Source organism: Alnus glutinosa, chromosome 4, assembly GCF_958979055.1.
Source record: "Alnus glutinosa chromosome 4, dhAlnGlut1.1, whole genome shotgun sequence".
Taxonomy (NCBI): domain Eukaryota; kingdom Viridiplantae; phylum Streptophyta; class Magnoliopsida; order Fagales; family Betulaceae; genus Alnus; species Alnus glutinosa.
Window position 1 is genome coordinate 7,520,505 of NC_084889.1, and position 72,089 is coordinate 7,592,593.

The 72,089-nt window shown below is 36.1% G+C and overlaps 5 protein-coding genes across 5 annotated transcripts; all 5 read right to left on the reverse strand.

The window, feature by feature from the left end:
- Window positions 1-913: 913 nt before the first annotated feature.
- Window positions 914-4,057, reverse strand: LOC133867099 (putative laccase-9). The gene is made up of 7 exons (XM_062303780.1): window positions 3,953-4,057; window positions 3,658-3,809; window positions 2,770-3,014; window positions 2,512-2,637; window positions 1,794-2,382; window positions 1,120-1,472; window positions 914-1,058 (listed from the first exon to the last, which is right to left on the reverse strand). Exons 1-7 carry the CDS (start codon window positions 4,055-4,057, stop codon window positions 925-927), a joined length of 1,704 nt encoding a protein of 567 aa, XP_062159764.1. The 3' UTR covers window positions 914-924.
- An 18,056-nt stretch (window positions 4,058-22,113) lies between these two features.
- LOC133866086 (ribosome production factor 2 homolog) lies at window positions 22,114-23,139 on the reverse strand. Its single transcript, XM_062302645.1, has 3 exons — window positions 22,840-23,139; window positions 22,686-22,751; window positions 22,114-22,488 (listed from the first exon to the last, which is right to left on the reverse strand). The coding sequence occupies exons 1-3, from the start codon at window positions 23,098-23,100 to the stop codon at window positions 22,114-22,116; spliced, it is 702 nt and encodes a 233-aa protein (XP_062158629.1). The 5' UTR covers window positions 23,101-23,139.
- Window positions 23,140-34,966: 11,827 nt separating this feature from the next.
- On the reverse strand, window positions 34,967-37,886 carry LOC133867371 (putative laccase-9). Its single transcript, XM_062304109.1, has 7 exons — window positions 37,730-37,886; window positions 37,365-37,516; window positions 36,756-37,000; window positions 36,540-36,665; window positions 35,870-36,458; window positions 35,410-35,762; window positions 34,967-35,341 (listed from the first exon to the last, which is right to left on the reverse strand). Exons 1-7 carry the CDS (start codon window positions 37,853-37,855, stop codon window positions 35,208-35,210), a joined length of 1,725 nt encoding a protein of 574 aa, XP_062160093.1. The 5' UTR covers window positions 37,856-37,886; the 3' UTR covers window positions 34,967-35,207.
- Window positions 37,887-48,175: 10,289 nt separating this feature from the next.
- On the reverse strand, window positions 48,176-50,988 carry LOC133866919 (putative laccase-9). Its single transcript, XM_062303577.1, has 7 exons — window positions 50,835-50,988; window positions 50,521-50,672; window positions 49,975-50,219; window positions 49,753-49,878; window positions 49,083-49,671; window positions 48,633-48,985; window positions 48,176-48,549 (listed from the first exon to the last, which is right to left on the reverse strand). Exons 1-7 carry the CDS (start codon window positions 50,937-50,939, stop codon window positions 48,416-48,418), a joined length of 1,704 nt encoding a protein of 567 aa, XP_062159561.1. The 5' UTR covers window positions 50,940-50,988; the 3' UTR covers window positions 48,176-48,415.
- Window positions 50,989-63,074: 12,086 nt separating this feature from the next.
- Window positions 63,075-65,749, reverse strand: LOC133866696 (putative laccase-9). Its single transcript, XM_062303313.1, has 7 exons — window positions 65,546-65,749; window positions 65,237-65,388; window positions 64,811-65,058; window positions 64,610-64,735; window positions 63,942-64,530; window positions 63,441-63,793; window positions 63,075-63,332 (listed from the first exon to the last, which is right to left on the reverse strand). The coding sequence occupies exons 1-7, from the start codon at window positions 65,648-65,650 to the stop codon at window positions 63,199-63,201; spliced, it is 1,707 nt and encodes a 568-aa protein (XP_062159297.1). The 5' UTR covers window positions 65,651-65,749; the 3' UTR covers window positions 63,075-63,198.
- Window positions 65,750-72,089: the final 6,340 nt, after the last annotated feature.

Below are 72,089 nucleotides of genomic sequence, written 5' to 3' on the forward strand. Positions count from 1 at the left end.
GCAAGAAAGATACAAAAGTTAACATTAGAGGAAGATGATAGTTTTGGTTTCATCCGAGAGCTGAGCGAAAAACTAGATGTGAAGTCTTTTGGAGAGGTGTTGATTACTATGCGGTTTATGTGGCTTCGTAGAAACTCTTTTGTCTTTGATCGTGGCTGGGAATCTCTTGACCAAGTCTTGAACAAAGTGAAAGGGGTGAGGCAGGAGCTTGAAACCACTGCAACGGAGAGGCATGTCTTAGGTATGTTGGGTATCCCTCGGCTCTCCTCGAATTGGTCTCAACCTCCAGTAGGCACTTTGAAGCTCAATTGGGATGCGGCACTTAGTCTGGAATTGAGGAGGATGGGGACTGGAGTGGTAGTTCGCAATGATAGAGGGGATGTGGTGGATGCTATGCGAAGTGTGTGCCGTTTCTTATGGACTCAATGATGGCCGAAGCTCTTGCAGTGTGGGAGACTGTCAAGTTTTGTGTCAATCAAGAGTGGCAGCAAATGATTATTGAGGGTGATGCTTTGTCTATTGTGATGGCTTTGAATAATCCCAATCAGTGTTGGAGTGATTATGGGCATTTGATTGAAGACACAAAGGTTTTACTTGAGAGGGTAGAACCGTTGGATATCAAACATGTCAATCGGTTGGGTAATAAAGTTGCACATACACTGGCTAAATTGGCTGTGAATCAGTCTTTAGACTTCACCTGGATAGGTGAGTATCCTCAACGTATTCATTCACTTGTGCTTGATGAGAAAGCTCATCCTATTTGATATCGATGAAGATTATCCATTATCAAAAAAAAAAAAAAAAAAAACAACGTACGAAAAAGGAATTAACAAGTCAAAAGAATCCTAAACGACAATTTAAAACACGTTCTATGCATTGATCTCGTAGACATTGAAGGTTGAAGCATGCACAAGCATTTCAAAACTAAGAACAAGTAGGCAAATTAGGCGGGGGTGGCCGAATGCTTGTTTCCTTGGTGGGCCCATTCTCCACAATGAGTACAGTGTCCATACCCCAACTCGCATGCCGTTCCAAATGGCAGTGCATAAACCAAACCCCTGAAAAGCATCGCCATCATGTCAGACACACAGAGAGAGAGAGAGAGAGAGAGATTCGTACCAGGATTATCGGCGACGAATCTAATTACAGCCCATCCACTCTTAGGAACTCCGATGGTGTTAACTTCTGGTGGATCTTTCAAATTGAAAGTTCTTGGGGAAGTCACGTTGTCGAAATTACCGTAACCCATCCCAACCAAGTAGAAGCTAAAACCATGAAGATGCATTGGATGGTTCTCCGCATTCCCAATATTAGTCCCTTGGAACACTATTTCCACTGCTTCCCCATACTTTATTAACTTTGCCTTTGTTCCTACGCTTGGGTATAATATGTTATTACCCACATCTCCTGTGAAGTCAAAAACAATGGGGGGCTTACTGGGGAAATCTCTGTCAAAAACGCCCGACAAGTTCCTGCATAAAGGATTTAAAATTAGGTTTTTACGGTAAGCTTGAGTTTTATTTTAAAAAAAGAAAAAGAAAAAGAAAAAGAAACGATTGCTGATGTAAATATATGATGTACCCTAATCACAGCGGGTAAATTAAAACGCTCTATGTACATGTAAATAATAGTGGATGTTATTTTAAAGATAATTAGCATTAATACATCATCTTTCCACCCTTGTACTTTAATCCTTCTTAATAAAAATCCAATTAAACGAAACTGGGAAGGGATCAGGAAAACAGAGAGACAATAAACAAATAAAAACCGCGCGTGTGGGTGTGACGCAGTACCTGTAATATGCTTGAAGTATATCTATGGATGGGGTGTCAAAACTTATGTTGTTCAAGCTTGCAGCAAGCCTGTTACCACCTGGACCCCCACATGATGCATTAGCGCAAAGTATCAGGTTTACAGAAACTGTAATGATAATTTGTTTGGTGATTTTTTTTGGGACATGAATGGGGTGCTCACGACTTGCTAAGGACCTAATGCGAGTTGTAAAGTTGTCTGCAGCGTCCTTATCGGTGACATTAGGAAGGTTAGGATAGGGAGGAGAGATTGGAGGAGTATAAATGCCTGTGTACTCAAGAATGGCTGAAGTGTTTGCACTGTTGAATGGAGTTGCGGAGTCAAAGAAAGGAGTAGCAGCTATGTAGTAGTAACTGGCTGCCTGGTTTGCTGTAAGCAAGATGTCCATCGTTTGTCCTGGGGTTATCATGATGTAACTCGTGGTTATGGGCTTTATGTATGCGCCATCTTGTGCTACAACTGTGAGCTTGTGTTTTGCGATTCCGAAGAACATTTCTTCATTCATTACAGCATTTACTAAACGAAGAAAATATGTCTTGCCGGGTTGGACTAATAAACGATAACTTGTTTCTGCAACGTACGTCAATATATGATAAGATTAGATGACCAATATCCAAGTTGTCTTTTGGTATTTAAGGATTCACGTTACGTACTCATATACTCGGGCAATTAACGACGAGGAAACCATTTAATTCTTACCATTGGAGCAATTATTTGGAAATCCTGGTTGGCCATTGATGGCATATGCATCTGATGGGGTTGGAGCAGCACCGGTTTCCATGGCCAGGTCGATTAATTTCTTGACATCTCCATTGAACCATTCCGCTGCAGCACAGTAAAAATGAAGAATTATTATATGCATAATTAACACATCATTTTTCTGAAGGAAATTAATATGGGAATTTTCAGTACAATTATTTTGTGGTAATAACTAGCTGTTAGTTAATTAAATTATACCAAGTATAAGAACTCGCTCGGCATAGGGCATGGGAAATGGATAAGTAGTTCCGAGTGCCGGCAAGACGACAATGGCGCCATGGATTGTGGCACGTGACCAGTCACTATGGGCATGCCACCAAAGAGTTCCTTCTTCGTCGGAAAATATAACCTCGTATGTGAAGCTTTTTCCTGGTTTAATGGGGCACTGTGTGATGTTCTCAGGACCATCAGACCATGGATTTCTTGGTTCCTTCACTCCGTGCCTGTCATGACCAAACTATTCTTTAGTTTTCACTTGGGATATCATGTAGTGTACGTGCTAATAAGGGCACAAATGTCAAAATAGTTGATCATTAATATAGTTTAGGACAAATTACATTCCTTAGTATCAAATTTAGACTAATCTCTAAGTGGTAGCTCAATCAGCTGGAGACCACGTCTCATGAAGCGGATGTCACTTGTTCAAAATCCCTATTCTCTCTTCTTATGTGGACATGTAAAAAAAAAAATAAAAATTATAGTATCAAATTCAGACTGATTTGGAGTATCATCCAATTGAAAGAATGTATGAGAAGATGGTCGGCTAACTTAATTAGCCTAACCGTGTGTATTGCATTGATATAAATAGATTAATTACACTTATCAGAGTTTGATTAATAATACAAGACTCGATCGGTTTACAATTCATTCAAAGTATAAATAGAACAATCTTAGAAAAGGCTGTAGCATTTCTCTAAATAGTTATCCTATCTTCGATGCAGTTACGTATGATGGGAAAACTTGAACTATGTAAAATTTACAATAAAACGAGCTCTTTCGTTCCCCAGATGAATAAACTTGAGGAAAAAGCAAAATTATTTCCCCGGTAACGCCCCAAAAAAGTTACTCCAGAGAGAGAGTCATTACCAGTGAATAGTAACACCATAATCTCCTTGGTTGTGAACATTGATAAATGCCGTATCGCCTTTGCGAGCATAAATGGTTGGGCCAGGCCATTGGTGATTTACAGTAAACATGCTCTTTCTGGTACACAGCCTTGTAAAATTCATCTCCCTCAGCTGCAATCATGCAAAACGAACAATGATAATATATTATCTAAAACACCGCCCCACACACACAAACAAGTATACCCAAATTTGAACATCTTGCATGAACGTCTAAGTAACAAGCATATAACATGAACATCGTTGTGGACACTTACAATAAAGCTATAATGGTGGACACTGTAAGCCGAGCAAAGCAGCAGCCCATCGAAAAACAAAAACCCAAGGAAAGCAAGCATCAAACCCATCTTGTTCACTCCCATATATATATATATATATATATATATATGTACACTGCAATGAGTCCCAGTACTCTTCTGTGACTTTCCACTACAATTCTGGGTCTATTTATAAAAACTCTTTTATTTGATGTGAACTATAAAAACTATATTTTTATCTTATAATTATTGCACAGTGCTGATGCGATAGTCTCAACCGACCCTAACTTAGATACATCTTTGTTATATATATATATATATATATATATTAATTGGTTAGAACTGTCACATCAATATTATAGAATAAAAATGTTTGTGGTTTATAGCATTCATCATCCTAGCTAATGTTATGTCCATTTTACTTTTTGTAGGAGTATAATAGTTGTCGAAAATGGCTCTTTTTTATAAAAATATGTTATTGTTTTTCAATCGCTAATGCTATTTACTATACTTTGGTACAACTGTCATATAATCGAGTGACGTGACAGTAAAAATTAATCTTTTTTAAATCGGTAAAAAAGAAAAAAATGCTAATCCAATAGCTAATTTTTACTGCCACATCATCCAGATGTAAGACAATTGTACAAAAATATACTAAATAGAATTAGTCTTATCAATAATAAGAGTGATTTGTTTAATTTTCTTATGATATCTTTCTCTTTTTTGTATCGAAGTGAGACTCCGATCCCTTTCTATTCTTATTGCCAAGACGCCAATATCATTCTTTGTGTAAGATTAGTGCATGTGACTAGATCTCTTTATTTACTTTGTCCTGGGTCAGGTAGAAATATAGATTTCATTTTCTATTATTATTGCTATATATATATATATATCATCATAGTCATCGTCATGATATCCTAATGGTGCTTCGTCATTCTCTCTGCCTTTCTCTTTCTTAACAGACTTTTTTCGTCTAGCTGAAACAAATGGAACACTGAAATCGGCATTCTCAGCTGGTCCCCCATGAACTGAGATTTTGATTCGGTCTAGTACAATATTAAATTTGGTGAATTAACCAAGAAAAGCTGATCAGGACAGGTTTTAAAGGAGTGAAGATAGCGCGCACCACCTTAATATTAGTGGAGCCATTGGGCCGGCCAATATTGCTTAGTCATAATAGCAGCCGTACTACTGCGCTATTATTACTTCACGAGCATAAAGAGATCGATATATAGTACTAGGGCTCTTTAACACCAGCAACTTACCGTAGCTAGCTAGAACCATTGATCGGGCAAATACTTAGATAATGTTATGATCACTACAATATATAGTTGTTTTCGCTTGAATTATACATGTGACGTTTTCCTTTCCATTTCTTATGAAAATGATGTCCACTATGGAAAAAGAGACTGCTAGCTAGTGTTCTAAATACAAGGATAGAATAAAAGAAAGGAGAAAGCCCACTTCTGATAATTAACTATATATATATATATATATATATATATATATGTATGTAATTAAGGAGTTTACAAAATATGAACAATTAGCTTTTTCTTCTTTTTTTTTTGGTAGACAACTATATATCCATAATACATATCATTGTGGGGACCTCCTATTTTTAATGATACATAATTAGTTAAAGTAATGTTATATACTACACCTCTATCTTATTCCTATCTCACTGGGTTAATGTGACAGTACACATTAACCCTTGGATCAACCATTGTTAAAAAAATAATAATAATAATAGTAAGGGAAATTTTCGCAAACCCCTCCCCTCTAAACTTCCAATCGACTTGAAATTACCTCATTGAAGTTCAAAAACTCTCAATTTCACCCCTCAATTTTTAAATTTGTTGCAATGTCTCATCTCTTTTAGAGTTTGGTGTTAAATCATATGGCAAAATGGATGAAATAACATTTATGCCCCTGAAAACTTTTATAAAATTCTCAATTTAATCTTAATTTCAAATTTTTTTTTTTTGAATAAAAAAAGAAAGAAAGAAAGAAATTGAGGCCCACAGCTGGGTCATGCCGTGACCCAGCTCGGGTCACCACCAGACCCAATCGTGTGTCTGGTGACCCACAACTGGGTAACCTTGTGACACTGCATGAGTCACTTTGTGACCCAGTGTGGGTCACGGCTGACCCACAACTGGGTCACCACCAAACCCCGTTGTGGGTCTGGTGGTATCAATCAGTAAAACTCAATAGAATGTGAATGAGAAGACATGTAGTATCACATCAGCCCAATAGAATGTGAATGAGATACAAAACAATGAACTTTATACTCTTGACCTTTATTTTACTAATTGACACTATCACATCAGCCCAATAAAATGAGAATGAGATGATAGTGTAGTATGAAGTATTACTTATTTGGTTATCCTACAAAACATTGAGTTTGCACTGATCTTGTGGGGGCATCTCAAATTCAAACCACATCAGATAAGGAGACAAACAAACTAAACTGATAAGGGTGGTCTTCAGACTCAACATAACAACTAACAAGAGTTGTAACCTTATCATGATATATTTGAAAGAGTTGTAATCTAGCTATCTTGTATTCTTGTACATCATTGATTATAAGAGTAATGTTATAGACCATCTTTTTATCCTCTCAAATTGATGTGGCTATTAAAATTATCATTGGATTTCGGATGAATCATTATTGGATTTTGATTCAATGGTAATTTTAAAAGCCTCAGCAACTTTGAGAGGATAAAAAGATAATTTCTAGCATTGCTCTAATTATAAATACAAGAAGCAAACTTTCATACCAAATGTGAGAGGAAACACTTTCATCCAAGTCTAAGTATAAGTGAGTCTTTAGGACAGCCCCAAAACCCTGCCCCCCCCCCCCCAATCATTATACATATGGGCTCCCAATCAGAGGAAAAAGAAAAATCACAGGCTCTTTAGAAAAAAACAAAAAATGTGTTTGAGTATCGCTAAAGTTGCAAGCTCGCTACGGCCCAATTCCATTATCAACCCTTTTGGAGTTGACAGCCGATGGAGATCGGTTGCAACAATGAGTACTATTTAACGGGGCATGCCGTTAATTAATTAGACGATAGGCTGACGTAAGAACTTATTTAAAATTGAGGTAAAACCTAAGAATTTAATTATTGAAATTAGAAACTTAAGAACTAAATTAAAATCACGTTAAAACTTAGAGACTAAATTTTATTGGATTGGTTGTTCTATGTAGTCATTGTTGAATTTGGTTCCCCACCTACTATAATTTTGGTCTTATTAATGAATTTGGTTCCCCACCTACGACACCCTCAGCCGTAGATTGAAACAATATCAATGGCTTAAACGCCTAAAGAAAATGACGCGGATTGAGAAGAAAGAAGAGCAAAATGTGAACCCAGTCCCTCTGAACCCCACACATATTCACCAAGGAAAGAAGGCGTACAACCCCTCTAAACCCCACATCGCAAATGTGAACCCCAGTCGGCCGAACGACAACCTTGAGGCTTTGCTATTCAGTGACTTTTTTCTTTGTTTTGGATCAAAAGGGTCTTTCCTTTTTGGGTTCATTGATTCACACGGGCGACGGGGTCTAGATGGAATGGCAGGATCAGTGCTGAATCTATTAAACCCACGCTGGTGTGCGTGGGTTTCCAGCCGGATCTGGCGAGATCGTCTAGGTTTTCGGCCGGATCCGGCCGAAACCCATGCTTGGCCTCTCTCTCTGGCCGGATACAGAGAGAGATTTGGCCGGAATACCAAGTATTCCGGTCAGTTCTCTCTTTCTTTGTCGTCAACCGGTGCGCATGGGTGACAAATCTCTCTTTCTCCGTCGCCGTCCGGATCTCTCTTCCTCTCTCCTTCTTTGTCGTCGGCCGGCATATGAAACGTTTAGATCATATGTTTTTTTGTTTGAAAGGTATTAGACCATATTAATCAGTTTTAATATCAAAAAACTAGTTAATATAAAAAATAATTGAAACAGGAAAAAAATAAATAAATAAGTCTGGACGGTTTTGCCCAAACCGTCTGGACTTCCAAACGGTTTTGCCCAACCGTCCATAAATTCATTTAGCAACATTATATTCTAGACAGTTTTAAACCGTCCAGAAAAAATTGTCTGGAATTGAATCCAGGCAATTTTTCTGCATTTCTGGACTGTTTAATTTCCTTCTTTTTTTTTTGTAGTTTAATATACTAAAAAAAAAATTAAAAAAATTACATAAAATATTTTATGCCAAATCAAACCAGCTTAAACATGAATATATAAGTATTAAATTTCAACTTGAATATATATTTAAAAAATAAAGGTTGGTATAACATGACTGAAATAAAATCCTAAAATTTTAAATTTTAAATTAATATGACGTGACAGAATTTTATACCAAAAGAATATTCACCATGGACTTCATTGCCCCAATAATTATCAATTTATCAATCAATATATCTGAGTCTCAGCTTAAGCTTAGCATGATGCGGGTTGACGCTTCGGATGGTGAAGGTGAATCGGTATTCCATACGAAACCTACTATAGTCGTTACTGATCTTAATTGATTGATTGATTTAAAAACGATTCTGTGTCGAAGCCACCGTGACGAAAGCTTGCTGTAGAGTTGGGAACTCTTTATTTTATTTTTATTTTTATTTTTGAAAACGTGAAGAAGTTGCTATGCTATGCTAGCTTGCTTGTGGATTAAAAAATATGCTACACATAATTTATAAGTGTTTAATTATTCTTAAGTGCGTGTGTTTACTCCTTGATATGACAGTAAAAATTACTATTTAATAAAATTACATGTAATATTTAATAGTGATTTTCACTGCTACGTACGTTAAATAGTAAACGCTTGAAAGTATGTGTAGAATTTCTCGGATCAAGATATACCTAACCCTGCCATCATATTAACAGGTCTATGGGTTTGATTATCTACACTAATTAAGTGCTACTATCATACTTGACAAGCTAAGGGCTCCTTAATTAATCCCACTAACGTACAGTAGAACCATTTACCGAGCACTTGGATATGTAAGGTTATCACTATCATTGTTGTTTTCGCTTCAGCCATCATACTTTCCATTTGTTTAGAAAATGATTTTCACTATGCAAAATGAGGCTCCTATTCTAATTATAATGACTGAGTAAACGAAAGGAGATCAGCCCACTTCAGATAACAAGTTACATTACGTACGATATTAATCATATTTACACAAATTAAAAGGTAATCATTCGATTTTAAACCTGGGAATTAAGGAGAACAGAAAGCAGGGCATTGAGGGAAGAGAAGTTTCACATTTTTACGACTTTGTGCCAGTGAAGGTTGGATGTGGAAAACAGGTGAAAGTGGATGTAAATGGATGAGATATATATATATTTCTATGCAAAATGGATAACGAAAATTCACTTTTTCTAGTTTAATTAACATCTTTTCAAAACCTTCGTCCAATTGATTATTAAAATTTTTTTATTTTATTTTATGAAAATAATTATTTTAAAATTTTTTATTTTTTTTATTTTGGATGAATCAATGCTTTATAAACCAAACTCAATAGAAAACATCACTTCAGTAAACATTGGATACAACAACCAGCCAAGAGAATAAACTCTCTATACAGCAACCTATCAACCAAAACAAATTACAGCATAGCCATCAAACAGAACAACTAAACCAGAAAACAATACAACAGCAGTTTCACAAACGTCACTGCTGTGCAATGCTACCCGAGATGTTCTTCATCTTCCTACTAGACAGAACTCGAGCTCTAACCTCACCTTTAATCCGAGCAACAAGAGCTTCTTCAGTCAAATGAGTATACCATAACAAAAGTCATTTCTCAGCCTCCATAGATGGTATATAGCTGCTGCCAAACATAGCTTGCAGAGAATATTCTGCAGACTTTTACCCCTCAAATTGCAGCTCCAGACCAAAACATCATCCCAGTGCACACAAGGGTTAGAAATACAACAAGCAGCCATCAAATGACGCCAAACTCGTCTACAGAAACTACATTGAAAGAACAAATGATCAATTGATTCCTGGCACCCAAAACAGAACCAACATAAAGAATTTCCAGCAAATCCCCATTCACACATACGTTCTTTAGTGGTAAGAGCATTCCTACAAACAAGCCATAACATGAAAGCATGTCGAGGAATAGCCAACGGAAACCACACAACCTGCCACCAAGGGACCTCAAGGACTTTAGTCCTAAGAGAATTCCAAGTCTCCGAACAAGAGTAAATTCCCCTTCTAGATTTCCACACAGGGACATCCTCAGTACCAATGGCAATACCCGAAAGTTGGCTCTGAATATTCACCAATACTTCCGAGCGAGCAGGGGGGCCAAATCCAATTACCATTCTGCAGAACGGCAGATAGTTTAGCATCAATACCAATCCCAAAATCATAAACTATCCGAAATCCGTAGGTATCAACAAGCCTACCAGCCCGGTGCCAAGCATCAAACCAAAGAGATATTTTATGACCTTTCCCAACTTTAAAGCTTAGAAACTCCTTAGCTACATCCCGGAGCTTGAGAATCCTTTTCCAACTCCAAGAACAAGCCTTAGGTAGAGGAATATGCCAGAAACTCCTCCCCTTCAACCAATTTTGCTTGACCCATGCAACCCATAAAGAACCGGCTTGAGAAAACAGGTTCCATATATGGTTAAGCATGGCAGTACAATTCCAAACATCAAGTTTGCTAAGTCCAAGACCTCCCTCAGACTTTGGAAAACAGACTTTGTCCCAAGCAACCTTAGCTTTAGCATTAGTATCCTTCCCACAACACAAAAATCTGTTAATTTTTTGTTCAATAAGTCGGATCACTTTCTTTGGGAGAATGAACAATCTAGCCCAAAAAACTTGAAGGCTAAAGAGGATGGAAGAGATGAGCTGAAGTCTCCCTGCAAAAGACAGATGCCGCACCAACCAAGAATCGATACAGCCCGCAATCTTAGCCACCAAAGCATCACAGTCCACAGCCGATAGTCTTTTAGACTTTTAGTAATTAGAGGAACTCCCAAATACCGAACCGGCAAAGACCCCTCAGGCATCTGCAGGACCTCTAAGAAAGCTAGCTTATCATCTCTATGAATTTCAGCACCAAAGAAAGCACTTTTGGCAGGGTTAGCTTTGAGACCGAATAAAACTTCAAACTCAGCAAGCACATCTTGGATAATTTGAATAGACCCCATATCAGCTTAAAAAAAAAAAAAAAAAAATTATTCATTTTAATTAAAACCCAACTCCACCAAAAACAACAAACGAAACATCCATGCATCTGCCAGCATTCAGCAACATCACCGTGACACTGTCACACTACCAAGCTCTGTGTGAGCTTGGAGATTTTATTTAATTGAATTTTCTGAGTACTCTTCATTCAATTATCCTCACATTCTCTAGGTAACTCGTCTCTTCCACACCCACATGCGTTCCCCTAACAGAAAAACACTCCAATTTCAGATGGGAAAAGAAAGCCGGCCAATTAAAGCCGATCAGAAGCCAAGCCCACATATCCAAACCAATATATTTTCATTCCCCTTTTTTGTAACCAAACAAATAATATTCTTATGACCCAACGGAACCCAAAAATCTATTCAAAAACTTTTTTTTAGTTGATCACTTGAATTTCCATTTCCTACAAAACAAAAACACAATCAGATGCAAACTCAACATTTTCTATCATAGGTGATGGTGGCCGGAAAATCGTCGGAGTTGGTGGTGGACGACGGAGGTGGCACAGAGTTGATGGCAGCTGACAATGGTGGTCGGAAATGGTAGCGGCCAACAACAATGACCGAATTAAGATGGGCCTTTAACAACAATATACAAGAAATTGGTCAAATATGAGGGCCAACAATGGGCTGAAAATAAGGCCAATTATGGGCCTTAAATTAGCATGGGTCATCAAACAAGACCAACAAAAGTTAAATGATTGTGCCAACAAATGGCCAAAAACTGGGCCACATGAGCCTAATATATGCTACTTGGCTTCTTTTTTTTTTTTTTTTTTTTTTAAGGAGTTAAACGACCAAAAACAAACCAAAAGAAACAACTCACGTACACCAACATCCAATTTTTCCAACACTTCTGCACATATCAACAAGGTACATAATTTTTTTACAAATCGGTTTGCTGAAAATTCATACTAACTGGTGTCTAAAAGCAATATATGTCATTTGAACTATTTAAAAACCATGTGAAAAGCACATATTATTAAAAAATATATATATATATGCTTCTCACATGTCATTATTAAAAATTAGTTTATAGTAAAATTCCTACAAACAGATTTATAAGAAATTTATATCCATATAATATAAACCATGACACATTAGTATAGAGAGATAGCTAGTGGTTAGATCATTTAGAGCCTATTTAAGTGTGCGTTTAAGCCTAAAAGTGAGCTTCCCATCAAATCCCTCCTTCACTTGAAAACTGAATCCCACCATAATGTGGGTCGTCGGGGACATCCTTATTATGTAGCCTCACGATGGAAAGAGAAATTTTTGAATATATCATCGACAGAGAGAGGGTTTACGAAGTTATTTTATTCAAAAGTTTCTACGAATCAAGACTGAAAAGGAGGGGACAAAAAAACAAAAAAGAACACAACACAACGTACAGAAGAGGAATTAACAAGTCAAAAGAATCCTAAACGACAGTTCAAAACGTCTAAAATACAAATCTCTTACGCAAACGACAATTTAAAACACGTTCTATGCATTGATCGGCTTTGTAAACAATATTGAACGCTGAAGCACAAGCATTTCAAAACTAAGAACAAGTAGGCAAATTAGGCGGGGGTGGCCGAATGCTTGTTTCCTTGGTGGGCCCATTCTCCACAATGAGTGCAGTGTCCATATATACCCCAACTCGCATGCCGTTCCAAATGGCAGTGCATAAACCAAACCCCTGAAAAGCATCGCCGTCATGTCAGAGAGAGAGAGAGAGAGAGAGATTCATACCAGGATTATCGGCGACGAATCTAATTACAACCCATCCTCTCTTAGGAACTCCGATGGTGTTAACTACCGGTGGATCTTTCAAATTGAAAGTTTGTGGGGAGGTCATGTTGTTGAAATTGCCATAACCCGTCCCAACCAAGTAGAAGCTAAAACCATGAAGATGCATTGGAAGGTTCTCCGCATTCCCAATATTAGTCCCTTGGAACACTATCTCCACTGCTTCCCCGTACTTTATTAACTTTGCCTTCGTTCCTACGCTTGGGTACGTATAATGTATTATTACCCACATCTCCTGTAAAGTTAAAAACATACTGTGGCTTATCCGAGAAATCTCTATCGAAAACGTCCGACAAGTTCCTGCATAAAGGATTTAAAATTAGGTTTTTTGGGCATAAGCTTGATTTTTTTTTTTTAAAAAAAAAATTAGTGATACTTCCACATGTTTCTATTGCTTGTCCCAACAAGAAAAAAGAAAAAGAAAACGATTGCTGATGTAAATATATGATGTACCATAATCATAGCGGATAAAAACGCTTTATGTACATGTAAATAATAGTGGATGTTATTTTAACGATAATTAGCATTAATATATCATATTTCTACCCTTGTACTTTAATCCTTCTTAATAAAAATCCAATTAAACGAAACTGGGAAGGGATCAGGAAAACAAAGAGACAAGAAACAAATAAAAACCGCGTGTGTGGGTGTGATGCAGTACCTGTAGTATGCTTGAAGTATATCTGTGGATGGGGTGTCGAAACTTATGTTGTTCAATTTCATCAAAGAAACTTATGTTGTCAAGCTTGCAACAAGCCTGTTACCACCTGGTACCCCACATGATGCATTAGCGCAAAGTATCTGGTTCACACCAGTTTGGTGATTTTTTTTGGGACATCAATGGGGTGCTCCCGACATGCCAAGGACCTAATGCTAGTTGTAAAGTTGTCTGCAGCGTCCTTATCGGTGACATTAGGAAGGTTAGGATAGGGAGGAGAGATTGGAGGAGTATAAGTGTGTTGGTACAGTTTCCTGTACGTATGGTGACGAGTTGCCCTGTGATTCGTCATCTTCTCCTCAATCTGCAAAATTTTAAACTTCGTAATCTTCTAGTGTGAATTCAAAATTTCAGAGTTTAGAGAATCTGTCCAAATACCTGGTATAGCAGTCGTATTTATAGGCTCATTGTTGAAGTATAGTCGAATTAGGAGTTTGTGTCTTTGATCATGTAGGTTTCATCCTTATCTCCTTAGAGTTTTGAATTGGGCACAATTTGGATAGTGCTATACCTCTTTTAGATGAATTATACTCTGACAAGTATCTTATTCCATTAATGTCGGGATAAGAGTCAATCCCGAAGATCTTGGAGTCTTATTGTAAATCACGCAGAATTATAGATGGGAATCTGAGCCCACAAATATTGGAAATAGAGTCCCAGTAATTCTAAAATATTTACTTGTTGAATCAAGGAAGATACCTCCATCAAGGACGATACCTCCGAGGTATTGTATCTCGACAAATTCTCCGAGGTGGGAATATTCTAGACATATTCGCTCCATCCAGACTAGGAGATCTCGAAATGTTCTGCGTCCTATGGAGTCTTCACGTTCGAGGTGATCAATCTACTGAGATATGTCAAAGACCGAGACACTCAAGCCTGAGTCGATTTCTTTGTATAAAGTTGTGACAAACCTCCGAGGTGTATTGAATGAGGTGTTCTGTCCGAGGCAGTCAATCTGGGTCAGAGCAGGTCGGACATACAGGTTGAGCTTCCGAGGTGACCAATCGAAATTGGGCCTGTGAGTCAAACCCCCGGATCATTGTGAGGTCCACGTGGCTTCAGTGATTATTTCCCCAACAGTTACCCCATAATTCTCTTAAATCAAAAAAGATTTTTTTTTTCAAGGGAATTATCTATTTCCTCTTAATCCGTACCGTGAAAGCTGTCGCTGTGCATGTCAGCGGTCCTTGTAATAATGATCGAATCCAGACAACTCATAACGACGTCGACCGTTCAAATCTTTTCTTACGCTTTCGAGGTCCAGCGTTTCATGCAAATTCGATTTTTTGAATTTTTGGCGGTTGTCTCTTCGATTTTTGGGGATTTGAAATGATGGCGTCCTTTAAGTTCTCGGGCACGTGTGGGGGGCATTTAACCCTTTACCTCTTGCCCCCTATAAATACTGTACTTCACCGAAATTTTTCACTTTCACTATTCACTCCAAGTTCTCAAATTCTCCTCTCTTGCTCTTCAAGCTTTCCCTTCCAGTTCTTTTCACTTCTTTCCCTGAAATGGCTCCGGTCGAGTCGAGAACCAAGAAGCCCAAAGTGGCTCCCACACTCGAGCCATTAGAAAATTGGAAGGAGACCATTGTCTTCGAAGAACATGAAGAGGTTCTTTGCCAAAATTACGACATCCCTCCGATAATGAGGATGTTTTATCAAAACCTAAAGACCCGTTTCATCGAAGATGGAGAGGTAACATTGTTCGAGAGGATGTTCCTTGCTGGACTTCGGCTTCCTTTTCCTGAGATCACCTGAGATCTGGTTTTGTTCTTGATGGTTGCTCCGAGCCAGATCATGCCCAATGCTTGGAGATACCTGTTTCCGTCCTACATACTATGGAGGACGATTCTGGACAGGGAGATGAACATTCTCCAATTCTTCAACATTTATCGACCAAGGCAGACATCGGACGGGGTAATCGAGCTGACTGTCCGACACCCCCCAGTTTTTATCAAACTGAAGTTGAGTCTTACGAACAACAAATTTTGGGAGCTGCAATTCTTCCGAGTGTCTGGGGAGTGAGAATGCCCCGAGGGCACTGTTCTCCCAAAAAACTGAAGAATGTCTTGGATATGGACGAGATTGGGTCTCGAACAATGTGAAGATCCTAGGATCAGCATCTCGGACGGAGCCGATGTGCAAAAAATGATTGACTGGTCTGTGGCGAAGCTGAAAGCCGAGAAGTTTGAGGACATCGACTTTGACCATATCCTCACTGATGAGGCCATGAGGCGGTTCCTCGGATATATGATTCCGCATAACAAAAAGATGACCAAAAGAGGGACAGGCAAGAACAAAGGCTAACGTTTCCCACCAGGCCCTGAAGTCTCCGAGGCAGCTTGCCAAGAAAAGAGCGGCCGGACGAGGTTGCAACCACGAAAAAGAAGAAAAGACCCCTCCATTGGCAGCCTCTATTCCGAGAAGGGCTCCTCTTATGAAGGCAGCAAAGCGTCCGTTTGCTGAAATATCCTGAGGCCCCATGCCCGAAGCCAACACGGAAGAAGGCTTAGTGAGCTTTGAAGGGTTCATCCCCGAGTGTTCCTCGATCCGAGATCCAATTGTTTTGCCTGCCTTCAGTCTGGTGGACAAATCTGATTTTCAAGGGTCACCCAGTTCTTCGAAGTCATACACCGAGGAGGTCAATCTTGGGGATACCAGGGCGACAAGCCCTCTTTCCGAGACGGCTATTAATGAAAATGATCATTCTCTTGCAACGGGAACAAATGAACCTTCCAAGCCTCGAGTGAAGCATATGGCCAAGAGAAGGAAATTCGGGCCTCGCGATCGCCTAGCAGGGATAATCTAGGAAGCCAAGCGAATGTGGGGTCGGTCGGTCATAACACCTTCAGATGCTGTCACGCCCCCGTTTTGGGATATAAGGGAAAACGTGAGTTTAAGTGCTAAAAACAAACATTATAAATGAAAGCGTGCATTTACAACTAAAAATTTAAAATTTCTACTCTCTTAAACCTTTCTATTTATAAATCTATACAAAATCATGAACTCCAAAAGGAACAAATCATACTATACAATATTAGGGTTTGGCTGGTTCATCACGAACTATCGCTCTCAGCAAGGTCTACGCCCTTACAAGAAAAAGACTTCTTCTTACGGTTGTCATCTGGAGAGGGGTGGAGGAAGAAGGGGTGAGTTCGACAACTCAGTAAGGAAAATACAACACCAGGGAAATAAAACATGCTATAAACCTTTATGCCATAATCTTTAGTCATTTTCATAATGACAGATTTATTCTACTCATTGTTAAGAATTAATTTCACATATGATGAATTGCATAATGTAAATTGATTTATAACCTAAACCAATTGTATATTGATTTTAATTTATTTTAGATGACTTAAGTGTTTTTAAAATATATTAAGAGTTATGATGATGTTTAGAAATATGAATATGATATATGATTTTCGATTGAGTATAAGTTTAAGATTCAAGTTATGAAAAATTATCTGAGAAGTGACATGCTAGACTGTTTATGCTTTATAAGAAAACACATATTAAAGCATGATTCATAAAATGAAATGTATTGTTTTAGGACAGGTGGCATAGCATATGAACAATTTAAATAGAATTTGTAGAATATGAATAATGGTATAAGAATGACAGTTTATAAATGAGAATGACAGTTTATTCCAGTATATTCTTTTTATCAATTTTCTCTTTAATCCTTTCTCTGTGGTTTAACCCTTTACAGACTCTAAACCGCTGTTACCCGTGAGCGGAGCACGTTGGCTTTTGTCACACAGACCTATGGACTCAGCCTGTCGTCACAGGGGAGAGCCGGTTCCGAGTTGGGGATCTTCCCTAGGTGAAGGCCAACATCGGCTGGTAGCACACACCAACACATGGTATGCTTGCCATGCTACCCTATGGGTACCAATCCTAGCTGTAATAGTGCCTCAGGGTTAAACAGTTACTGCACATGAACGTTTTTCTGTAATACTGTGGGCTCTGCTTTAACTGTATACTTTATTTCAAAACTGTAAGAGCCGTTTTCATAACTGTAGTCATGTGCAGAATTTAACTTTAGAATCTCTTTTCTTTCAAAACTGTATTCTTGAACAGAATCATATACTTTGGAAATTCTCTGTAATCATATCTTTCAAATGCTCTCTTTTTCATCATTGTAAGTATGCATAATTCATAACTTTTGAAATGTTCATATTCATGACTGTAAACATGCTTAATCCATACTTTGAAATGCTCTTGATCATAACTTTAATTATGCATAAATCATAACTTTAAAATGCTCTTAATCATATCTATAATTATGCATAAATCATTTCTTTAAAAATGCTCTTACTCATAACTGTAATTTATGCACAAAATTCTTGAATAATAACATATAAGCAATAAAAGCTTCGCATTAAAAATCACATGATCAACGCTTTGTAAAATTCTCCAACACTTTTTCAAAAGATTTATAATAAAATCTTGTTGGGGGTTTTTCGGTGTTGTATCCCCTTACCTGCACCAGCCGTTAGCCTCGGAGTCGAGCTTTTACCTAAATAAATTGAAAGAATAAGCTTAGGAGAATATTCTAAAATTTGAATCCTACAATTTTACTAAAGTAAACATAACACATAACAAGAGGCCTCCAAATGGTATTATCCATCAATACGTCACCCACGCTTTGTAAAATTACTATGATCCTCTAAACTAACATTACAGAAACTCCATCACAGTACTTACACTAATCCGAATAATACCTCATATCATAATTGATCAACAACAAAAGCCACCAAAAGTCTTAAATTTAGTTAGCAATCCATTAGGACTACATTTATCCCATTTCAATTTAACACAATATATATATATATATATATATATATATATATATATATATATATATATATATATATATATATATATATATATATATATATATATATATATCACTTAATTATCTAAACAAAAACCTCCAAATAATATTCCAATATCTATTCATTTAAACATCCTAAAACAAATATCCAAATCACCATAAGCAGGAATTACATAGCCAATTCCAGAGACGATTTCAACATCAAAATCATTAATAACCTGAAATCAACTCATAATCAATGAAATCTCCAAATCCGAATACCCATCAATAAAGGACACAAACCTAATCCAATCCCCTTTTTGCCAAGACCAGTGATCAAATCTAATTTAGCCAGAACCGTAAAGCCCTAAACAACTCAACACAAGCTTGATCTAAGAACTTAACTTCAAATACCAACTAAATCAACGACAAGTAAGTGGAAACCCAAATCAATACATGTTATAGCCAAAACAGTATCCCAACCCCTCACTGCCAGTAAACCTAAACAAGAAACACATCACAGCAAAGTCATCACTGTGGACCAAGCTACTGGGAACACAAACAATATTAAAAATACTCTAACACAGCCCACGGCCACTGTCCAAAATCCACACAAATCAAAACACCCAAGCTAGATCATAGGGTTTACTCACTTTGAGGATTTTCCCAGAAAATTCACCGAAGAAATCACCGAAAATCGGCTCTGGTTCGCCGGAAAAATCGTTGGAAATTCGCCGGAATTGCACAAGAAGAACCGGGTCTTCCTCTCGGGTCTTCGGGTCACGGGGTCGGGTTCTGGGTCACGGGGCTTCGGGTCTTCGTGGATCGGCCGGAAAAACACCTGAGCCCGCCGGAAATCGACTTCTGGTTCGCCGGAAGTCCACCAGTACCGCCGGAAATCACACCGGACTCCACCACCGAAGGATCGGGTCTTCTTCGGTTTTGCTGGGTCGGTCGGGTTTTGCACCAACGGGTCACGAGTTCTGGGTTACGGGTCACGACCTTGATGGGTTCGGGGTTACGGGTTCGTCGGAAACTGGCACTGGGTCCGCCGGATTCCCGGCCAGAACCGTCGGAATTCACTCCCAGCTCAACCGGCCAAAGATCCACCGGAAAATCGCGCCACTACTCGCCGGAAATCGGGTCTGGGTCCGTCGAAAATCGCGCTCCAGAGCACCCACCGGCGTCATCCGTTCTACCTGCGTTGTCCGTCGACGGATCGAGACCCACGGCTTGGGTCACCGGTCGGTGCTTCTCCCGACTCTCACTCTCGATCTCTCTCTCTCTAATCTCTCAGTCTCACTCTCTCGTCTCTGTTCTCGGCAAGAAACAGAAGAATAGAAGAAGAAAGAAAGAGGAAGGAAGAAGATGCAGACGAAAGAAGAGAATAAAAAAAAAATTAATAAAGATCAGACACTTGCCGTGCAAGTTCTTCTTTCTTCTTCTTTTTTTTTTCTTTTTTTTTTTTTTTTTAACTTATTGATTAAGTTACTAACTTAATAAGATATTTATATATATATTAATACTATTTGTTTTAAAAAAAATTTGGGGTATTACAAATGCCGAGGAGGTTCGACAAGAGTCTAAGTCCGATGTCGATAATGACGAAGAGGCTACCACCCCTCACAGTCAAACTTACCCCGGAGTGATGGAGGAGGAGCAAACTCCTATAACTCCTTCTGCGGAACAGATGGCCACCCCTCCACCCCCCGAAACCGAGTGTGAAGTGGAGGACAGGACAACTCCATTCCCATACCCAGGCAAAGTGGAACGTCACAATCACCCTCTCTTTGAACTCGATGTCTCCGCTGGCAACTCTCATGGGATCAGCCCATTCTTGGTGTCCTAGCGAGTGCCCGCTAGCGACCCTCATGGGCTTGTACACGCTCCCAACTCCTAGTAACACAATATTGTCTGCTTTTAGCTCCCCTAAACCAGGCTTTTCAAGAGGTCACCCATCCTAATATTACTCTCGCAGAAGCATGCTTAACTGCAAAATTTTGATAGGCTCATAGTCATCACGGCTTTAAAACGTGTTTCGTCAAGGAGAGTACGAATATACATATAAGCATATCTTCATTTTTATACCTAGACGATGTGAGACATCATAGTTTGAGACTTACAACAAAGTCCTAATAATGCACGTCACCTCGAGCCGTGCAAAAGAAACAACCAATTAGACAAGCAAGCAAGAGGAGTTTTGAGAACAGACCCATTTTCTCTTCTTCAACGCAATCATTTTTTATTTTTTTTTTTTTTTTTTTTGTATGTCCTTCCATTTCAGTTTCCTTGTCTTTATTAATATACAATTTGTCTTTGGCTATCCTGGCCTCCCTATACGGACGTTTCTGGAATTGTTAGGTGGAGCTCATGACTTACCATTACCCGCTGGCAGGTGTTAACAAAAAAATGGAAGAACTTTACATTATAGGCCATAAATTGAGGCATTGTTATTATTTATGCTCTTGTTATTGGACGGGTAGTTATGAGAAAAGCCTCTTAGAACACTAACAACAGTTTTCCTAAATTTCATTCTCATTTTAGATGTAAAGGAAATTCTTTAAAAAAAAATCATTAAATTAGATTCCCTTGTTGTTCTTTAAACTAAGGAAAAATCAAGGGAACCAAAAGTTGTATTCTAGATCCAGGGAAACAAAAGTGGTTCCCTTAACATTATTTTAATATAAAAAAACTTTCTCACAACCAAAAGTGTTACACTCGCCCAAGGACTAACAACCAAAAGTAGAAAAAATATCAAAACTAAATGAAAAAATGTACTTATTTATGAAATAATATAGCAATAGAAAAAACTTAGGTTGTACCACACTTGCACAAGATAGAAAAAAGTTTTGGCAAGACATGATGGAATGAGAGGCTTGGAAGCATGCCTAGGGTATATATAAGAGTTAAGGAAGGGTTATAGAGTATTCTCGCACTTAATTAAGAAGATAAGGAAAAACAATGAATTTGTATATAAAATGATAATAATGTTCCTTGGGAAGGTGTAAGGTTCACTACAAGAAATTCGCTCATTAGCGTCGACTTTTGGACACTAATAAGTCAACGCTAAAAGCCCGACGCTGCTGATCATCTATCGATTATCAGCGTCGACCTAAGGGTCAACGCTAATGATCGCTTATTAGCGTCAACCTATGTCGACACTAATGCTATTTTCAATTGACGCTAAAACTTATACCACATTTATCATAAGTCGACGCTAATGATAGACTATTAGTGTCGACATATATATATATATATATATATATATATATATATATATATATATATATATATTTAATAGCCCATTAGCGTCAACTTAATAACCTAAAAAAAATTAAAAAAATAAATAAATTAAATAGCCCATTAGCGTCGACTGAGTCGACGCTAATACTCTTTAAAAAAAAAATTATAAAAAAATATATATATATTAAGAGGCTATTAGCGTCGACCCTACCCTAAAATATATATACATATATATTTTTTAAGAGGCCATTACCGTCGAAATAGTAGGCATATACTAATATAGCCAAAAAGGATGGAAAAATACCTGTAAGAGCCTAAAATAATTTTTACTGGCATAAACTAATATAGCCAAATACTTTACCAAATAGTAGGCACTCATCTTTCTAACATAGCAATTACTTCATAAACATGGAAACACCAAAATGATTCGTCATAAAAATAAGGACGATGATCAACTTGGAAATGAATAAGAAATGCCAGAGGAACTTGTATATACGGAGGTAGCTTAATGAGATAGACAATAAATAGGGCATCAGCTACTAAGCTTCTTCGAATCTGCAGTTTATGACATTCAAATCCTCTATCTGCTCCAGGTAGCTTAATGAGATAGACAAGAAACGTGGATCTGTATTGTAATAAACTAATAGATAATAATTCAAGAAACAGGGTGTTTTCCGCATTTTTCAACTTAGCTTCACGGCGCTCTCTCTTCACACCTTTCGCTATGTTAGGTAGAGCGACATCTCCAACCTAAATCCCAACATAACAAAAACAAAAGGAATCATATCAATATCAATGGTACAACAAACAATCACCAAATTGTAGTAAACAGTTAGAGAATAACTGAATAAAACTAAGGCAGATTTTACATATAATCCAACTCTGGAAATAGTTAAATACCCCATAGTTAATGCAATAGCTGCTAGATGAATAAACATTCTCCTTACCTTCTGATCTGGCATATATATCTTCCCGATCTTGCCCTGTATTTCATCCTTGCTAACATTTTCCACCTGCAAAAAAACAGAACACAATCCAAACATGTTACTTCTCTCCATGTAGAAAATAAATTAGAAAGGTTTAAGGGAGTATTTAGTCAACCTTCTTCTTAGGCTGTTCCCTGGTTGTTTTCATGGCTTCTTTCCTTAGGCTGTCATTAGGAAGACGATGCCGGCGTACCACAAAATCCATGGAGGGACCAACTTCTTCCAGTTCCATCCTTGGTACTTTTGTGCCAGACTTTTTTAGCCTCAGACCACAGTGAGAAAGAAACACCCTATTTGAAGATATAGCTGTACATACATAGGCATGGTCTACGCCCACAAGATTTAAATTCTCCACAACTTGCATGTATGAAACCATGATTTTTATTAATATAGCAGAGTCATAACATAAAGATGCACAAACTGCAAAGGGCTGCAGAAATGCACCTCTCCCCGCAACAGATCAAGCAAAACTATTCTATAAAACTATAGAAGTTTGAAATATGAAACTTTGAAACATCCTCTCCGCTTGCCCCCACCGGTAATGTTAATGTCCCAGATGACTTGTCTAGGGTGGGCAACCAAAGTAACCAAAATTTTTTTACAAGGAGTAAAGGTAATGCCCCCTCCCTCCACTCTTGTTGTCCAACGATTTTTCCGGTCTAATAGGTTTTATAAGTGGTCTTTTCACAATTACCTATCTAAATTCTCTCAAATTCGAATAATTGTAGACAATCTTGATCCTGTATAATAACAAAAAAAATAAAAAAATAAAAAATAAAAGAAAAAAAGAAGCCCCCTGATGGCCGTGAATTAAGTGGAACTAAATAAATTTAAAGCAACTGCAACAAGAGTTGGCAAATTTGGCATGAGATTTGGATTTGGGGTCTTGTATTCAAATGCAAGTGATGAGTATCACATAAATACTAAGTTGTAATGTATATTTCAAGGATTTCGCTTAGGTGCTGTTAAAAAAAAAAAAGTATAATACTTATATTGTAGTTGTTTTAAAGGTTAAGATTTAATTTAATTTTCTCTCTCTTTCTCATGGAACACTTTCAATTAAATGTAGACTCTTAAAACAACTACAACATAGGTGGTGTAGGTTTTTTTTTTGACGCACCTAAACTAAATCCTATTTTAATAGTTGATGTGGTAAGATCTAGCTGGAAACCGGCAATGCGTTCCGAGAAACCGAACCAGAGAAACCGGAGGAGTTCTCTTCCGTTGCTATCGTTCTTGAAGCAACGGAATCGAGCCGATCGAAGCAACCGCCTCAAATCTCTGGTGGTGGAGTCGTTGACGATCGCTACCTGCTTCTTCTTCGAGAACGACTGCAATGGAAGGCTTCAATCAGCTCGATTCAGAAGGGAAGCGAGGGTTTTTTTTTTTTTTTTTTCAAGTCAAGGAAGCGAGGGTTGTGATTTAGGTCTTTAGATGTGTTTCAGGGAAATTTTGTGGCTGTCAAAAGAAACGGATGATTGTGATTTTGGCTGGGAAAAAAATGTGGTGAAATCTAGGAGCATCACACGAATTGATGACATGGCATGGGAAAAAAAATTTCCAGACGGTTTCTTTTAAAACCATCTGAAACTGAAATTTTATCGACAGTTTTGTAAAAACCATCTATAAATTTATAGACGGTTTTTATAAAACTGTCTGGAAATGTAAATTTCCAAATGGTTTAGTTAAAATCGTCTGTAATTTTATGGACGGTTTAATCAAACCGTCCATAATAAATTTTTGGCTTAAATACATATTGCCCCATGTGCTTTGAAAACTTTATTTTTTGCCTCTTTGGTTTTATTTTTATCATAGGTGGAACCTGTGCTATGGAAGAAGATGCAAATGGTACCTCCATCCATTTTTCCATCCAAAACTAACGGAAATCCATGTCATCGCCACGTGGATCATTCAAAATGCGACACGTGGCCACAATTTTTTCATTTTTTTTTTTAATTTTTCATTTTTAATTTTAAGGCTTTAAAAAAATAAAAAATAAAAAATGGAAGGGGTGGCTGAGCCACCCAATTTGGCCTGGGGGTGGCCAAGGCAAAACCCTAAATTTTATTTTTGAGGGTTTGGCCACTGGGGGTGGCCGGCCACCCCCATTTGGCTTGGGGGTGGTTCGGCTACCCCCAAACCGGCCACCGAAACGGGAAGAAAAGAATTTTGAGGGTTTTGCCTACGGGGGTGGTTCAGCCACCCCCAGGCCAAATAGTGTGGCCAGCCACCCCTTCCATTTTTTTTTAAAAAAAAAGTAGCCTTAAAATTAATATATATATATATATATATATATATATATATATATATATATATATATATATATATATATATTGTGGCCACGTGTCGCATTTTGAATAGTGCCACGTGGCGATGACATGGATGTCCATTAATTTTGGATGGAAAAATGGACGGAGGTATCATTTGCATCTTTTCCCATAGCACAGGTACCACCGATGGTAAAAACTGAAACTAAGACGGCAAAAAATAAAGTTAACAAACTACAGGGGACATTTTGTATTTAACCCTAAATTTTTTACAGACGGTTTTTAAATTTGTTTTTAAAAACAGTATAGAAAAAAATGGTCCATAAATGCCCTTTTTTTTTTTGTAATGGGATCCTGAAATACGGAGACCTTCAGCGACAGATTTAGGCTACCAACAAACTCCAATGGCCGACGGTAACAAATTTTCACAAACGTGCTTAATTGCAAGATTGAGAAGTTTAAATTTAGAAAATGATTTACGGTTTTAAAAACCGTAAATCATTTTTCAAAAATACAGAAAATGACCACCATTTTTCGGTTGCATCAAACACCAAAAAATACAAAAAATATTTTACATCCAAACAAACAAAGACTTAAACGGTTTATCTTTTCTCTCTCTTTTCCATACCATTTAATTTAAAGAATGGTGGGTTACATGAAGAGAATCAGGCTCAAGCTCATTATAATTCTTAAGGGCACATACTGGAGCCCAATCCACATTCGCAAGCTACCTAGCTAGAACAAGATCCAAAAAATTGCTTATCTTGAAGCCCACAAAACACCTATCTTTAGCAAGTCAACAAACCCAATCGATCAAACTCACACAAAATTTCATCAAAGCCTTTTCTTTTTCGAAGAATAGGAATTAATCATCAAAAATATATAGTTCCATTAGCCCCAAATGCATGTACCGAATACCAGCAGCACGTACGTGACAGATCAGAGCTTCCACTAGCACGTACAATTAATGTAACTTGTCCCATTACATCAACATTATTTTCCACTTGTATATTTAAATGCAAGAAGAAAAAAAAAATGTGTACCGTTGCTCTAAAGATCACCATAGACCAACTGTAAAAGAAGTTGTATAATAAACACAAAATCTGCTTTGAGATGATTGATGAAGCTTTCATACACATCCATTCAAACTACCGATAATAATTTAGTCATCATCCTAAAGCTGCCATGATCATGTGCTGACAGCTGACTGAAATTTCCATTCCATTCTTTTCTTTTCTTTTTTCTTTTTGAGTATAGGAATTAAGGATAATTAAGCAATAGCAGGTAATTAAGTAATGTCTCAGTTTAAATAATTAAATACGACAAAAAAAAGAAAAGGAAATAGAATCGAATGCATGATGAGGCCCATTGAAATGGAGTTTACGACTGAAATGGTGTTTTTTTATGTACTTTGTCATTAGAACCATGGCTTAATTAACCTTTGAAGAGAAGAGAAAGAAGAAGATGCAACAACTATGATGACAGAACTCAACCTTTACCAAAAGATAAATATTGACCTCGATCAAGAGCAATAAATATTTCCAGACATGGAAAATCTAAAGACTATTTACAATAGAAAACGAACGTAGGGGGGGAGAAAAAGGTGTCCATTCTTTCGTGTCTTCGGTGGACATGCATGAAGTCAATCGCCGGCCGGCCTCTCTTTTTAAAATCATTTTACGCGTGATTCTTTAAGCATATTGTCAAGATGTGTGGAGCAAAACACGGTTGCGGATTCGAAAAGAAAGAGAACCAACGATCCTATCATGGGGTCGAATCATTGTCAAAATAATCATTCAAGCGAGTTTATTAATCACCCATTGTGAACGGACGGACATGTTCTTGCAGCTCATGATTCAACGCAAAGCCGTGTTCTATTTATTTTAACACGTAAAGCATGCACCGACACATCAGATTTTCTTGTTTCCATTTTAATAACTTTTAGAGTAATGTCACGAAATGACAATAACCCCTTTACAGAGTAATTTTAAATGTTTATTTTGTGTCTATTTTGTATTTATCTTGTGTCTATTAAAAAAATGATGTAACTTTTAAAATTATCATTGAGCGTGTGATTGATCACTATTAATTGAATTTTAATCAAATTAAGATTTTAAAATGCGCATCATTTTTTTATGGACACAAGATGGAAATGTAGACTTACTTCCCTTTACATCTGTTTTTATTAAATAAATAAATCAAAAATTGGTTAGGACTATCAAATCAGCTTTTTGAGATAATTGTCAATAAAAATGCCTAGAAAAGAGTTTTGTTGTGAGTTTTTTGTTTGAATAGTAACAAAAAGTGATTGATGTAATATAATGTGAAATAAGATTTGAAATTTTTTGTGCAAGAAAAATGAAGAAAATTATTTGGTAATAGATACTCTGTTTGTTTCGACGTAAAATATTTTTAACGAAAATCAAATTTCAGAAAAAATGATTTTCCTAAAAAAATTTCCGGCGTTTAGGTTTAGCTTATACGAAAAAATTAGCAACGACAAAAATCCACCAGTGACAAGATTCCGTCACTGGCCATCAAGATTCCGGCCAGGCCGGCGGCAATGGCCGTTTGTTGGACTTCGACGAAGGTAGCCGGAATTCAGCACAAATGGCCAGATTCTAGCAAATTTAGCTGGACTCTGGTCCGTCAAAATCCAATGATAGTGGTCGAACATTGCCGAATTCCTACGCAAATTGTCAGATTATGGCACCTTTGTCAGATGCCGGCGACGGTCGCTGGAATCCAACCAGTGCCACCGGATTTCAGCAATTGGATACTAAAATTCAAGGACTTTCAGTGGTAGATTCGAGCTACCAACAAACTCTAATGCCCGACTATAGCGGATTCTCACAAACGTGCATACAAGAATAAAAAGTTTAAATCTAGAAAACGATTTATGGTTTTTAAAACTATAAATTATTTTTCAAAACTTAAAGAAACTTTTACGGTCAAACTGAAAATGATCGATTTCCGTTAACCATCATTTTCGGTTACACCAAACACTGAAAAATATTTTTCACCAAAACAATACAAAAAAGATTTGATTTGAAAAGAAGTTGATTAATTCTTTTGGAAAAAGTGAAAAACAAAAATCAAAATGGTTGTCAAACATAGCTTTAGACTTGAAACTGAATCACACCATAATGTGGGTCGTGGGGGACACTCCTTTTATGTAGTCCAGCGATGGGAGAAAATTTTGAATATATCATCAACAGAGAGAGGATTCCCAAAGTTATTTTATTCAAAAATATCTACGAATCAAGGCTCAAAAGGGCTGGGGGAAGAACAAAAGAGGAAACAATTCAAAAGAATCCTAAACGACTGTTCAAATCATCCAAAATACAAATCCCTTACACAAACGACAATTCAAATCACGTTTCTACGCATTGATTTCGTAGACATTAATTGAAGGCTAAAGCGCAACCTTTTCAAAAACTAAGAACAAGTAGGCAAATTAGCCGGGGGTGGTCGAATGCTTGTTTCCTTGGTGGATCCATTCTTCACAATGAGAACTGTGTCCATACCCCAACTCGCATGCCGTTCCAAATGGCAGTGCATAAACCAAACCCCTGAAAAGCATCGCCATCATGGCAGAGAGAGAGAGAGATAGAGGGAGAGAAAGAGAGAGAGAGAGAGAGAGAGAGAGAGATTCGTACCAGGATTATCAGCGACGAATCTAATTACAGCCCATCCATTCTTAGGAACTCCGATGGTGTTAACTTCCGGTCAATCTTTCAAATTGAAAGTTTTTGGGGAAGTCACGTTGTCGAAATTGCCATAACCCGTCCCAACCAAGTCCAAGTAGAAGCTAAAACAATGAAGATGCATTGGATGGTTCTCCGCATTCCCTATATTAGTCCCTTGGAACACTATTTCCACTGCTTCCCCATACTTTATTAACTTTGCCTTCGTTCCTACGCTCGGGTATAATGTACTATTAGCCACATCTCCTGTGAAGTTATAAACATACGGTGGTTATTCGGGAAATCTCTGTCGAAAACGCCCGACAAGTTCCTGCATAAAGGATTTAATACTTAGTGATACTTCCATATGTTGCTAGCCCTAGGTGCAAAATTTATGGGATCAGATGAACATGTTAATTGTGCAGTACTTGTAGTATGCTTGAAGAAAATCAATAGATTGGGTGCTGAAACTTATGTTGTTCAAGCTTGCAGCAAGCCTATTACCATCTCGACCGACACTCGATCGAACTTAATTATAATCAACCTGTTAAATTAAATATATGAAATAGAGAATATATGTGAAAGAGAGAGAGTGGAGGAGAATGAGCGAAAATATATTAAGGACTACATTGTATTGAGTCTTTGTACACATAACATATTGGGGTAATTACCTTTTCCCCCCATGAACTACCGGCCTGTGTCATTTTACCCCCATGAACTACCACTTCGACCAAAAGAGAGCATCAAACTACAATTTTTACACACTTTGCCCCCTTCTGTCAGTCTAATTCATGCAAAGACGTAAATGCCCTAACTCAATTTTAAAAATGACTGAAATACCCTCATTTAAAAAAAAAAGAAAAGAAAAAAAAAGAAAGACTGAATGAAAGGGGTGGCTGCCGCCACCCCTGAGGTGGCCGGGTGGCCTGCGAGCCACCCCCAGAGGTGGCTCCGGCCACCTCTGGGGTGGCTCGCGGCCACCCTAGAAATGACCTAGGGTGGCCGCGCGGCACCCCCAGGTTCTGGGGAGGCCGAGCGGCCCACCCCGAAAGCTGGGTGGCCGCGCGGCCACCTTAGAAATGACCTAGGGTGGCCACGCAACCCCCCCAGGTTCTGGGGAGGCCGTGCAGCCACCCCTTAGGCTGGGGTGGGCCGCGAGCCACCCCAGAGGTGGCCGGAGCCACCTCTGGGGGTGGCTCACAGGCCACCCAGCCACCTAAAGGGGTGGCGGCAGCCACCTAAAGGGGTGGCGGCAGCCACCCCTTTTCCTTCAGGTTTTTGGTTTTTTTTTTTAAAAAAAATATATTAATTTTAATATTTTTTATTAATTACTGTAGAGGGTATTTTGGTCTTTAAGTCAAAATTAACGGTAAAAAATGGCATATTCCATCCAAAATTAACGGAATTCCTGACGGAATGGGGCAAAGTATATAAAAATGGTAGTTTGATGCTCTCTTTTGGTCGAAGTGGTAGTTCGTGGAGGGCAAAATGATATTGGCCGGTAGTTCATGGGGGGAAAAGGTAATTACCCTTAACATATTACAAGAGACCTCTATATATAAAGAGGCTATGAGTAGTGACCAAGAAAACCTAGAGTAAATAAGGTAGGGAATAAACCCTATTAGGAAAGATAATAACCTTAGAATAATATAGTAGGGAATAAATCCTATTAGGAAAGATAATAACCTTAGAATAATATAAGATTCTAACATCCTCCATCAAACTCAAGGTAAAAGATTCTGAAATTTTGAGTTTGAAATTAGAAGCCGAATTTAAATGCAGCCGAAGTACTCGATGGTTGGATTATAAAATGGTGCCGAAGAGAAAGGCTGAAAGTGACGACTGGAGAACGAAGATTACCCGTTAATCCCATGAGGGGCCAAGCCTCAACTGACAATGATGGTCAGAGAACAGAAACTAGCTATCAATCCTGTGAAGGGCCAAACCATATTGTGCCAAAAGGTTGAAGGAGACGGTCGGAGGACAGAGAATATCCATTAATCCCATGAGGGGCCAAACCACAACTTACAATGATGGTCGGAAATAGAAATTAGCTGTTAATCCTGTGAAGGGCCTAACCATATTGTGCCAAGTTTCGCCATTGAATTGAGCTACAGATCACAACAAAATGGCAAACAAAAATCCAAAAGAGGGGTTTACCTTTTCTTTTTTTAAAAAAAAAAGGCAAAAGTCATCGAAGAAGTCGCCCGAAAAGTCGCCGAAGAAGACAGAAAAGTCGCCCGAAAAGAGACCAAAAGGTGTCCGGAAAAAAGGCCAAAAGCTGACAACAAAGCTGCCGAAAAGAGGCCAAAAGTCGACAACAAAGCCGCCGAAAAAGCCCAGAAAGAGGCCAAAAGTCAACAACGAAGCCGCCGGAAAAAGAAAGGGATTTTTTTTTTTTTTTTTTTGAGTTCGCCGAAAAAATCGCTAGAGTTTGGCCGAAAAGTGGCTGCCAGAGGCCGAGGACGGCGGCTGCTGACTGCCGGCAGCGAATAGTGGTGGCTGCTGGTGGTAGTGAATTATTTGGGCCTTGAATTGGGCCTGAGACTGGAGCCTTATAAAATAGGCCAAATTGAGCCGGTTTAATTGGGCCAAAATAGGCCGAAACCCATGGACCATTGAATATGGTCTGACCCGTAATTAAGTGAATTGAGTCTAACCCGCTGATTTGGGATGACAAACGTGGGCCGGTTTAATAGGCATATCTGACTAGAAAAGAAGTGACTCAGTTCTAACCCGATGGGCCGGGTTGACAACTTTGGACCAGTTTTGAAGTGGAATTCAAATCGGTTGGCCTAGTCGGTTGAATTGGGTGGAGGAACCAAGTCTAACCCGCTAGTTCGGGTTGACAGTGGTGGGCTGGTCTCTGTGGCAATCCGGATGGATAACGGGTTGAACTGGATCAATGGGCTGGAGGCGCGTGAGTGCGTGGGAGGAGGTCCTGGATTTTCTGGACGCGCGTGGCGGCGAGTAGAGCCTCAAATGGAGGAGATCAAGGCTGATCTAGAACCGGCGGCGCCGGATCTACCAATTGGCGTGGTCACGTAGACGATCGGCTGAACATGGCGGCGCGTGAATGGCAGGGTAGAAGGAGTGAGTGGCGTGTGGAGGCGCGTGGATACTCTGATGAGGCTGGGATCAGCAGTTCTGGACTGGGCGGCTCCTGATGGTGTTGTCAAAGAGGCAATTGGCCGAGTATGGAGGTGCGTGGTAGCATGGGTAGTGTGCTCGAGGGGCACGTGCGGCTATCGTCAGCACCGGATCTTTTCCAGATCATAAGATCTGGACCTTGCAGACCTGATTCTTGGATTGTTCTTCCAGATGTGGCTGCGATGAAGGCGTGGAAGAAACTGACAGCAATTTTAAAAGCAGGAGGCGAAATGTGGACAGCTGAAATTATGAGACAGCCGTAGAAAACATGAAGGACACCTGGAAACATCAATGACGTTTATTGAAGGCCAAAGAACAGTAGCTCTGATACTATGTTAAATTAAATATATGAAATAGAGAATATATGTGAAAGAGAGAGAGAGAGAGTGGAGGAGAATGAGCGAAAATATATTAAGGACTACATTGTATTGAGTCTTGATACACATATATAACATATTACAAGAAACCTCTATATATAAAGAGGCTATGAGTAGTGACCAAAAAACCCTAGAGTAAATAAGGTAGGGAATAAACTCTATTAAGAAAGATAATAACCTTAGAATTACTAATACAATATTCTAACACAACCATTGTGAACGGACATATATATATATATATATATATCTTGGAGCCCACAAAACATCTATCTTTAGCAAGTCAACAAACTGAATCGATCAAACTCACATAAAATTTCATCAAAACCTTTGATTTTTCAAAGAATAGGAGTTAATCATCAAAAATATATAGTTCCATTAGCCCCAAATGCATGTACCGAATACAGCATGTGACATCGATCAGAGCTTCCACTAGCACAATGTAACTTGTCCCATTACATCAACATTATTTGCCACTTGTATATTTAAAAGTAAGAAGAAAAAAAATGTATCGTGTCTCTAAAGATCACCATAGACCAGCTGTGAAATAAGTTGTGTAATAAACACAAAATCTAATTTAAGATGATAGATGAAGGCTTTCACACAGATCCATTCAAAGCACCGATAATAATTTAGGGATTATCATCACTTGGTCATCATCCTAAAGTTGCCATGATATATGTGCTCCTGACTGAAATTTCCATGCCATTCTTTTCTTTTCTTTTCTTTTAGAGTAAAGGAAGGATAAGCACTAGCAGTCTAGCATGTAGTAATTAAGAAATGTCCCATAAATTATCAATAAATGCCACAAAAAAAAAAAGGAAATAAAATCGAATGCATGATCGATCAGGCCCATTGAATCAAATTGTTTACGACTAAATTGGTGGTTTTATATATGTCCTCTTGTCATTATAGAACCATGACTTAAACAATTAGATTAATTGCTTCGGAACGTTCTTTGAGAAGAGAGAAAGAAGAAGATGCAACAACTATGATGACACAATTCAACCTTTGCCAAAAAGAACGACAACCTAATCCAACCCTTTTCTATAAAAGCTTGGTGTGTGTATATGTATATATGGTCGAGACGTGTAGACCCACCCTTTCGTGAATCGTGGTCACGTTGGAAAGTCAGTACTTTAAACGTGGGAAAGTCATAATTTGCAGACAGACATGAAGGAGAAAACGTGGAAAATGTAAGCATATTAATTGGTTTAGAAATGAATAAAATATTGAGCTTGAACACCGGGGAGAAATTTGGATGTATTGGGACCATTGGGTGGACAAGAAGTCGATCACCGGCCTCTCTACTGACCTCTAGCTTCCCCCTTTTCCCATCTGATCTTTTTCAAATCATTTTACGCGTGATCAAGGTGTGTGTACGAAGAGCAAAACACGGTGCTGATTAGAAAAAGAAATAAAAAAAATTTTATAATTAATGGCGTTTCTTAGAAAGAGAATGGACTGGACGATCCTTTAGGGGACGAATTAATCATTGTCAAAACAATCATTCAAGCGATCGAACTTAATTATAATCAACCATTGTGAACGGATATATATATATATATATATATATATATATATATATATATTATTCTTGCTGCTCATTCAGCACTGTATTATTAATTCAACGCGCGCAAAGGCGTGTCTCATTTACTTTGACACCTAATGCACCGACACTCGATCCCCTCAAGTATAGACCAAATAATCAACTTCATGCAGGAATTGAATCGTGTTGCAGATTCAGGGTTTGTTTGGCTACGAGACTTTGCAAGCTAAACCCATGTTTTTAAACAACATTGAAAAAGATATTCTGCATGTTTAGGAGTGCATTTGAAAAAAAAATTAAAGAATGATAGTTTTAAAAGGTGAAAAAAATCACGTTTTCACGGTAAGCAATATTGAGTGCGTTTATAAAATGAGTGCATTTTTAAAAGAAGTTTAATATTTTGGTTTTTACGTTAAGTTTAACTGTTTTTAAAAAGAGTAATGATTCACTACCACTTAAATATACAATTTTTCACCACCTTGTCTATGTGGCAAGGTGGTCCTTCACCTTAATTTATTTTTAAAAAATAAAAAAACTCAAAAAGTAGTGGGGGACCACCTTACCACATAGGCAAGGTGATAAAAAGTTGTATATTTGAGTGGCATTGAATCATTATTCTTTTAAAAATCATATTTAATTTTACTAACCACTTTTTGAAATAGCTATTTTTTAACAGTGCTGCTACTTCCACACCCTTGTGAGGTCCCAGCAAATAAATAGATACTACTGTTATTGTCTTGTTGCCCAGGTAGAAAAAGCCACATTTGTCCCCCTCATCTACCTTTTTTGCTTATAAAAACTAAAAAAATAAAAAATAAAAATTTTCACCGATTTCTTTCTGGCTACGTTGCGTGTTTTAAGTGGCCATTAACATTTTTGTTTTTTTTTTTAAGTGGCAAATATGAAAAGATACTTAATATATGTCATGTTAACCGATATGAAATGAGTGTAATAATTAAGTGTAAAAAATAACATTATTCATTTTTTAATCTGCATATTTTAAATCCCCTAAACCAAATGAACACCGGCCGGATCATTTGGTTAGTTTTGGGGCAATAACTTTTTTTAAAAAGAAATGCTACATAGTGTTTTGTTCATTTCCGGCCCTATCAACCCAATAAAATAAGAGTGGACTAAAAATATTATACGGCCTCAATACTTTTCCTTCTCCAGCGATGGAAGGAGAAAATTTTGAATATATCATCAACATGATATATAGAGGATTTCCAAAGTCGTTTTATTCAGAAGTATCTAAGAATCAAGGCTCAAAAGGGGGGTGAAAAAAAAAAAAAAAAAAAGAACAACAACAACAGAGGAAACAAAAAATTCAAAAGAATCCTAAACGACAGTTCAAAACATCGAAAATACAAATCTCTTACACAAACGACAATTTAAATGACGTTCTATGCATTGACATCGTACACAATATTGAACGCTGAAGCACAAGCATTTCAGAACTAAGAACAAGTAGGCAAATTAGGCGGGGGTGGCCGAATGCTGGTTTCATTGGTGGGCCCATTCTCCACAATGAGAACTGTGTCCATACCCCAACTCGCATGCCGTTCCAAATGGCAGTGCATAAACCAAACCCCTGAAAAAGCATCGCCATCATGTCAGAGAGAGAGAGAGAGAGAGAGAGAGAGAAAGAGAGATTCGTACCAGGATTATCGGCGACGAATCTAATTACAGCCCATCCATTCTTAGGAACTCCGATGGTGTTAACTTCCGGTGGATCTTTCAAATTGAAAGTTTTTGGGGAAGTCACGTTGTCGAAATTGCCATAACCCGTCCCAACCAAGTAGAAGCTAAAACCATGAAGATGCATTGGATGGTTCTCCGCATTCCCTATATTCGTCCCTTGGAACACTATTTCCACTGATTCCCCATACTTTATGAGATGGGCCTTCCTTCCCACGCTTGGGTATAATGTATTATTACCCACATCTCCTGTGAAGTTAAAAACATACGGTGGCCTATCCGGGAAATCTCTGTCGAAAACGCTCGACAAGTTCCTGCATAAAAACGGATTTAATAGTACTTAGTGATACTTCCACATGTTGCTAGCCATAGGTGCAAAATTTATGGGATCAGATGAACATGTTAATTGTGCAGTACGTACCCGTAGTATGCTTGAAGAAAATCAATGGATGGGGTGCTGAAACTTATGTTGTTCAAGCTTGCAGCAAGCCTGTTGCCATCTGGACCGCCACACGATGCATTAGCGCAAAGTATCTGGTTTACAGAAACAGTTATGGTAATTCTTTTGGTGATTGTTTGGGGGATATCAACCGGGTGCTCAGGGCTTGCCAAGGACCTAATGCGAGTTGTGAAGTTGTCAGCAGCGTCCTTATCGGTTGCATTAGGAAGGGTCGGATAGGGAGGAGAGATTGGAGGAGTATAAGTGCCTGTGTACTCAAGAATGGCTGAAGTGTTAGAACTGTCGAATGGAGCACCGGAATCAAAGAAAGGAGTAGCAGCTATGTAGTAGTAACTGGCTGCCTGGTTTGCTGTAAGCAAGATGTCCATCGTTTGTCCTGGGGTTATCATGATGTAACTTGTGCTTATCGGCTTTATGTATGCCCCATCTTGCGCTACAACTGTGATGTTGTGTTTTGCGATTCCGAAGAACATCTCTTCATTCATTACAGCATTTATTAAGCGGAGAAGATATGTCTTGCCGGGCTGGACTGATAAACGAAAACTTGTATCTGCAATTACGTCAATATATGATATGATTAGACGAACTGTAGCTACTGCTGCGTTTTCATTTCATTGAAAGTTTTTCTTACCATTAGAGCAATTATTTGGAAATCCCGGTTGGCCATTGATGGCGTATGCATCTGATGGGGTTGGATCGCCACCGGTTTCCGTGGCGTCGTCGATTAATTCCTTGACATCTCCATTGAACCATTCCGCTGCAGCACAATAAAAATGAAGAATTAATAAATGCATAAACTCATCATTTTTGTGGAGGAAATTAATATGGGAATCTTTAGTTATTATACCAAGTATAAGCACTTGCTCGGCGTAGGGCTCTGGAAATGGATAAGTGGTTCCGAGTTTCGGCAAGATTACAATGGCACCATGGATTGTGGCACGCGACCAGTCGCTATGGGCATGCCACCACAGAGTTCCTTCTTCCGTAGAAAATATAACCTCATAAGTGAAGTTTGTTCCTGGTTTAATGGGGCACTGTGTGATGTTCTCAGGACCATCAGACCATGGATTCCTCGGTTGCCTCACTCCGTGCCTGTCATGGCCAAACTATACTTTAGTTTTCATGATATTTTTCATTGACTTCATCAATGATATTGCATTCTATTACGACCACCATGAAAGCAAAAGCTTCCCATCTATGCATGTATGTGAAATTTTCTCTAAAACGATCGCCACCTTTTTTTCTCCTTTTTTTTTTTTTTTTTTCTTTTCTATCTAAAAAGGTTAAAATATTAACAAACAAAAAAAAAAAAAAGAATTCTCAGAAATTAAAACACTCACAAATCATTGAAAACTCATCTAAAACTTATGTCACCTTAAAACACTTTTTCAATCAAAACACAAAAACAAATACCTCCTAAAAAAAGATTATCAAACAGTACCGCCAGGGCTATTACCAGTGAATAGTGACACCATAATCTCCATCATTGTGAACATTGATAAATGCCGTATCGCCTTTGCGAACATGAATCGTTGGGCCAGGCCATTTGCCATCTGCTGTAAACATGCTCTTTTCGGTACACAGCCTTGTAAAATTCGTCTCCTTCAGCTGCAATCAAAACGAACATTGATATTATGGAAAAAAAAAAACACCTACCCACACACAAACAAGGATCCAAATTTGGACGGAAATCGCATTCGCCATATATATGAACATTAATTCTGGTTTTGGGTTTACTACATTAACTACTGTACGTAAACAGACAGAACTTATATATATATATATATCGAAAATAACATGAACATCGTTGTGGAGACTTACAATAAAGCTATAATGGTGGACGTTGTAAGCCGAGCAAAGCAGCAGCCCATCGAAAAACAAAAACCCAAGGAAAGCAAGCATCAAACCCATCTTCTTCACTCCCATACTGCAACTACCCTTCTCCATACGAAATATTACTCGATCTCTATGACTTTCAGCTACTATTTGGGGTCTATTTATACAATCGGAGTGGTATATTAGTTTAGAGGAATGCTAGAACATCTCCTTGTGTTTTCTTGGTGTTCTCCTAGAATGGCATAGATGTAATTTTATTGATTAAAAAATTGCATTTGTGCCATCCAAAAGGACATAGATGTAATTTTTTAATTACATTTATGCCATTCTAGAAGAACACCAAGAGAACACCGGGAGATGTTCTAGCATTTCTCATTAGTTTAATATAATATATTAAAATATCACTCAATCGAAAAATTTAATATAATCGATTTGAACTTAAAAATTGTGTTCTAACGGCCGGTCGGTGTCCTTTTTGTTTTGTTTTTTTGTGTTTTTTTTTTTTTTACTGAGCGTCGCGGACGTCATCTGTCTATCTTACGTACATGTGTCGGCATCTCGTTATATAAAATGTGCGGTGTGATCCTTAATTATTTGTTAAAGTTAATGGATTTCATTTAACTTTCTCTATTTGAGGTAAACGTAGACAAATCTATTTCTACGTGCATCGATCGGTGCATGCGGTAGATTCCCACCAAACAGTCCCGCTAGCTTACAAATGCTTCTAAATTTCTCTATGCTTCTTTTTCTTTTTCTTTTTCTTTTTTTTATATGTAATTTTTTAACTCAAACTCTATTTTGCCTTTACAATAATGCTTCAACGAGGTTACAAGCCTTTACAAATTAAATCAAAACATTCATTCCCCTTTATTTACTCATCAGAAAAACAAAATATAAATAAATAAGTAAAGACAGCTTAGCTCAACCCTAGCCCAGCGGCCAGCAGCAGCACCCTTAGAAAAGGAAAGTTACCATCAAATTTAACCTGATATTGAACTAAGAAAACCCAACCCAAAACCAAAATTAGACACCATGAATGATCGACACGTCTCAAATCTTCCTCAAATCTTCTTCTTCAGTTCCTCAGTCCCCTGTCACCAAGGCCGAGCTACGACGCTTCTCCTACGCTGTAAGCCTGTAACTTGTAAGTATTTTTGTATTTGAGTCTCTCTGTCTTTAATTTTTATTTTAAACTATGAACTTTTGAGTATCATAACAAAAAGAGTCAAAGAGACGATTAGACCAAAAAAAAAAATTTAAAAAAAAAAAAAAAGAAGAAGAAGAAGAAGAAGAAGATGAGAAAGCAGAGAGGATCGGAAGAAGAGTAGGCTGAGTGAAAACTGAAAAGTGATAAGAAAAGGCTGAAGACAGCCGTAAGTGAAAGAGTGAGCCATGAGGACATGTGTCCATTTTTTGTTTTTGTGGTTCTTTGTTGATATTTTGAATTTTAGATAGTTTAATAAAAAATAAATATGGAAAAAAATAAATAAAAGTAAAACATCCATGATATATTGATATATGTTGAATCAGCTTAATGTATGATGTGTTAGTGAATGGTTGATGCCTTGATGGTTGAATGAATTAATAGTGAGTCATGAATTACAATTTACAATTACTTAAGTACTTAGTAAATTAACATGTGTACAATATACTTTTATATATTATAATAAAAATATAGTATATAAAAAGAACAAAAAAAAATTATTTATCATTATATTTTATTATTTTAATTCCGTCCATACTAAGACAGATTCCTGGTTCCGTCATTGTCTAAACCTATTCTCTGAAATCTATAAAAGTTTGAATATGAAACTTTGAAACATCCTCTCCACTTCCCCCACCCACAAAGTGGTAATCAGTGGCGGACCTACATAAAGGACAGCCCCCCCCCCTTCTAATTTTTTTAAAAAAATAAATAAATAAAATTTTACCCCTAGTTTTATTTTCTTTTCTTTTTTTAAGTTTTGCCCCATAATTTTTTTTTTTTCAATTTAACCCCATATTCAAAAAGCTGGGTCCACCACCGGTGGTAATGTTAATGTGCCTTATGACTTGTTGAAGGTGGTCAACCAGAGTAATCAAAAAAATTTTACAAGGAGTAAAGGTAATGCCCCTTCCCTCAACCATTTGCCGTCCAACCGCTTATTTGGTATGATAAATATCATAAGTAATCTTTTTATAATTACTTGTTTGAATTTTCTCAAATTCGAATAAATAATTATAAAACGATCATGATCCTACTCCACAATAGCTTCCTTATGCTTTCACTATACCATTAAAATAATGTTAAGGGAACCATTTTTGTTTCATTAGATTTAAAGTACAACTCTTGGCTTCTTTGGTGTTTTCTTAATTTAGGTAGGGAACAACAAGGAAATTTGATTCAATAATTTTTTTTTCCTATATTTAAAGAAAAAAAAAATGAGATTTAAGGAAGTTCTACTAATGCTCTAAACAATTAATGAATTAAACGAAACTGAAATACAATGGAGAACCGGAGAAGGCCAGGCCGGCCACGGGGCTACCAAAAACTACCATTACAACAAAACAACCAAAAAAAAAGAATAATGCTACACATCATCCTCTTGTCCTCCTTTTATCCTCCCAAAATTGATGTGGCTCTTAAAATCACCATTGGATCAAAATTCAATAATGATCTATCATAAATTCAATGGTGATTTTAAGAGCCACATCAAATTTGGGAGGACAAAAGGAGGATAAGGGGATGATGTGTAGCATTACTCAAAAAAAAAAACAAAAACAAAAAACGTGCACAACTCAATTATACAACAAAGCTCCCCAGCTCCCCCTTCCCCGGTCGTTATTTGCTAGAACTAAAAAAAAAAAAAAAAAAAAAAAAAAAAAAAAAAAAAAAAAAAAAAAAAAAAAAAAAACTATATGATTAAAGTTCTTAATATTTATTATTACAAAAGTTACGGCTTTTCTGTCTTTTCCTTTTTCCCTTTGGTCAACTAAAATTTTAAAATCACGTATTGAAATCTCGCGGAAAATAAAAACAAACAAAACAGTTTTAAAATGTTTACATAAAATTACACGTGGCGTGCCCTACAATTTACACAATTAAAACGTCACTTTCATTTTTATTTTTTTAAAAAAAAAAAACAAGAAAGTACTAAATGCCCCCTCGCGCGATGCTGACATGCAAAAAGCGAGAAAAATGTGTAAATTAAAAATATGAATAATTGTATCACTGATATCTGAGGTTGGCCTAAATTACGAATAACTACATGTAGTACAAAAAGTTCATAAATGACTCTTATGGTAAACTATAATTACGAATCACTCCCTAAACCCGTTTTTCGTCCACCAAGTTAACAAAATATGTTAGTTTGCCACGTCATATAAATAGTGAGACAACCTCTAAATATCATTTGTATTATAATCTACTAACGAACTTTGTTTATTTTTAATTATATTTATTCAAGAATATGATAAAAGCAATTAATGCGCTCAAATGTTGAAATAATAAAAGTTTACTTGATTAATTAGTTGTATTTCGGAAAGGTAGGACCATTAAATATTAAATCACGTTGGTCCAGTGGATTCTCTTAGATCATTACTTATTATCACTTTCACACTAGATAAACGATTATATAATTCCCATGCACACGCCTGCATTCAGTAGGTATATATGCTTATAATATTCCTACCATATATAGTTTAATTTATTTAACATATGCGACTCACGTTAATTAATTGTCCACGTGTTAATTATTTCTTACTTTATAATTAGGATCACGATCCAGCTTAAACTTACATGAATTCAGGCCATCCTTCTATCAAACTGTTTGAAAAATGCAAAAAGAAAATAAAATAAAACCTGTCGGTGAACGCGAAAGTGTAATATATATATATATATATATATATATATATATATATATATATATATATATATATATATCTTTATCTATAAGATATAATCTAATCTAATTAAGTAGCTACAAGACACAGAGAAAAATGGTAAAGAGAAGCTGCAGAGAAAAAGCATGCGAGAATATATAGAAGACTTTCAGTGATGTGAATGAGACTCAATGTAATATTTCTAGCAATTTGAGCAAATAATTGTGAGAGGGCCCTCGTGTGGCCCTCCTATATCGAAAAGTGTTCCGTCAACCCCCAACGGTCATTTTTTAAAAAGAAAATATTTTTTATTAAAAAAGTAATCTTTAATGTGATATCATAGAATAAAAAACATAATAGATTACTTTATTATTAAAAAGTGACGGGTGGGGACGAAAAACGTTCCCACACATCATTTTTCTGTACATGATTCCCATATGTTTGAACAGAAAAGATAGAGAAGTTTGACAAAGTTATAACATGAATATGAAAAATAAATAAATAAATAAAAATAACGTGGATTGGCAGGATTGCTAATTTGCTACACTTATATATTGCACATGCATGTGCCTCTAAAATTATTATTGTCTTTAATAATATTTAGTAGATCGAGCATTAGAATACTGAATTCATATCCTGCATTTACGGAGTGGGATTCAAATCCCAAAATATTATGGTATTGTTGATGTTCGATTTTTTGAAATTTAAATTCAATTATAATTTACTGTAAAAATTTCGAGGCAAAATAAAATTAAAAAAGATGTTTGAATAATTTGACTTCCTGAAATAAAATTAAAAAGAAAATTAGATAAAATATGATTTGTTTTTAAAAAATTACAAATATAAATAGAATTTATTTTTGAAAAACAATGCACCCAAACAAGGCTGATCATTTACTTTTACCTACTGCATGTAGATCTTAATTAGCACGTTAGAAGTTGTTGTAAGCTGTACTATACAGATATTAGAATATTAACTCATCCTTTTACTGTAAATGGATAAATAAATTAAACTTGAAAATATTTATTTTCTATTGTCTTTTTTACAAGATCTGTAAAATATTAAAATCAATAAGAAAATATTCGAATACTACAGTTTTTACAATAATTTCTTGACAGATCGAGAGCGGTTGGACCAAGTAATAATGTTCATATCAGTTGTTTGAAAATTGGAAACGACATAAACATGAAAACGCATGTGCTTTCCACCTACTCGTAGGACTAATTAATAATGATTCCTTGTCTTCATGTCGATATCTAGACTACATGGAAATTGAATATTAGTATGCACATGCTCACTCCAGCCAAACATGAAATATCTCCGTTTGTTACTGTTTTTTTAGAGGTTATTATTTTTATTTTTTATTTTTTTAAGAAAATAGTTTTCTAATGTGATGTAAAGGTTAGTATAGTTTTGAGTGTTTGATGTTTTAGACTGTCTGTTAATTTTTTTGTTGTTTTTTTTTAAAAAAAAGTGTTATAAATGAAACTAGATATTGGATGCGTTTGAGATTGCGATTTCGTAGAGAAAAAGTGCGATTTAAACCAAATCGCAGAAAATGAACCGTTTAGAAATTGCGTTTTTAAAAAATTGCGATTTGAAAACGCAAAAAAGTGCTTATTCAAATCGCAGGCAGTGAGGTACTTTTTTGAAAACGCAATATTTTAAAAGGCTAACCTGCGATTTTAAATGCCAAACTGCGATTTTACCAAACGCTTTACTGCGTTTTTAAAAATAACCTTTTTAAACCGCTATTTTTAAATTGCACTTTTTAAAATCGCAAACCCAAACGGACACATAATTTGTATGGCACAAGTAAGATTATGATGTAAATAGGGTCTGAGATTACCTTAAATCAGTTCTGCAGGCAATCTTAGAACTGGGTTTTAATAGACTGGTGCCACTGGCTTTCTATAAGAGGAAGACATCAGATTTTGGGAAGAAATGAGAAACTTTGGAGATCAAAAGCAGTCGAAGATGAAGAGCTAGTTTAGAGAGTAGTACTGAAGAAATTCAAAGAAAGCCATCGGGCTTGCATGATTTTATATGGCTTATCACATTTTGTTAGTACAAAAAAAAAAAATGAAGTACAAAGATGTACTGCATCTTACTTACTAAGAATAAATAAATAAAAACAGATATGGAATGAGTCGTTTTGGGATTTCCAATAGTTAATCCTTCCTTCCACCCAATCATAGCTGAGAGAGATATGTGGATTGTTTTGGTGCAAGCTAGCATTGGAAAAATAAATGGTATTTATATGAAATTAAGTTCAAACATCAACTTTTTTAAAATTCATTTAGTTCCTTAAATGTTGTGAGAACTTCTAAAATAGCCATTGAAATAGATTTTCTTGTTGTTCCTTAAATTAAGAAAACGCTAAGGAAATCAAAAGTTGTACCCTAAGTTTTGAGAAGCAAAAATGGTTCCCTTAACATTATTTTAATATAAAAAGTTTTATATTTCCTCTAGCATTTATTTGAAACAATACTTATGCTCCTTTTGTTTCGACGTAAAATAATTTCCTGAAAATATTTTTCGGTGTTTGGATAATACGAAAAAATAGCAACGGCAAAAAATGACCAGACGATGAGATTCTAACGATGGTGGCCAAAATCCAACAGCATTGGCCACATTCCGACACTTCCGGCTAGATTTCGTTCACTTTCGCTAGAATCTGACAAGCCGGATTCTGGCAACTATGGTTGGAATTTGTCACGATGGCCGTCTTCGAGTAACTATCGCGGGAATTTGTCCAACTAGTCAAAATCTGGCACAGTGGCCAAATTCCAACAACACTGGCTGGAATTTGGCATAGTGGTTGGATTTCGACAACACTGGCCGGAATCTGGCACAGTGTTCAGATTCCAGTCAATATTGCCGAAATATGGCACAATTGCCGGAGTCCCGCGATGATGGCCAAAATTGTGCCATTATGCTAGATTCTAGCGACACTGACTGAAATCCGGCCAATGTTGCCAGATTCAGCGATCTGATCCCGAAATATGGGGACCTTCGGCAACAGATTCAGGCTACCAACAAACTCCTATAGCCAACGGTGGCGGATTTTCACACATGACCGTGTAAGAATGAGAAGTTAAAATTTAGAAAATGAATTACAGTTTTAAAAATTGTAAATCATTTTTCAAAAATTGAAGAGGCTTTTTCGGCCTAACTGAAAATAATTTCGTTGAGCATTATTTTTTATTGCACCAAACACTGAAAAATACAAAAAGTATTTTAGTCCCAAACAAATGGAGCCTTAGACGGTTTATCTTTTCTCTCTCTTTTTGATAGCATGTATAAATATTTAAAGAATAGTGGGTTACATGAAGAGAATCAGGCTCAAGCTCATTATAATTCTTAAGAGCGCATACTGGAGCCCAATCCACACTCGCAAGCTGCTACGTACCCGGCCAGAACAAGATCCAAAAAATTGCTTACCTTGGAGCCCACAAAACATATATATATTTAACAAGTCAACATGCCAAATCGATCAAAGACACATAAAATTTCGTCAAAACGTACCTTTTCTTTTTCAAAGAATAGGAGTTAATTAATCATAAAAAATAGTTCCATTAGCCCGGCCCGAATGTACCGAATAGCAGAACGTGACATTAGAGCTTCCACTAGCAGAATTAGGCTTCGTTTGGTTTGCGAATTAAACCCATGGAAAGGAATAGTTTGGTTGTATATTATTTAAGGGAATAATTATTCCCACGGAATAGCTATTCCCTTACGAAGAGGAATATGTATTTCACTCAAAAAGGAGTGGAATAACTATTCCTTTCCTGTGGGAATAAATAAAATTCGTCTTTTGTTCAAAAGCCTCAACCCTCTCAACACCCAAGTCTCTTATCCCCCTCTCTCTCTCTGTTTCTCAACTCATGATATGTTTGGATATGAAATTTTGAAAATAAAATATAATTCTGATTCTACTTTTTTAAAAAATAAATCATATTTTATTCAACTTTTTCTAAAAATTCAACGCTCAAAATTCACAAACAGAATAAGAATTTAATTCTGATTTTAAAAATTCAACACACAAATGCACCATCAGTATCTCTCTCCATCTCTACTATTATATTCTCATCCCCCTCTCTCTGTTTCTCAACCCAACTTAATTTGTTGTGGGTTGCTCCTTTCTTTCTTTCTTTTTTCCTGTGATGTAGCCTACAGAATGCACTTAGACGTAGTAAAACGAGTACCTCTTGATATTGGAGGGGACTCCAATTACCTTGTGGAGGCTTGGGAAAAACTTTGTAAGCAAATAACGAATGTTTGTTGTTGGAAAACAAATAAAAAAGAATAAAATAAAAAGGGCTTTGTAGATAATCTATTTTTTTTTTTATGATGGTGATATGATGATTATGTTTTTTTTTTTCTTATAAATTATTTTACTTTGTAAGCAAAAAAATGAATGTTTGTTGTTGGAAAACAAATAAAAATGAATAAAATAAAAAGTGCTTTGCAGATGATCTATTTTTTTTCTTTTAATTTTTTTATGATGGTGATATATATGATGATTATGTATGTGCGTGCGTGTGTGTGCATTTTTTTTTTTCTTATAAATCATTTTGTAGCGTAATTGTATATGAAAAAAAAAAAAAAAAAAAAGTCATAGTATGGCTGTTTATGTTTCTAAAATAAAGAAAAAAAAAAATGTCCTCAAGAATATAAATTATATTTGATTATAATATGATTTCATTCACTAATGTATTTCACTGTACGTATCAAACAAAAGAATACTTATGCAATATTGTTATATTCCACTGTTACAACCAAACAAAAGAATAGGAATAGTTATTCCATTCCACCTTCATCTATTCCCAGGAATAGTTATTCATTTTCCTAATGGAATAGACATTCCGCGAACCAAACGAGGCCTTAATCTAACTTATCCCATTACATCAACATTGTTTTCCACTTCTACATTTAAATGCAAGAAGAAGAAAATGCGTATCGTCTCTAAAGATCACCATATATGGCTAGACCAGCTGTAAAATAAGTTGTATAATAAACACAAAATCAAGTTTGAGATGATAGATGAAGCTAGCTTTCATACACATCCATTCAAACTAAGTACCGATAATCATTTAGGGATTATCATCACTTTGTCAATTGTCATCATCCTAAAGCTGCCACGATGTGCTGACTGAAATTTCCAATCCATTCTATTCTTTTCTTTTCTTTCTTCTTTTTGAGTATAGGAATTAAGGATAAGCGAGCAAGCACTAGCAGGTAATTAAGTAATGTCTCATTTTAAATAATTAAGTACGACAAAAAAAAAAAAGAAGAAGAAAGAAATGGAAATAGCTAGAATCGAATGCATGACGACGTTTTTATGACTGAAATGGTGTTAATTTGTATGTACCTGATTTGTCATTAATTAGAACCATGACTTACAAACTAACGCGCGAATTAGAGCAATTGCTTTTGGAACTTTCTTGGAGAAGACGTAATGAAAGAAGATGCGACAGAATTCAACCTTTACCTAAAGATAAACGACAACCTAATCCAACCCTTTTATTTATGTAAAGAGCGAGATATATAGCTGTATGCATGCTCGAGACGTGTAGACCCCTTCGTCTCAAAAAATCATGATGTCGACGTACAGATGAGAAATAAGGAGGGAAAGTCAGCAGAATTGATAAATATTAATATATATTTCCAGACATGAAGGACAAAACGTGGAAAATCTACGACTATTAATTAATTAATTGGTTTAGAAATTAATAAAATTAATATTCGACTTATATATAATATTACAGTAGGAAACGAACGTATACGTAGCAGGGGGGAAGAAAAAGGGCAGGCCAGGGGTCCATTCTTTCAATTCGATCGTGTCCTCGATCGGTGGACAAGAAGTCAATCGCCGGCCTCTTATCTCATTTTACGCGTGATTCTTTAAGCATATTGTCAAGATGTGTATGTGGAGCAAAACACGTTTGCGGATTCGAAAAGAAAGAGAATCAACGATCCTTTTTGGGGTCGAATCATTGTCAAAATAATCATTCATTCATTCAAGCGACTTTATTTTAATCCCCCATTGTGAACAGATCGACATCTTTCAATTCTTGCAGCTCATGATTCGACACAAAGCCGTGTTTTATTTATATTAGAGATATATGATCAATCTTATGTCACTTCGAAACAAAACTCTTGACCACTTTATTTATGCATGTGGTAATGTGGTCCTTTAGTACGTTAGCTTTAGAGTTTTTTTTTTTTAAAAAAATAAAATAAAAATAAAAGTTGTCACGAAAGTAAAGGTAAGTCAAAAATTATATTTTTTTTATTTTTTTTATTTTTGACATGTTCACACAAGTGGGGATGAAAAATTCAAATTAGTTACATCCGTTTGGTAATCACGAATGACATAATGTACCGACACATCACATTTTCTTGTTTCCATTTTAATAACTTTTGCTTTTAGAGTAATGCATGTCACGAAATATTTACATAATTACGCCAAAACTTGAAACTGAATCACACCATATGTAGTCCAGCGATGGAAGGTAGGAGATAGAAAATTTTGAATATATATATCATCAACAGATCGAGAGAGGATTGCCAAAGTTAATTATTTTATTCAAGAGTATCTACGAATCAAGGCTCAAAAGGGCTGGGGGGAAGAACAAAAGAGGGAACAATTCAAAAGAATCCTAAACGACGACTATTCAAATCATCCAAAATACAAATCGCTTACACAAACGACACTTCAAATTAATCACGTTTCTACGCATTGATTTCGACGTTTCGTAGACATTAATTGAATTATTGAAGGCTAAAGCGCAACCTTTTCAAAGACTAAGAACAAGTCGGCAAATTAGCCGGGGGTGGTCGAATGCTTGTTTGCTTGGTGGGTCCATTCTCCACAATGAGAACAGTGTCCATACCCCAACTTGCATGCCGTTCCAAATGGCAGTGCATAAACCAAACCCCTGAAAAGCATCACCATCATGTCAGAGAGAGAGAGAGAGAGAGAAGGAAAGAAAGAGAGAGAGAGAGAGAGAGAGATTCGTACCAGGATTATCGGCGACGAATCTAATTACAGCCCATCCATTCTTAGGAACTCCAATGGTGTTAACTTCCGGTGGATCTTTCAAATTGAAAGTTTTTGGGGAAGTCACGTTGTCGAAATTGCCATAACCCGTCCCAACCAAGTAGAAGCTAAAACCATGAAGATGCATTGGATGGTTCTCCGCATTCCCTATATTAGTACCTTGGAACACTATTTCCACTGCTTCCCCATACTTTATTAACTTTGCCTTCGTTCCTACGCTTGGGTATAATGTACTATTAGCCACATCTCCTGTGAAGTTAAAAACATACGGTGGCTTATTCGGGAAATCTCTGTCGAAAACGCCCGACAAGTTCCTGCATAAAGGATTTAATACTTAGTGATACTTCCACATGTTGCTAGCCCTAGGTGCAAAATTTATGTGATCAGATGAACATGTTAATTGTGCAGTACCTGTAGTATGCTTGAAGAAAATCAATGGATGGGGTGCTGAAACTTATGTTGTTCAAGCTTGCAGCAAGCCTGTTCCCATCTGGACCGCCACATGATGCATTAGCGCAAAGTATCTGGTTTACAGAAACTGTTATGATAATTTGTTTGGTGATTTTTTGGGGGACATCAACCGGGTGCTCACGGCTTGCCAAGGACCTAATGCGAGTAGTGAAGTTGTCAGCAGCGTCCTTATCGGTGACATTAGGAAGGGTCGGATAGGGAGGAGAGATCGGAGGAGTATAAGTGCCTGTGTACTGAAGAATGGCTGAAGTGTTGGAACTGTCGAATGGAGCACCGGAGTCAAAGAAAGGAGTAGCAGCGATGTAGTAGTAACTGGCTGCCTGGTTTGCTGTAAGCAAGATGTCCATCGTTTGTCCTGGGGTTATCATGATGTAACTTGTGGTTATCGGCTTTATGTATGACGCATCTTGCGCTACAACTGTGATGTTGTGTTTTGCGATTCCGAAGAACATTTCTTCATTCATTACAGCATTTACTAAGCGGAGAAGATACATCTTGCCGGGCTGGACTGATAGACGAAAACTTGTATCTGCAATTACGTCAGTATATGATATGATTAGACGTACTGTAGCTACTGCTACGTTTTCGTTTCATTGAAAGATTTTCTTACCATTGGAGCAATTATTTGGAAATCCCGGTTGGCCATTGATGGCATATGCATCTGATGGGGTTGGATCGCCACCGGTTTCCGTGGCGTTGTCGATTAATTCCTTGACATCTCCATTGAACCATTCCGCTGCAGCACAATAAAAATGAAGAATTAATAAATGCATAAAGTACTCATCAATATTTTTGTGAAGGAAATTCATATGGGAATCTTGAGTTATTATACCAAGTATAAGCACTTGCTCGGCGTAAGGCTTGGGAAATGGATAAGTTGTTCCGAGTGCCGGCAAGATGACAATGGCGCCATGAATTGTGGCACGTGACCAGTCACTATGGGCATGCCACCAAAGAGTTCCTTCTTCGGTAGAAAATATAACCTCATAAGTGAAGTTTTTTCCTGGTTTAATGGGGCATTGTGTGATGTTCTCAGGACCATCAGACCATGGATTTCTTGGTTGCTTCACTCCGTGCCTGTGATCATGGCCAGACTATTCTTTAGTGTTCACAATACTTTCATTAATTTCATACCATCGTTGCAACTTGCATGTATGTGAAATTTTCTCTAAAACGAGCTCTTTCTTTCCCCAGATGAAGAAACTTAAAACATAAAAAATAAAAATAAAAAATAAAAAAGAAGAAGAAGAAGAAAGAAAGAAAATGAAAGAAAAAAAAAAAATTTCCCCCACAACCCTCCAAACAAATTGCGTGGCAGAGTCAGCGAACACACACACAGAGAGAGAGAGAGAGAGAGAGAGAGAGAGAGAATTATTACCAGTGAATAGTGACACCATAATCTCCGTTATTGTGAACATTGATAAATGCTCTATCACCTTTGCGAATATGAATGGTTGGACCAGGCCATTGTTGATTTACAGTAAACATGCTCTTTGTGGTACACAGCCTTGTAAAATTCGTCTCTTTCAGCTGCAAACAAAACGAAGAATGATATTATTATGAAAAAAAAAAACAGCCCCCCACACACAAACAAGGATCCAAATTTGTACGGAAATCCCTTCGCCACATGAACATGTCTGGTTTTGGGTTCACTAGAAACAGAGAGAACTTGCATTTGGGGTGGAGACTTACAATAAAGCTATAATGGTGGACGTTGTAAGCCGAGCAAAGCAGCAGCCCATCGAAAAACAAAAATCCAAGGAAAGCAAGCATCAAACCCATCTTCTTCACTCCCATACTGCAATGAGTCCCTGTCTTCTGTGACTTTCACCTACGATTTGGGGTCTATTTATAGACGCTTCTTTCCTTACACACGCACCTATCAGAATTAAAATTACTACTTAATTTATAAATTATACACCCTAAAATTATGGGTCATTTTTACTGTTTTTTTTCCCTAAACTAAAGATGAAAACATCTTAAGGACTAAAGGTCAAGTGGAAATCAAATATAATTAATGCTCACTAATTTGGTAATTTTTTATACAAATTTGGACGGTTTGAGTATATTAAAAAAACATATGAAGAACCGATGGACACTGTCATATTAGCTCTATAGGATGTGGGTGTAATATATAGCATTTCTCATATGACAAAAATAAGAATAATTCTATTTAGTAAAGTGGCATACGACTGTCACAAGACTTGATGATATGGCTGTAAAAATCAGTTATTAGATCAGCACTTGTAAAAAAAAAAAAAAATTAATAATTTTCAATGTCATGTATCTCAATTGTATAATAGTCGTACACTAATATATTGAATAACATTACTCAATTCTATACACCACATTACTATCTCACAATGCTGATATGGCATTATCAATCCATTCTTAAATCAATTATCATTAAAAAAAAAAACAATAAATTATTAATATCTTCCAAGCATAATGAAATGATAATGTAATATTTACCATTACTCTAATAATAAAAGGTTTAAGAAGTACGTCATGAAAAGCTTGCGATAAAAGATATATGTGTTTGTGCGTTTTCACCTTCCAGTAATTGAATCACAAATTTTAGATTCTCAAACATGCCACCGATATCATAACTTTTAGTGCAAGCTAGCCAACGGATCTAACGTGTACATGCGTCGGCACCCCGTTATATAAAATTGTTGTGAGATGGGCATGCATGATCCTCATTTGTTAAAGTTTTTGGCGGGTTTGTAAAGCCACAGTCGCTGGGCAAACTGTTTATCAGGCAGCGAGTTGGAGGATCAAATGGTGGAGTTGGAAGAATATGTTCTTTAGATGATGCACGCCTTGCAGAAAGAAGATTGTAATAGCTTTAAATATGGGCATCTAATTGACGAGGCTCGTAAAGTATTAAGTAGTCTCTAACAATTGAAGCCGGTATCTCATACAAGACGAATCGCCAATGGGACTGCTCACCTTCCTTCTTGCGAAGGAATCCCTCTATCTTATTAAAAAACATATTTTCATTAAGGAAATACATCATTTTATCACTGTTATTATCTATATTGAGTACTGTGTTTAATTTGTCTTTTAGTAAAGTTTGCTCAACTACTTTCAAAATATATAATAATAAAAAAATTACGAAAATTCCTTACATTCTTTTACTGGTCGATCAAAGTAATAAAAAAATCTCAAACATATTGTGTCATAGAATAGAAGTATCTTGAAACTACAACGTAATACACCATAAAATTAGTTTCTTATTAACTGATTAGGGGCTTTATAAGTAATTTTATATATAAAAATAAATAAATAAACAAAATTGTTGTATATATACAAGCTAGATTTATATATATAAAGGAATTCTTGAACTAACCTCGCCTTACACAATTAGTTGGCGGACTGGTCATAAAAATTGGAAGGTGAGAAATTTAGTGCCATATGGGAATAGGTTCCCAACCAAAAGTCAGGCACGATTATTTTATCGAAGAATATTAAAGCTCTTTCTAGTGTTTTTTTTAGGTTTTTTTATACTGACATGATACTTTGGATCTTACAAAGACAATAGAAAGAGCTCTAGAATTTCTCTTATTTTATTACTATTTTGAAAAAAGTAATGTTTATTGCACAACTCTAACTACTTTTTTTTATGATCGATCATTGAATTTATTTTTTTACATGTGAAACCTTAAATATTTAATAGATAATCTTAAAAAAAAAAAAATGTTATTAAAACTGTACAAAAGTTACTTAAGAGCATTATGTTTTTGAAAGTTTGTTGGGGGACATTTACTAGCTAGTCGGACTAGCTGTTATATATGGGCATGCAGCAAGAGGAACTAAATAAAAGCAAGCGCAACGGAAATTCAAGAAGAAGGCCGAAGACAAACAAGCCAAACAAAACACGGACACAACTCAGATAAAAGTTGTTCGTATTTATTATTACAAAATTTATACTTTTTTGCCTGTTCCTTTTTACCCTTTGGTCAACTAAAATTTTAAAATCACATGTTAAAATTAAAATTGGTACACTGGGAGATGCATGTGCTCATGATATATACATAACAAGTGCATTATCATAAGATACAAAAGAGTGGGTTTTATTGTGTGAGGCCCTCTTCATTATGCTCTCGTGGGTTGTCGTGGAATTAAGATAAAAACAAACGGGGCCACAGTGATCAAGCGTGGATCTTACGCACCCCGGTTATTCGCTCCTCCAAACGTTAATTTTTTTTATTTATTTGTTTTTGTTATTTTATGTTGTTTAGATTATTGTCATCTTTTATGTCTTATTTAGAGTACTTTAACAATATGCTTCTATCGTTTCAGCTTCTTTCGAATGGTTATCGATATTTCTAAGTGGGGGTACAGATAGGTTTACCTTACTCTGTGCCCTTTTAACTTCTCTAACCGTTTTGTGCGACCCATTGAGAGAATCGAATTATTTATTTGGTTTGAGTATATTGTTGAAGAACTCACACCTTTTTTTTTGTTTATATGATTGTCTCCTTCTTCTTTCTTTTAAATTAGAAGTGAGAATTATGTTCCCCGGTCCTATATTCTTTTTCTTATTCAATTTAAAAAAAAAAAATGAAGCATGGGAATTTTAACCTAAAATTACACGTGGCGTGTTCGATCTAAATAATATGTGGATCAAAGGCATCAATTTGAGCTACCAAATTAATATTATGCCACGAGAGTTCCCCAGGTCATGAAGACGATTATGCCAGAATGCGATTAAATGTTGAACTACTGATCATAAAAAGTTTAGCTCAATTTCTTCAGTAGATTAGTTGCATTAATTTCTCATAAATAGGGCTATTAATTAAATCATGATAGCTAGTCCCATGGATCCTCTAAGATAATTAGGTAAAATGTTAGAGATTATTTTTTATTTTATTTTTGTCATTTAAAAATTAAAATAACTTTTAAAATCACGTTCGATCGATAATAATTTTAAAAATTACATAAATTTTAAAATAAATAAATAATGGACCTTTCATAGTTGATAAGATGATTATATAATTCTCACGCGTCAGCGTTACTGTAGGAATATGCTTATAATATTCCGAGCACAGTGGGAATACGTATTATTCTTTCGTCAACTAGCTGGCTTTGTTTAATATACGAAAGTCACGTTAATTGTCCACGTGCTAATTCCTAGCTGGTTTATTTCTTTAATTAGTTAATTATTAGATCCATATCCGTTAAAGAGAAGCACGACAATTTAATTTAAATATATAATAACACATCGAATAGTGAGCTTTTATATATCTTTGTCGGTGGACGGACGCCAAAATGATTATAGCCCCTATTTTCCCAATTCAAAATTGCCATGTCCGACAGATTAAGACACGACTACGGGACGCGTGTATTAGGAAAATCACATTTTTATTTTATTTTTATTATATTATTTTGATCATTATTACATAAAAAATAATAATAATAATAATAAAATAAAAATATAATTTCTAAAATTATTAGTGATTCGATCTCGCATACCCAATAAAAATAAAAGTAATAATTACGATATAGATGTAATTAAAGAGTTCATTAATACAAAAAGTGGTATGACATTAAGGCAATGGACAACTTTCTTTTGTTTATATCAAAAGGTGTTTATGATATTAATTAACAATTATTACTTTTTTTTCTTTTTTCTTTTTTAAGATATAAAAAAACCACATTCTTAATGTTGAGTGGTTGCCACGTGATGGTTACAGGTAGTTTGGTATATATTATATAAATATGAGAGAAACAAGCAGATTAATGCTGGTATTATTAATAATGCCCATACTCTAATTAATTAATAATAACATAAGGGTGAATACACAACATGCCCGAACCATCCGATTGGCTAGAGGCAGATTAATGATATATATATTTCATAACGTGGGATAATGGGATTGGCAGGATTAATTGTTACACTAACTAACTAAGTAACACGACTAGTTTACATATATATTGCACATGGCTCAAAAATTATTGTTGTCTTTAATAATATTTCGTGAACTGCATTTACGGAGTCGTATTTAAAACTAAGAATATTGATACGTATTTTCCATGAAAAATGGATAAATTATATAATGAACTTGATTAAAATTACGTAACTCCACTAGCTAGCTAAAATGAAGACAAAGACAGCCTAAGGCCCATGCTAGCTAACGTAATTTTTTTAAGAAAATTAAGGAGCTATATCATGATGAGATTCAGAGAATGTACCACAACAAAGAGAATTGGGCCATTCGACAGCCTGGATCGACCAATTAAGTAGAATAGAGAGAGAGAGAGAGAGTCTTGATCAATCTTTAATTTTGACAAAAGAAGATTAATTATGGGAATAATTGTTTGAAAATTGGAAAGAGCATAATTGAAGCATGTAGCTTTAGTACCTATCAATAAAAATGAAAACGCATGTGCTTTCCTCTTAAGATTAATTAATAATCATTCCTTATCTTCATGTCTACTACATGGAAATTGAATATATATATATTAGTATGCACATTCTGACTCCAGGTAAAGAATATCTTGGTTTTCTCTGCAACAATTATATACAGTAGTACTTCTGTTTATTAATATTTTTTTAACGAATTTTTTTTGTTATTATATAATATAAAAATAAAAATAATTTTGTGTGTTTTGTGTTTTAAATGGGTTGTTAATGTTTTTTTTTTTTTTTTTAAAAAAAAAAAAAAAAAAAAAAGTGTTATAAAAGAAACTAGATGAAATTTGTGTGGCACAAGTAAGATTGTGATGTAATAGGGTCTGAGATTACCTTAAATCAGTTTTGCCGACAATCTTAGATCTGGGTTCTATAAGAGGCTAGGAAGACATCTGATTTTGGGAAGAAATGAGAAAGTTTGGAGATCAAAAGCAGTTGAAGATGGAGATCAAGCTAGTTTAGAGAGTAATGAAGAAATTCAAAGAAGGCCATCGGGCTTGCATTATTTTATATGGCTTCTCACATTTTGTTAGTACAAAAAAAATGAAGTACAAAGATGCATGTACTGTACTGCATCTTACGAAAAAGAAGAAGAAGATGAAAGATATATGTGCAGTGCATCGATTTTGGATTTCCTATAGTTAATCCTTCCTTAATTCTACCTAACCATAGCATCTTAGACCCTTGTGTGGGTCAGTTAATTATACTTGACAAAAGTTTCTAGCCGTTGATGATCTTTACCTACTATAAACTTTCACACGTGTGAGTAAGGTATTATTTTTTTCACTTTTTTATATCATATTAATAATTTTTTATTACTACATATTCAAATAAATAAAAAATCACTATAATACGAAACTTAATTTTCACTTCTCTATACAAATTAATTCTACGTTATATCACTTCGATCAGTCACTTTTTACTAGTATTAAAAAAAAATTAACTCAACAATCTTTACCAAACACACCCTAAATTTATTGTGGATTAATTGGACTCTTTGCCGATCTATGATATTCACTCCCGTCTCCCATGCAATAATCCCATCGAAATAATTTCTTTGACATATAAACAAGAAATCGTTCAAGAAACTCATCGTGTGTTTCAAGTATTTGACAAAAGTCCTTATTTAGATAATAGTATTCATGAATACTAAGACTAGATTTAAATGGAAGACCCAGCTGTGTTTGATGAAAGTTTAATTGCTAAGACTAGATTTAGCTAACATCAATTTTTCATTTGCACATATTGATAATTTTGGAGAAAAGTATGTTCTTTCAAATTGACATATCATTAAGTGATGCTCCATATCAACATTTTTTTTTTTTTTTAATGAATAAGAAATTTATTTTCACCCAAACACATTACAAACACTTCAGCAAAAGCTGAAACACAAAGATACGTACGTACTGCCAACAGTATCAACAACAGAACTCAACCATGTTCCTTATTAACGTACATGCATTAGAGTGCAGAAGCAATCTATCATCCTTTTCTATGGATTGGGATGCCTATTATCATGTTAGGTTGTTCGAATATTATATTTAAGGAAGGGGGTCGTTGTAGGGCTCACTTGTTCAGCGTAGCCTGATATGTGGTATTCACCCGCTCAATGCAAATATGCCCCCGCAACCCTCTTCTCTTGTTTGATTTTTTTTTTTTTTTTTTAATTATGACATCCTAATAAAAAGAAATCCTACAAGAATGGGATTATGTCAACTAATAAAGTGCATGGACTAGTAACAGATGGCTGCTTGTTTTAAGGTACATTACTACATTGCATGTTTAATTAATCATTTCAATGTCATTATTTGATAAATCTACAAGATTATGCCACAAATTAAACCAGAGGGAAAGGGTGAATCCCAAATCATAGTTCTGGTGTACGTTGGCCGATGGGACTGGTGTCAGGAGCACAAATTAAGCACTTCTCGATGCTTTTGGCAGATAATACATGTGAGGATGGCCCCGCAAATTGCAATTAATATGTTGGAAAAAGTTTGAACACAATAATGTATCAAACCTCTAATAATAACGTTGATGCTTCCTCCACAAGTACTGTATAAGAAAGAAAATGGGTGTTTTTTTATCATCACATGGAGAATTTGCTCAAAAGTGTCTATTTTTTAATCGTTCTGTGAGGACTGCGCGGATCAGATATTGCCACCTTCGCGTTCTAATTCCTTTCACCTTCGTCCTTTCTTCCTGCAGCAGTACTACTGGAGGCATTTTCACCGTCTCTGTCGTGGGTACTCGCCTGCATAGTCTCGATCTCCTCGTGCCACGTTGCCATCCTTCTTATTTGATATATGATGGATCCGAATCAAACTCATTGGGGCTGTATGTACAAGAAATTCATGTTAAAGGGTAGTTGATTCAGGCCGGTTAAACTTAATTTTCAGCCCATCTCAACGGCCGCACTATCAAGAAACAGTAGCCTTGTAGCACACGATTCCCTCACCTCTCTCGTCAAAGAAGCATGTCGAAACATTTAATGTCGTCTGACCCCGGGTAAGGATCGAAAGGGAATAAGAATAGCCTCTTGTCGAGCTCAAACAGCTGTTACAAGCAACCTAGCCAAAAAAAAAAGACACATAATAGAGAAGTATGTTGGCACCTGTACGTCTATTGAAATAGGTAACCAGAGGTATAAGAGGGAAGGAAAATCCTTGTTCAATATTACACATTTAAGTTATGTAACACACATAGAGCAGCTCGGCAGATTTGGGCACTATCATGATGAAGAATGGCCATATTAGATCATGACTATTCATGAGTCGATCTATTTGAGTAAGAAGTGCAGTCACTTGGGGTAGTGCTGGCAAGAAAAGAAAATAAACATATTAATTGGAAGCCACAATATTATAACTGTAGTACAACTTTTGCAATTCATTTTTCTTTTTTGTACTACAAAGATATAATATATGCTATAAAAAATACCGATGCCCTCAGTTCCATAATCCTAGCTCTAATATTTTGCGTTCCATTTGCAAACTGCTTTTTCATCTCCAAAAATTTCTCAATAGTTCTGCTCACAAACAAACTGGTTTCCATCAATTGCAGAAAGTCGGGAGGCCAGGAGAGACTCTTTGAGTGCATTGGAGGAAGAAATATGTAGGATTATGCAGACTGATTCGATTTACGGAATGCCATAGTCAGCTTGGTAAGATATTTCTTGTGCCACAAAAATCTATTACTTCATCGATCATTATTGCATCACCATGTGTGTGTGTATATATATATATATATATAAATCACTGACAATTTTCTGCCCAAAAGAAAATTGGAAGGTTAAGAGCCCGGCCTTTATCTCCTCTAATCGGGTGGCCGGAGCCTGAAGTATTCGTACAGCAGTACACGTGCCTTTTCCTATTCATAACCAAACGTAAATGCATGCTTTCAATTATTTTCCCGCTTTTTGACACCAAACGTACATCTGCTTTTGTCATTGTCAGTCTCGGCTCTCTTTAGCTAGCGGAGCTCGTGGTCACCACTCACTAGCCAGTAGCCAAGCTGCGTTCTCTCTCTCTCTCTCTCTCTCCAAACGGGCCCTTGAGGCTCTGTTTTGAAAACATCCTTATCTCTCATTTTTCTTATTTTCACTCTTAAAAAAGAGTTAACTTCGAATCATTCTAATTTTTTATTTATGATTGATGAGTGGCAATAATTTTATTAATATCTAACTTTCTATTAGCTTTGAATCCGGCATTGTAAATATGGCAGCAGTCGTTCTTCAACGCTCTGATGCACCGGAACGTGCCGCCTCACCAAAAAGTCACCAGCGTCAATTCATCGGCACATAATTCAAATCGTGTTACACATTTCGGATGTGACCTTACCCTGTCGATCAAAGTAAACGGGGCTTGTTTAGCAATTAGTAGCTTGAGTACAAAATATTTCAATTATGTGGGCGCGCATATTAGGATATATAAGGACCCTACCCTGTCAATCGAGGAACACAACAATATTATCGAGTGTGACAAAACCTTAAAATGCATGTGAATTTAGACAAAAGATGCATTCATATGCATATATCGATCGAAAGAGGGGTCCAAGTATTTGTGTGGGCTCTACATCAAGAGCAGGGCCTTTTTAGAGAGCAAGAAGAAAGTGCCAAATAGTTTGGCACGTACAGAGCATCACATTATTTAATCCATGCCAGGCTTTGAAAGCGTGCATATGACAAAAGCATGAACGGACAAAAAATAATGCCAATTAAACAACTAATTAAGTATGATTATTTTGTATTATATATTCACAGTCAAATTTTCCTGAAAAGCATCGATCGCGCGTTCATTTCCATAAATATTGTCAAGAACCAAAAGGTCAGAGATAACAAAGAAAATTGGAATGAAAAAACGTGTAAAAGTACTGTATTGAAGAATAATCAAGTATATTGTTTTATACAACGTGAGAACCAAGTTAATTACTCTATATACTGAAACTGTAATGATTAACTCTAACTATCTTCTAACTAACTAGAGTTAACTTAACTTAATTACAATAGAGCATGTGGTCTTATTCAATGACAGGCCTGGATAACAGCATGTTGATGTATATCTTGCGCGCTCCTTGCTGTATTCTATCTTGGATGAGCTACGTTGATCTGGCTGCTGCTTGATAGGTTGATAAATATCTTGAAAGAAGAAAATGATCGGGAGATGAATGATCGAATGAATCAGCCTTTGAACGTCGGATGTATTCATGGGGTTTAATTTGTGAGCCACGGCTGTGGAGGTTGGATATTGTTTGAATATTCTCCTATATTGCGTTGATCATTAGATTATTGTGTAGTTGTAATATATTCTAGATCAGGCTGGGGGTGGCCGTGATCGAGCCACCCCCGACATGGCCCGTGGCCAGTCGGGTTGGGGTATCCTTTCTTTTTTTTTTTTTTTCTTTTTCTTTTTTAAAATAATAATAATAATAATAATATTTTTAGTTTAATATATTTGTATTTATTTATTAAGAATAACACTTGTAGTAATTTTATTGACGATTGCGTGACACCTAATGGAATCGATTTATCAATTTTTTTTGGGAAATGATATTTACACTTCTGTGCACAACAACTACACTCATACGAGACAGATTGGGGTGGGGCCCAGTGTGTAGGCCCCACCCTAATGTGTCTTGTGTGAGTGTAGTTGTTGTGAGGGTGATGTGTAAGTATCATTTTTCATTTTTTTTTTAATGAAATTTGATTGAAGAGAGTGATTTGTATTTGAGAAATGATCCATACACTCATTTCTCACAACAGCCCCACAACAAGCTGATGTGGCTGGTAATATTTTATTATTTTTTTACAAAAAGAAAACAAAACAAAACAAAAAAAATAATAAAATATTACCAGCCACGTCAGCTTGTTGGGGGGCTGTTGTGAGAAATGAGTGTAGGGATCATTTCTCTTTGTATTTTTGGCATACTACAAGAACTTCTGAATTCATTTTGATACCACTTAGAGTTAATTGTAAATCAAGTAAACCACATGAATTAATTTTTCTTTTTTTTTTTTTTACTAAGAGTGACACGTACAAGTCATCATGACATTAACGGACTGTCAAGTATTTTGACTGCGGAGACTAAATTGTTATTTAGGCCTACCCTGATGACCTCTGAATTATTTCTATACCGCATAGAGCAATTTGTGATTTAGGCCAACTATAATCACTGATTTTGCATTTATCCGATTTTTTTTTCCATATTAACCCACCCTTTGGTTTTTGTTTTTTTTTTTGTTTGTTTTTTTAGAGGATGTGTATTATCTGAAAAATTGGCTATTTAGAACACGATAGTAGTTTGATGGGTCTCTTTAGCAGTAACAGAAGAGGAGGGGGGGGGGGGGGGGGGGGGGGGGGGGTTGCGGTAAGGGCCATGGCTCCCCCAATTTCTTGAAGAAAAAAAAAAAACCTATATTTTCCCTCCAAGTCTAAGAAACAATCACTGAGATATCTGGTTTTTTTTTTTTTTTTTTTTTTTTTTTTTTTTTTTTTTTTCAACTCTTCAAGCTTTTAGGTTTAGGTTTTAGATGAAAAGAAAAAGACGATACAATATGCCCCTTTATTAAACACACCGTTTAAATAAGTTTTATTTGTTTGACTGTTTGTGGACCACACTGGAAGTAAGACAAACTAATCTTTCTTTCTTTTTAATGCGTCAGTGGCCGGTGAGTGGACTTAGAAAAAAACATGTGAGTGGGCCGGGCCAAGTTTAAAAACAAAAGTCCCTATATATATACTTACGAAGAAAAATGCTATTTGCACTTCAGGTGCACAACAGGAGTACAACACCCCCTCACATGGGGGTGGGCTCCACACACTGGGACTCACCGCTATATGAAGGGGTGTTGTGCCCCTGTTGTGCACTTAAAGTGCAAATAACAAACACTTACTTAAGAAAAGAAAACAAGTAAGTGATGTCAATACCTCGTTCCAAACCAATTTTATCTTATTTTTCTAAATCGATCAGTCTTGAACACTTAATTCAAAAAAAAAAAAAAAAAAAAAAAAAAAAAAGCCTAAAGAATAGTTCCCAATAGATAAGGTGCCGACTTTTAAAAAAAAAAGACAAAAGTATATAAAGTCTCAATTTAGAAGGAAAGGGCAAGCAAAAGACAAAAGGCATTAATAGTGAAAAGCAAAATTGCGATTTAGATTTATGTGAAATTTTGAAGTCGTTATTAACAATCTGTCAAATTTTTTTTTCTTCGAGCCTTAAGCAATTGTTTAAGATCAATTGCTTTTTGACAATTTCCATTTCTTAAAAAGTTTTAGGTACGTAATCAACCTTTAATATTCATAAAGCTTTTATATTTAGATTTCTCAATTAAATTAATTAATTTATGAATATATATATATATATATATATAGTTTTTGTTACATATTTTAATTGTATGAACTATATAATTGTAGTTACCTAAAAATATAGAGAACAACAATGATTTTATTGAGATCCAATCAAATACTAAACGAATTTGTGTCATGGTAAATTTAACAAATCTATCAGTAGATCATTATTTAAGAAAACAATTTTGATTAATAAAGACCAAATTCGAAGAGCCTAGCAAAATAAATTATAAGTTATAATTATATGTTTTAAACAATAATTAAATTTTTGTTTGTCAGACTTTTTATATATATAGTTTTAATCAATTTTTGTTTCTTTCATTCATAGAAAAAAAAAAAAAAAAAAAAAAAAAAAAAAAAAAAAATTACCCCCTGAACCAAAACATTGGCTTTACCACTGGTTCCAGCCCAAAAGAGCCTCTAGGCTATAATGGGTGCTCCAGGGTGCAGGGTAAGAGGGTCACGACCCTATCAAAAGCTGGCTTGATCGACTTCATGCCTTGGCATGCAGCTTAGCTCCTGCTCAAATTATTTTTTGGCTCCGTCCCTGCTCTTTAGCATTATACTTGAAAATTCAAGAGGCTATTCTAAAATATGTTTTTCTTTTAATATATATATATATAACACTTACAATAACTTACATAAGGAGAAATTTCTAAATGCAAAGTACATCTCAATGCGAACTTTATTTAAAGCATTTTGTTGGAAAATGGTATAATTATTTCTTCAACAAATCGAAAGGCCTAGATAATTCAAGCCCTTATTGATTGATTGAACCCAAAACATTCTTCCAAAACTAAGTGCATGTAGGCAAATTATCTGGAGGTGGAATCATGCTTGTTTCCTCCGTTGTCCCATTCCTCACAATGATGACCGTGTCCATACCCCAGCTAGAGTGCCTTTCCAAATGACAGTGCATAAACCACACCCCTGAAGAATATACATGCATGATATCATCGATCCATATATGTCAATGCAAATCTAATTAATTAAACAGAATTAATTATATTTTACAAGAGAAAGAGATTAATTAATTACCAGGATTATCAGCAACAAATCTAATGGCAGCCCATCCATTCTTAGGAACTCCGATGGTGTTAACTTCCGGTGGATCTACCAAATTGTAAGTTCCTGGGGAAGTCGTGTTGTCAAAATTGCCATAATCCGACCCGACCAAATAGAAGCTAAAACCATGAAGATGCATTGGATGGTTCTCCGCAGTCAATATATTCGTCCCTTGGAACACTATTTCAACTTTTTTGCCCCAATCTATCATCCTTGCCTTTGTTCCTTGGCTCGGAAGTAGATATTCGTCAGGTGAAATTCCTGTGTAGTTAAATACAAAAGGAGGATAACCTGGAAAATCATCTTCATAAACGCCGGACAAGCTCCTGCAAAGAGCACAAAAGATTTTTTTCATGTATATATGTATATTTGAGCATTATTTATTTCTATTAGTATATAGGAAAACTTCACTAACCACTCTGATCTTTTATATAAATTAAATAATTAAATTCATTTCGAGATAAGTGGGATTACTTGTAGTAAGCCTGCAGTATATCGATCGTCGGGGTCGAGAAACTAACGTTGTTTAAGCTAGCAGCTAACCTACTACCATTTGGCCCAGCACACGAATCTTGATCACAAGGCAATTGATTAACAGAAACTGTAATGACGATTCTTTCGTCAATTTCTTGTGGGACATCAATCGGGTGCTCAGTACTCGCCAACGACCTTATGCGACTTGTGAAGTTGTCAGCACTAGCCCTGTCGGTGACATTAGGGAGGGAGGGATAGGGAGGAGAGGATGGAGCAGTGTAATTGCCTGTATACTTGATAATGGCTGAAGTGTTGGATCTGTCGTACGGGGCGCTGGAGTCAACGAAAGGTGTAGCAGCCATGTAATAGTAGCTGGGTGTCTGGTTTGCTGTGAGCAATACATCCATTGTTTGTCCTGGTGTTATCATGATGTAATTGGTGTTTATGGGCTTTATGTATGCACCATCCTGTCCGACGACTGTAATGCTGTGGCCGGCGATTCCAAAGAACATTTCCTCGTTCATCACTGCACTTATTATTCGGAGAAGATATGTCTTGCCGGATTCCACTGATAGACTATATGTTGTTTCTGCAACAATAAAATATTATATACATAAGATTTCTCGAAAAAAAAAAAATGTTTCTGGTTGAATTATATATTTTGTTACCATTGGAGCAATTATTTGGATATCCTGGTTGGCCATTGATGGTGTAGGCGTCTGATAGGGTTGGATCACCGCCAGTTTCCGTGGCATTATCAATTAATTCCTTCACATCTCCTTTGTACCATTCCCCTGCAGCAGCAAGGTGGAATTAAGCTTACATGTAGAAAACTAGGAACACACACACACAAAAGTACTTTAAATTACCAAGTACGATAACTACTTCTTCATCAGGCTGTGTGTCATATGGATATTTGGTTCCGTTTTCAGGTGAAATAATAATGGCGCCATGGACTGTGGCGCGTGACCAGTCGCTATGGGCATGCCACCATAGAGTTCCTTCTTCAGTAGAAAATATGACCTCTTGAGTGAAGTTTTTTCCTGGTTGAATAGGGCACTGTGTGATGTTCTCAGGACCATCTGACCAGGGATTTCTAGGTTGCTTCACTCCGTGCCTGTAAATAAAGATTAAAAATAAAATAAAATTATTCAGCGTTTTTCATAATATAATTAATTCAGAAAACACTTTTATATCTTAATTGAAAATCACTTGTATCTTTTATATCTAGTCAAAATGCTTTTTTTAAAAATTGTGAATGAGAAAGAGAGAGAGAAAGGGGGAGGAGTCATCACCAATGAATAGTTACACCATAGTCTCCATTATTCTGGACATTAATATATGCCCTATCGCCTTTAGTTACAGCAATTGTTGGGCCAGGCCACGTGCCGTTTACTACTAGCATACTCTTGCTGGTACACAGCCTTTCGAAATTTGTGTTATCCAGCTGCAACCATAATATGCATGGAAAAAGAAAAAGAAAATAAATAATCAGCACTTTTTCCACACACACACACAAGAGACAGGTTGGTCTCTGTGGTTTTTCTTTTGAAATTATTAAGGAGGAAGGCTAGCTAGCATATATATAATTGGGAAGTACTTACAACAAAGGTGTAGTTGTGGACATTATAAGCCATGCAAAGGGACACCCAATCGAGAAACAAAAACCCTAGGAATCCCAGGATCAAACCCATATTCTTTATTCCCATGATTCAAAGAAAATTCTTAGCTAGTGTCGCTTCCTTCTGTGTCCATCCGCCGGAGGTTCAAGAGCTATTTATAGACCCAATCCGCTTGATCTACAAGGAAGAAAAAACACAGGAAAAACATGCATGTCCACGCCCTAGCACTAGAGCCTTGCTTGGGCCAGCTAATTTCCATAAAGCACGTTGATTTTCTGGCGGCTGCTGATATATACGTGATTGGTGGAGGAAAAGATAAACCGCCATACATATATGACTGAGACGCGCGCTTCGCAATAATTACTTCGCAAGCAATTAATGGCCGGGGTCGGTCATAATTATTTACTCTAATCACACACACACGTACACATATTAAGTAATTTTGAGAACCACTCGTATCCAGATCGACACACACGTTTAAGTCGTACGTTAGTGCATGCATGGTTCCTCACCATATGAACAAAAAAATAGACCGACCACCTCGATCTCCAACGAAACAAATTCAAAAATTGTTATGATGTTCTCAATATTTTTGAAATTAATTAATACCGTTGGTCCGTTGGAGTTATTGTCAAAATTTTGAATGCCACTGTCATGACCACTAATTCGCCATTGCCCAACGACCCCATGCATGTGATCATTAGGGCTGGATATCCGCCTAATATGAGGACATTTTGAATAGTTTAATATTATTAAACTTTTTTAATTATTATAAAACTTAATTGGTTTATAAATCACCATGCATGCATCCGCCGATCCGCGTGAAAGTTTGGCTACATAACTAATTTTTCTAAATGATTGATTAAATTGTCAAAGATAAATTTAGTTTAAACATGGTCCGCTAATTATGCTTAGATTAGTGCTTCATCGTTAATTTACTGGCACAGCATCCTCGCCCAAGATAGCTTGCGTATCAAATCTCATAATCAAAGCTGTTAGCCTAAAGTACGACTATATGTCCTGTCTAATTAATATCGTCGAACTAAACGACAATAATTAACCTAGCTAGCTAGTTAGCTTAAACTTTTAGCCTAAATTTTTCTCTGCTTTTAATTTCATGGGCCAGAGCTTTTAATTTCATGGGCCAGAGGAAATTAAGGACAAAATATATATATATAATCCAAAGGGACTTCAGATTTAACTAGGACTCTTTATAATTCAGTCACATGAGCAAAAAAAATTAAAATGTGCGGTAATTAATTAGCTGCCTTGTTTGACTGTGTTACCAAGAATTAGAGCATTCACACTCGATCGGGTGAACAGCCCATTTTTCGATTTTAAAAAATTTGAAAAAGTACTTAACTTTTTTTTTTTATTATTTTATTAAAATATTCAAGCTTTTAGAAAAATGAAATAAAATTTATCTGCATATATGCAAAAAGAGTACGTTGAAAATTATGCAATATAGTTAGGAGCAGTGGGCCAGTCATGCCTGCATGGATCAAGCATACGAAACGTACACTAGCTCTTGTGAAAATGATTGTGGTACGTCATTTCTAGCCTTTATCTTTAGCATTAAAAAACAAAACAAAACAAAACAAACAAAATAGAAAGAGAATAATGCGTTGGCTTCGATCTCTAACTTTCCAATTAATCTACGAGTATATATGTGCAGTACTATCCAGTACTTCTACATGCATGGGCAAATTCTCAGGTGGTTAAGTAAATTAAACACTAGGCATACGATCGACTTTCGCAACGAGAATCTTTATGCTTGATTAGTATAAATCACATTGAATTTTATTGATATCTTGAGAGAACTAGGTTAGGTTATGACTCAACCAAACTTGAGAGATCGCTTACTGTTTCTCATTGTCTAAAGTCATATCCAAATAAATTAGCCACTCTGATCGCCCCCTCCTAATTACCTTTTTCAATTAAGAAAAAAGAAAAAAAAAGTTAATACTGAAGATTCAAATTAGATCGAGATGCGTTAGGCATTGTTAGGCGCAAGATCAGAATTTGTATTAGAGATGAATGAACTTTTGGCATCACCTTTAAAGCATGCACTAATTTTCTAGAACACGCTGAAATTTGATGTTGAACTTTTGGCATCTCCTTTGACAAAACCTTTCGGCTGGCGTGTAATCAAAAAACACCCTCTTGCTTAATTTTCTAGAACACGTACGCTGAAATTTGGAATGACCTTTATTTTGTACTCAGGGCGAAAGAGATCGAGAATTTGAACACTGAAAGGATCGATCTGTACTTGAAAGAGGATCGAAAACAATAATTGAAGTGATCGAGATGCATGGTGGGCTTGTGTGATTTTTATATATAGCATATCATCTTCGATCTGTAGTACTACTGAAAATGAAGTACAAAAATATATATGTACTACATTTATGTGCTGCCGAAGACATATACATTAATTGGTTACCCACTTTGATCGGACAATTCTGTCCATCCAATAATATTATAGAGGAATGTTAGAGCTCTTTTTTAGTGTTCTTTTGAGGTCTTTTTATGCTGACATGGCACGTTGTATTTTGCAATAAAAACATGAGAGAGAAATCAAATTATAGTTTTTCTTTATTCAAAACAAGGTGTCATGTCAATATAAAAGAACCTCAGAATGACACTAGAAGGAGATTTAACATTATCATATATAATGTATTTTTGTCATTTCAAGTCGCAGAAAGAAGAGATTGGAACTCCAATGATAGATTAGGGGACATTGCAAAAATTAAAACATTAAAAGAACTTTTTTTTTTTTAAAAAAAAAAAAAGTAGTTAGAGGCTAACTTTTTTGCTTAGGAGCAATTTTTTATTCTCCTGGTCTTCATTTTTGGTCAAATCACAATATTATGTACAATGACTTTTGAATTAATGTTTAAAAGTATTGAATACAGGTGATCTCTCCAATTCTCTCTTAAAATAATTTGCAAGACATGTGAATTAGCTGATCTCATTCTCTTTCTTCAAATTAAAGTAAGTTCCCTCAATTTTTTTTGTAGCATTACTTTGACTTACTTTTGCAAATAAATTGCAATACAGACGGAGGTATGTTTCCAATATATATTTCTTGCTACATCAATATTGTAATTCATAAATTGAATTGTACATTATATACTTATACTCTTAACCAATGCATTCTTTGATTATTCTCTTAAGTAATAAATAATATTATATGTTTTACTGGAGTTTGATGAAGTAAATGATATTCTGTAAAAAAAAAATGTGGCTTAATTGTTTTTCTTACAAAATTTGGCAATAGAAAAAAAAAAAAAAAAAAAAAAAAAAAAAGGGGAAAACACAAGACTCACACGACATAGAAAATTGATGCTTTTGCATGAAAAAAGAAAACGGGGACGTATGAGTAATTACAATAGCATTCAAACAATAGTTTCAACTGGTGAAAGTATGAGAGAATAGTTATCAATAGCTCAGAAAATGAAGATATTCCAAGTAAATTACTTAACTATAATTATTTGATAAAAGAATATAAAAAAAGTATCCATAAAACTAAACAAAACTAATTAAAAAACTTCTTTCTTCTTTTCCCTATTGCATACAGGAAAATTTACTGAACCTTGGAATTTTCGCCCACCTTTGTACATATGTGAGTATTGTAATGCAATAATATGGTATGAATAAAGATCAATAAATCTAGAAGGCCTGCTAATCCTAAATTTAGCCTGTGTTGTATGGATGGCGAAGTGAAGTTGCATTTACTTAAGAAATCACCTGCTACTCTTCAAGAATCGTTAAATCTAGCTGGCAACCATCGTTCAAAAAATTTTAAGGCACAAATTAGAAGTTATAATGCCATGTTTGTTGTGATATCAATGGGTGGAAAAGTGGATCATAGAATTAATGATGGAAGAAATCCTTATATTTTCAAACTTAATGGTCAAAATTACCATAGAATTGGAACACTAATCCTAGCTGATGGCCTAAGTTCCAGTTTTGCACAATTATATTTCTATGATACAGAAAAAAAAAAAAAAATGAAGTTTCAAATAGAATTAATGTCTTGAATCAATCAGAAACCATGATTTATCTATTGTTGATGCCTTAGTCTGAATGCTAGATAAATCAAATCAATTGGTAAAGATATTTCATATGGCTAGAGACCATTTCAGTGGAGGTAATACCCACCACTTAAGATTTCGTTTTACTGGCTCACGATCAACTGATGGAAGAGTATAAAATCTACCTACATGTTCCAAAATAGCGGCAATTGTCGTTGGTGATACTGGTATTGATAATACACATCGTGATGTCATTGTAGATTATAATGAAGGTGGATTACAAAGGATAAACAAACTATAACCATCATACATGGCATTGCAGTATCCTCTTTTATTCCCATATGGTGAAGATGGCTTTAGGCTTGGTATTTTACGTAGAAGTGTTGATGGTACCAGACCTAATACAAACAATTGAGTTACAATAAGAGAATATTACACATATGGATTGCAAACAAGACAAGATGGTGGACATACATTGATATATGGCGGCCGCTTATTTCAACAGTTTGTTGTTGATGCATACACATGTATCGAAGGGATTTGACTTTAGTGGGTAAGACGTAACCAAAATGCATTGAGGATTGAATTGTATTATGGATTGAGGGATGCAATTATGAGGGGTATTAACGCACAACACAATTCTAGTGTATCTAAACTACTCAAGAGTCCTAGTGAATCTTTTGATAGAGCATCCGGTTGATAAGGATGAGTAGATAAGTTATTATGCAAAGTTCTAGTTGTATTCAAAATTCTATCTAGGTTTTGTATTAGATTAGTGTTACCTATCTAAGGTATATCTAAACTAGAAATAAGAATTATCTTGTAATCAAGGTTATCTTGTAACCTCTATATATACATCTATACACGCTCACTTAAATGAGCAAGAGAGAAACTGTTTTAACAGTAAAGTATTGTGAGTTCCTATATGGTATCAGAACCCTCATAGACTAACGTCTTTTTTTTTTCTTTTTCCTATCCATCAATATGTCTGATTCCGGCCTCTATCTCTTTCACCGCACCACCACCTCTTTCCAATCCTCCCTCTTCCAATGTTATCTTCATAGTTCCCAACATGAATGACAACTTGAACATCAAGCTCTCCAACAACAATTTCACAGGTTGGAGAAATCAGATTCTGGCTTATATCAAAGGCCAAGATGCGTATCGCTTCCTGGATGGCACTTCACAACCTCCAGTCCAAACCATCTCGAACACTAGCACTGATGCTAGTGCACCCGTAAGCATGGTAAACCCCTAGATTTCCTTGCCTGGTGTCAATAGGACCAGATGATTCTCAGCGTGTTAATTGATAAGCGCCGAATGTTGCACATTCAAGCCCCTTAACTTATATATGTTAATTTCTTAGCATTGTTATTTGTTTGATTTTGTGTCAGGTTTTAAATAAAGGTGCAATTAATTCCATTAATTTTGGGCTTAAAGCACACTTTGAGAAGACCTAGAAGATATGTTTAAGCTTAACCAATCATAATAGAATACCTATATGATGTGGTTAAGTTTAATCAAATCAAGTGAATGATTAAATCGGAATTTCTCCACTAAGAGTCAAAATCGGATTGGATTCAAATTTGGATTCTGCATATGTCTCAGTGTTTGGATCATAACTTTTGCGTCAGATATCGGATTGCAATGAAATTGGTGGCGTTGGAAAGATAATAAAATATTCAACAAATATGTCAGAAATATATTTTCTCTAATTCGAACGTTTACTATGCTAAAATTGCTTCGCAATAAAAGACCGCAATTCTTGACGAATTTGGAATCCTTTTCCAACTTGGATTGAAGTTTCAATCTCCTACTTGGACAAGAAGACTCAAGAGACGATTTTTCTGGAATTCCAAGGGCTTCTAGGACTTGTGTGCTCCCTATAAATAGACCCATAAGCTTCAAGAGAAGGTGTGCTTGGTGCTTGGGCTTGTGCTTAGATTTAGACAAAAAATTCTTCTCGGAGGCCTGACAAGTTGATGAGGAGAAGAACATGGCAGGAGGCCATCTCAGCACTACGATGAGCGGCTAAATTCCTAATAGGGTGATGATGTAGCCATTTCCAAGTAACAATGGTTTAATTGTATTTTAATTTGGAATTTTCTACATGCATGATGGTTGTATAATTGTGAGAATTGATCTTAATGTTTATATTCAATCATTATGAATTTCTTATCTTGTCTTAGAAAGTCTTTTATATTGATTGAACTCAATCCTTCATATTTTCTGTGATTATGTGAATGATTGTTATACAACGGTTTTAATTGATATATGATCAAGAGGATTAGATAGACCATGCCTAGGGAAGACGGATTGTACTACACCCTAGTTTAGTGTAATTTAGGTAGACAGTCCGTGCCAACCGAAGATGGGTTATACTATTTCATTGATTATGTGTTACCTATTAAAGACGTAGCTAGTCCATTAATCTCCACGCTCACAGAGCCCCTCGTCGTCTACGTCGTAGGATGTGCTACTGCCCATAATCT

Coding starts and splice junctions, on each gene's coding strand:
- LOC133867099 (XM_062303780.1), bottom strand. CDS start 4,057: ATGGGAGTGAACAAGATGGGTTTGATGCTTGCTTTCCTTGGGTTTTTG. Junction 2,383..2,511: donor TCCAAATAATTGCTCCAATG/GTAAGAATTAAA, acceptor CGTACGTTGCAG/AAACAAGTTATCGTTTATTA. Junction 1,473..1,793: donor ATACTTCAAGCATATTACAG/GTACTGCGTCAC, acceptor TCCTTTATGCAG/GAACTTGTCGGGCGTTTTTG.
- LOC133866086 (XM_062302645.1), bottom strand. CDS start 23,100: ATGGTTTCATACATGCAAGTTGTGGAGAATTTAAATCTTGTGGGCGTA. Junction 22,752..22,839: donor GGGAACAGCCTAAGAAGAAG/GTTGACTAAATA, acceptor GTTTTTTTGCAG/GTGGAAAATGTTAGCAAGGA. Junction 22,489..22,685: donor TATATATGCCAGATCAGAAG/GTAAGGAGAATG, acceptor GTTGGGATTTAG/GTTGGAGATGTCGCTCTACC.
- LOC133867371 (XM_062304109.1), bottom strand. CDS start 37,855: ATGGAGAAGGGTAGTTGCAGTATGGGAGTGAAGAAGATGGGTTTGATG. Junction 36,459..36,539: donor TCCAAATAATTGCTCTAATG/GTAAGAAAAACT, acceptor ACGTAATTGCAG/ATACAAGTTTTCGTTTATCA. Junction 35,763..35,869: donor TTTCTTCAAGCATACTACGG/GTACGTACTGCA, acceptor GTTTTTATGCAG/GAACTTGTCGAGCGTTTTCG.
- LOC133866919 (XM_062303577.1), bottom strand. CDS start 50,939: ATGGGAGTGAAGAAGATGGGTTTGATGCTTGCTTTCCTTGGATTTTTG. Junction 49,879..49,974: donor CGAGCAAGTGCTTATACTTG/GTATAATAACTC, acceptor ATTGTGCTGCAG/CGGAATGGTTCAATGGAGAT. Junction 49,672..49,752: donor TCCAAATAATTGCTCCAATG/GTAAGAAAATCT, acceptor ACGTAATTGCAG/ATACAAGTTTTCGTCTATCA.
- LOC133866696 (XM_062303313.1), bottom strand. CDS start 65,650: ATGGGAATAAAGAATATGGGTTTGATCCTGGGATTCCTAGGGTTTTTG. Junction 65,389..65,545: donor TCCACAACTACACCTTTGTT/GTAAGTACTTCC, acceptor TTATGGTTGCAG/CTGGATAACACAAATTTCGA. Junction 64,531..64,609: donor TCCAAATAATTGCTCCAATG/GTAACAAAATAT, acceptor TTATTGTTGCAG/AAACAACATATAGTCTATCA.